Source organism: Cervus elaphus, chromosome 14 (assembly GCF_910594005.1).
Source record: "Cervus elaphus chromosome 14, mCerEla1.1, whole genome shotgun sequence".
NCBI classification, from domain to species: domain Eukaryota; kingdom Metazoa; phylum Chordata; class Mammalia; order Artiodactyla; family Cervidae; genus Cervus; species Cervus elaphus.
In genome coordinates, this window is record NC_057828.1 from 7,261,207 (window position 1) to 7,312,907 (window position 51,701).

General features: G+C 47.8%; 1 protein-coding gene, 1 long non-coding RNA gene and 1 pseudogene across 3 annotated transcripts; 2 read left to right on the forward strand and 1 right to left on the reverse strand.

Moving 5' to 3' along the window:
- Positions 1–781: 781 nt before the first annotated feature.
- SLC41A1 (solute carrier family 41 member 1) lies at positions 782–22,832 on the reverse strand. 2 transcript variants are annotated; one of them, XM_043923524.1, is made up of 11 exons: positions 22,709–22,832; positions 19,228–20,220; positions 11,122–11,229; positions 9,940–10,011; positions 9,155–9,299; positions 8,863–9,009; positions 8,146–8,293; positions 7,339–7,418; positions 6,720–6,854; positions 6,270–6,418; positions 782–3,293 (listed from the first exon to the last, which is right to left on the reverse strand). In XM_043923524.1, exons 2-11 carry the CDS (start codon positions 19,600–19,602, stop codon positions 3,108–3,110), a joined length of 1,545 nt encoding a protein of 514 aa, XP_043779459.1. In that variant the 5' UTR covers positions 19,603–20,220; positions 22,709–22,832; the 3' UTR covers positions 782–3,107. The 2 variants fall into 2 exon arrangements, with proteins under 2 accessions (XP_043779459.1, XP_043779458.1); XM_043923523.1 differs by lacking the exon at positions 22,709–22,832 and adding an exon at positions 21,886–22,291.
- A 148-nt stretch (positions 22,833–22,980) lies between these two features.
- On the forward strand, positions 22,981–33,929 carry LOC122707715. Its single transcript, XR_006344889.1, has 3 exons — positions 22,981–23,413; positions 28,271–28,418; positions 33,693–33,929. It is a non-coding gene; the product is annotated as an uncharacterized LOC122707715 (long non-coding RNA).
- Positions 32,823–32,936, forward strand: LOC122708356 (annotated as a pseudogene).
- Positions 33,930–51,701: the final 17,772 nt, after the last annotated feature.

Genomic DNA, 51,701 nt, shown 5'->3' on the forward strand with positions numbered 1-51,701 from the left:
CCATGTCGCTGCTCTCCTCCCATGCTAACTCCTATTCTTCCCGGCTTCCTCTACGACTTCCCTGACCCTCAAGACTTGGTTAGGTGTTCTTTCCACCTGCCTGCTCCCCAGTCACTCCTGATTCACCACTACGGTCAGTGTATTGACATTGTCTAGAGATTGGCCCACTTCCCTCTCACTTTAAAATCGACTACTACATTGGGGTTTGGTGTGTGCCAGCCACAGTGTTTACTGCTTTCTGTGAATTATCTCATTGAAGTCTCCTCACGACTCTAGGTATCTGTACAGATGAGGAAACTGAAGCTCAAGAGAGGGTAAATGGCCTGTCCAATGTAACACAAATACAATTAGAAGATCTGGATCCAGGCCAGATTCTAAACCGTTTGCAGTCAATTATAAATTTCTAAGCACTTACAGTGCTGAGCATGGTGAAGGCAAGTGCAAGTACTCAACAAATACAGCTACTGTTACTGTGGCCCAAGCAAGGGATAAACCTCTGCAGGGAAGGACTCTTAACCCCCCGGTGCATGCGCCCTTTGCCAACACCCCAACCAAGGCCGAGTCAGTGTGCGGAGAGCAGGGAGGATGTCCCAGAGCAGCACTGGCTGCTTCTCAAGAAATGACTGTTTCCTATCACACATCTCCGTATCTAAGAGTTATTTCATTTGTCACACTCTGGCCTCTTTCCACTTCTATGCCAGGAGGGGTGGGACCACAGAGCAGGCTCAAGACAGCAGGGGAAGCTGCTTTTGGGTGAGACACACAGGAACCACCAACCACCTAAATAAACGTCCTCTTTATTTTACCAAATATAATTTATCAGTTATGTTGACATTTGTCAATTCAGTTATAGTCACTATAAATAATTCTCTTAGGACACAGTTCTGTAACTTTTTAAGGATATAAGAGTAAACCAATGTTGCTCCCCACAGCCAGGCCAGAAGTCCATGCGGTTTGTGCAATCAGGGGAAAAGAAATGGATCGTCCATGAAAGTCATGAAGTTCATTTTCTTTCCCTCTCGCCCTGCAGACCTCCCTCTGCTCGTCCTCAGGGCTCGGGGCACGCCTACGTTCTGGCAAAGGAGGGCGCACCGGACTCCTCCAGGGCAGCCTGGCTGAACTCCAGAGAGGAGAAAGGGGTGAGTGCCTGGGGCAGAGGTGACTGCAGACCACACGGGCACAGCCTTGGGGGCGGAGGAGTTGGTTTTAACGCCTGTACAAGAGTCTGTTTGCAAACGTGTCTGGAGATGGACGACGAGACAGGAGAAGGCCCGAGAAGAGCAGGAACAAGGCCGGGCTGGTGTCAGTGAACTCTGCTGGGTACGATTCCAAGTCTAAGGATCTAGGCTCTGGCCGGTGTCCTGGGTGGAGATGCAGAGAGAGAAAGCATCTCTAGAGACATAGGGCAAGTTCCTTGGGGTGAGGCAGGGTGGTGGTAAGAGACGGGGTCACTGCCTGGCCTTCCCCTGGACACAGGCCCTTTAGGTGACAGAGGGGGACAGCTGAAGGGCAGGCTATGGACAGAGAGGCTGGAAGAAACCTGCATCCAAATGCCCAGGTCTGTCCACATGTGAGTGTGCACAGCAGAATTCTGACCTGTTCACAGTAACGTGCTGGGAGGATGCAGAGGCCCCAGCACTCTCCCACTCCTGTGCTGGGTAAACTGGAAGCAGTGGGTGGATGTCTGGCCTTCAAGATCTGAACCCCACTTCGGGTGAGTGGGGAGGAGATGGAAAGAGGTGAGGGTGAGAGAGGGTAGTGTAGGGAAATCAGTAGTGGCTGAGCAATGGGGCCTGAGTTGTGGCCAGTGCTGCGTGCCCGTGGGAGCCAGGAGCGGCATCGAGAGACAGACCCTGCTTGGGCAAAGAGGGAAATTCAGTGAGGACACCTTCTCTGCTAGACTGAAAAGGGTGCACAGCCTTTGTATCCAGGGACTGAGGCAGGGATGGAACTGTGTTTCCTCTGGCCAGTCAGTACCCAGCACAGGACCTGACGAGCAGTAGGCACTCAATAAACAGCGCTCAGTGAATGTTTCAGGCCGTGCCTGCAGAATCGCTCCTCTTGGGGAAGCTGTGTATTTGCTGAATGAGTGAATGAACACATGATGGATGTGGGCAGAAGCCAAGAGAGAGGAAAACTGACCTCCACGGCATGAAAGACAGTGATTTCAGGAAGCGAGAAATTCTAAGGTGCATGTGATTATGTCCTCAGGAGGAACAGCAGCAGTGAGACACCCATCAACCGCCCAGCGCTTCTCCACAAACCCATTCTCCATCCCCAATCTCGGAAGCCAACACAGCAAGCTCTGGGGAAGGTCATGCTTAGAAATAATTAGAGATAAAGGTGAACAGAGAAGAAGAATCAGGTCTCTGGGTCCGGGGAGGATGTCGATTTTGGCAAACTTACGGGTGGACGTGGGCCAACAGCGAGACCAGGTCACAGCTCATTGCTTCTTGGATGAGATAGTCAGTTGGAAAAAAGATCAGAGGGAGGGGCTGGTGGTATATTTCAGGCAGTTGGGTAAAGAGCAGGTATATAATTTAAGGAGTTCACCTCATCCTTTTGGAGAGCAGGGCAGAGAACAGGGCTAGGATTACTTGGGGCTAGGACCAGCTGTCTCTTAATTAGGGCTTTGAAGCTGGTCCACTTCTAGAAAACTTATGTGTGTGGGGGAGGGGAGAGTGACATTTATCCCTCTGTTCAACCAAAAAGAAAAAGAGAAAACAAAGACAAACCCCCCAGTCCAGAGCCGTAGTTTGCTAAAGCTAAACCAATGTCCCCAGATCCTGGACGGAGACCCCTGCCCCAGGCATCTCCTCTGGAGGCACCCACCATGCAACTGCACTGGTGACTGTCTCAGACACCTACTTGTACTGTGCATCTCAGTCCACCTGTCCTGTCTGAATTCTTACTCTACAAACTTGGCTCAATGTATAAAAATTCCCATTGAAAATAATGAGAATTTGGTATCCACGTGAAGTCCTAGAAAGAGACGGGAGTGTCGAGTGGGATGGGGGTGAGGGGAGAAGACCTAACCGACCCCCCCCCCGACAAAAAAATTTCAAACAGAAAGTGCAGAGAGGTGAAGAGAAGGTTGAGTGACCAGGCTAGTCCCCGACATCTGTGTCTCGGTCCCCAATGAGCCAGAGGACATGGAAGCTGAGTGCCAGCAGCCCAGTGCCGAGAAGGTCCCCCAGGGCTGTCAAGTACGGGATGGAGAAGTTGTCTGGGTCCAGGCCGCGGCCCCACATCCAGTGCACCATCCAGTCTGCGATGTAGAGCAGAATCAGCACCTGGAGAATAGAAGGGCCAGTTACAGCCATCCCCTCTCCAGGGGGAGCCAGAGGCCACGCGATCGCCCCGTTCACCGCACCGCGAGGCTTGGCTAGCCGCAGCCAGTCCTTAAGCAAGTCAGCTCATCTTTTTGCCCCAGCAACCCCTCTCTGCTACTCTAGCCCACAGTGAGCACCTTGAACAGATGACAGAAGGCATTTGAGTTCATCGGGAAGGAAGATGCCTCTGTTCTCCGGAGTCGCCTACATTACATTCTGCTCCCAAATTTACCCAACAAGAGGTTTACTAATCAACATCCTCCTTATTGCAGGAATTCAGTCCTCTTGCCTCTAATTCTGGGTCATCCTATTCTCGGGTCACTCCAATTCCTGCCATGTTGGCCTCCGCAGGAGCCCAGCAGGCGGCTGGGGGGCTGGAGTTTGCTTTTCAGAGAGGGATTTGTCCTCAGAGCAGAGAGGAATAAGGACAGTGTGAGAGGCTGCTGCCGGCACAGTTGTCCGAGTAACAGTTGATTATCCCAAGCTGCCTTCCTCCTGACCCTTCCCATTCTGCTCAGAGAATGCAAGTTTATTTTAACATTAGTCCTAGCAAAATAGAATTAGGAATAAGTCAGCTGAATACCAAGCACACAGTGCATATCAATTCAAAAGAAACTTGCTGCTGTGATGTATCTGTTCCTTGCTTTTCTTCCATTATTACAGATAATTAATGATGATCTAGATTAGAACCTTGCTAGTGGGCCCAGGACCAGGGGCATCGACAGCTGGAAGCCTGTGAAAAATGCAGAATCTTAGGCCTCATGCTGGATCTCCTAAATCAGAATCTGCCTTTTAACAAGATTTACATGTACTTTTAAGTTGGCGATGCACTTGATCTAGAATACTATGGGGATGTCCACAGGCCTGCATCTTCTCTATACTCTGCACAATTCCTGGCATTTGGGCTCCCCAAATGACTGCATCTGAGCAAGAATGAAATGGTTTCTAACGGTAAAGCTCCAAAACAGTCATTTAGGAGGTTTTACTCCTGACTGTACTTTGTAAATACTGTGGTATGCAAATTCTGCCCAAAGGGGCTTAGTTCCTGGAACCAGAGCCCACTGGGGGATCCAGAGGCCAGATGTGATACCTAAATTTAGGCAGACTGGTTGCTCTCCAGTCTTCTCTTCAAGGAAGGCAGAGGTTACAGTTTCAGCATCCTTCACCTCCTGCCTTGCCCTGCACACAACGGCCTTGGACTTTTGTGGCCCTGATCCTGAGTGAGGGACAGCCCCCTCGAAACTACCTCCACCCACCCACCCCCCTGGCATAACTTCACACCCTTGCCAGCAGCTGCAGAAGGGTCCCAAATAAAGAATGTGGCCAGAGGACTTCGGGACATGCCCCAGGAAGGGACAGGCAGCAGCTGTCTCCACATTCCAGCCTCCCGAGCAGGGCTTGGGCACATGCCGGGAGGAGGCAGCGAGGGGATCAGGAGGAATCTTTAGAGGGGATCAGGTGTCCCACCCTGGCCCCGCACCAGCTGGAGAAGAGAGGAGGTAAGCATGGCCCCCGGCATGCTCACAGCGGGGAATGGAGACAGGCCCGCCCTTCCCAAGGTGGCCGAGGGCCGCCCTCCAGCCACAGACCCTGGGCGCCCACACCCATCCCTGCTCTGCAACATGCGCTTCACCCCAACTCGCAACAGAACGTGGCAATTGGGGTCACGGCTGCAGGGAAACCACGTGGGTGGCCCAGACCTGGCCAAGGTGTCCTGACACCCAATAATATGTGTCTCAAAAAAAACAGTAAAATGAGAAAAATATGTATGTTTGCTTGCCTAAACATGGAATAAGCTTGAAGGATATATGAGAGATACAGATCAAGATAGTAGAAGGTCCTACTATATAGCACAGGGAGCTATACTCAATATCTTGTAACAAACTATAATGGAAAAGAGTATGATAAAGGATATATACATGTATCTTTTATATCTCTGTATATGAATCACTTTGTTGTACACCAGAAACTAACACAACAGTGTAAACCAGCTCTATTAAAAGAAAGGAACAGAGGACCCCAATGGCCGGTGAGGAAGAGAACTGGATGCAGGACCAGAGGGAGGAAGGATGTTTCAATGAGGCTTCTCTATTGACCCTTTCAAATTTTTTGAACTAACCTATTAAAAAAACAAATCTATAGAAATTGAAAATGTAATAATGAGGATTAGATTGGCTATAAAGGGGTTGCACGAGAGAGCCTTGCGGTGACGGAGCTGTTCTGTGTCTTGACTGTGGTGGTTACATGAATGTATGAGTGATAGAACTACACGCACACATAAGACTGCATGTAAAACCAGTGCAATCTGAACAGCTCTGTGCATTATACCAACACTGACTTCCCGGGTTTGGTGTTGTGCTATAATTATGCAAGATGTTACCACTGTGGGGAGCTGGGTGACGGGTACATGGGCTCTCTCAGCACATTTTGGGGGGGCAAATTCTTATGAATACATAATGATTTCAAAATAAAAAGTTAAAAAAATGTAGTAAACAGCAAGGAAGAAGACATCCTAGTGTTACAGGAAGGCTGAATGGGATCCTAGAGATTGTCTAGTACAGTGGTTTTGACACATTCTCAAGCTGTGAAATCCTCTACTCAAATGAAACCTCCCAAGGAAGCCCAGCATGTGAACAAAGCCACGCGGAGCTGCGTGGCCAGGCCAGTGGGGGTGGCACCTGCCTGAAATCTGGCACCTGCCTGAAATCCAGCACCTCCGCTTCACTCCCCTCGATTTGCAAATGTACCACTGAGGCTCGGAGAAGTAAAACAACTCACCGAAAGCCACACAGCCTCTCAGGTACTGGGCTGGAACTGCGGTCTGCCCAGTCCTCCTGAGCCCCCGCCCAGCATTCACCGGCCACACCGTCCCTGGTCCTCCACTCCCACCCCTGCAGGGCGGCCCTGGCCCCTCCCCACGCCCCTGCTGGTCCACACCTGGAGCAGAGCAGCTGTCATGTAGAAGATGATGAAGATGAGGGTGAGGGTGGTATGCCCGCCCTGCATACAGCTGATGGTGTAGAGGAACACCAGATGTCCTGGGACCACGAGGAGGAAGAGCACGCGGGCCGAGCGAGAATTCACATCTAGGACCAGCGGAGAGGGGGCGTGAGAAGAGAAGGGGGAGATCTGGCGTCAGGAGACCTTTCACAGCCAGGGGGCGCTGCGCTGCACTCATGGGCAGCAGACGGCAGACTGTGTCTGCATCCATCCCATGGCGCCCAGCCCCCAGGGTGCCCCAGGCACGGACAGCCTTCCTGTCTGGACTCTCCCTCTAGAACAGTTGGTGCACACAGCCCAACAGACGAGAACCCGCGTAATCAGGCTCCAGGGGTTTCTTAAGTGATGATGTAAACCCAGGAGAGGAGGTGGGAACTCTGGCATTACCAGGGCTGAAGAAGGTGGTACAGGGGCTGGGGCATCGGCGAGGGGCTTGCTCCGAGTTCTCCCCTGGCGTCCCGTTCATGTGGAGGAAGGTGGAGATGCGGCTGGCCTGCACGGCCACCAGATTGCCCCCAACACCTGTGGAGACATGCGAGTCCTAAGCCGTGGTGGGCCCAGGGAGCGGGGAGGGCGTGACCCATCCACCAATCCCCAGGACAAGACGGAGCCACTGAGCAGACAGGCTCCTTTCCGGGGTGTCTTCGAGGCTCCTCCCATCCTCGCAGCTATGGAGACACGGCAGTCCCCTGTGGCCCCGGTGGGCTGAGAGCGTGGGAAGGGACAGATGTGTAGAGGCAGGAGCCTGACTTCTCTACCAGGGCATTGTGGGCACCTGCGGTCACACACACAGCTCAGGGGACAAGCCCCGCCATCATCAGTCCCTCTCCAAAGCTAGGCGGACCCAGGACCCCATGCTCAAGCGCCGGTTCCCGGAACCAGCCCAAGTCTTGAACTCTCTGAGCTGGACTCTCTTGCCTGCTAGAACCCTGACTGATACAAAGCCCCCAGACCCTCTGATCCAGCCCTCTCCTTCCCCCGCTGGCAGCTGATGCCGAGACCTCACCGTTAATCACAGGTGTGAAGACAGCCATCCCTGCAAAGTTGGGGTCTGAGACCGTCTTGTCCAAGATGAGGCCTCCCACACTGCACAGACATAAAGACCACTGAAGGCTTCTGCTCTGGTCCCTGGGGTGGGGCTGCAGGTCCGTCTGGACGAGGGCAGCGAGGTGGCCCCAGGAGTCCCTCGTCCTCCAGTCCTCGCCTCCCCTTGCCAGAACCGGCTGCTGCTCCTGACATTCACCCTAGCAAGCAGCCGCCTCCAACTCCCTCCCGAGTTGGCGTGAGGAGCTGCTGGTTGCCGTGCCTGCTCAGTGTTTATTTCCCCTCTGGGAGGAGGGCTGGACTTCTCCTCGGGGAGCAGCTCTCCCAGACTCGGCCACTGTGGTCTGCGCGGCCCCAGGCCCGTGCAGTCGGAGCAGCACATCTCGGAGGCCACAGTGACTGGTTCAGGGACAGTCAGGACGACAGGCAGTGAAATTCTATAATGGGACTTTGCAGAAGAGTTTAGAGAAAGAATCTCTCTTCGCCTGTTGGAATCAGCACACGGAAGTGCAAACCTGAAGCTGCAGGCCAGCACAGAGAAAAGCAGAGCTGAGAGATGGAGAACGCTGGGGCCCGGCCATTTATGTCCCTGAGCCCAGCTGTGCGTAGTCAGCTCCCTAAGCTGATGTGGTGTGTGAAACCCCTTCACACAGCTCCATCACTTCCAACAGAAGCACACGTGACTGAGCCACTACTGAAGGCATTTCTAGGGTGCGGCCACACTTCCCCTCCCAGGGCTGGAAGGGCGGCGGGTGGGGAGTGAGCCTACCTGCTGATGGCCATGGCGATGATGACAGGCTCCCAGCCCGAGTACAGCACCTCCCTTGTAGCCGGGCTCCGTCGGGCCAGCATCACCCAGACGGGGAGCAGGGCCACAAAGAAGGCGCACACCAGGGGGTAGATGTACTGCCAGATTCCTGGGAGGTGGAGAGGAGAGGCAGGTGAGCAAGTGCTCCCTGCTCCCAGCCGCCCCTAGGCTCAGCCTGCAAAATCCCAACAGACCAACGGTAACACCACGCTAAATGCCAGCAAATGTATCTACTCCTTTGATGCTCGCTGTTAACCCAGGAGGTACACGGGGGCCAGCTCCTCAGACCCTGAACTTATCAGGGGCAGAGACCAGATGCTAGGTTTCTTGCTTTGATCCCTGGAAAAAGCTCCATCTCCTCTCTTTCATTGTGCAAGCAGATTCCAGCCTTAGTTCCTTTCCTTTGCCCTTTCCCCCTTCCGCCTCCAAGGGGAGTAAGAATCCACAGGACCAAGCGTATTTCTGAGATACTTTCACCCCTGCGCCTGCTGCCTGCATGAATCTGAGATAAGAACTCAGCCTCACCTCTGTAAGGTAGGGAGTTATCTACAAACTGTGTTCCAACCAAGTGGTTAGGAACACAGGAGAAACCCTTACATGTGTGTGAAACCGCTGCCTTGTCTCCCAGTCCCACCCAGGAATCCACCCTGGTTGCATCCTCAGTGACCCCAGCCTCACCCTGCTCCAGGTAGAGTCCCCAGCTGATGCCTGAGAGCAGTGCCAAGGTGATGAGGTCACCCAGGCTGGCAGCAATGGGCGTGGCCACATTGTCTGGGTTGATGCCAATCTTGCGAGAGCCAATGATGACTCCAATCATGATCATGCCTGGGGAGGAAGAAGAGGGGCCAGGCAGGGGAAGACGAGATGACGGGGCATCGCCAACTGAGAGGGAGACGGGAGGGGCCCGGTTTCGGACGCCTCTGGGACCGCCCTGCCTACCTCCCCCCCGTCCCTCCCTCGCCCTCCTTACCCAGGACCAGGGAGGCGATGGAGGCCGTGGCCACGCTGCTGGCACAGAGCAGGAAGGCATGCGGGATGCTGAAGTGGCCGTCAGGGATCCAGCCGAAGACCACGGCGGCGATGGATGCCAGGAAGCCCACCACTGTGGCCTGCACCTGCGGAGGGGAGCGGTGACTCAGGGAGCAGAGCGCGGCTTAGCTGAGGTCACAGAGCACTCGGCCAGGCCTCCTCCTGCCCCCAGCAGCTCCAGCAGGCGGGCAGAGCTGGCCTGTCCGGTCCTCCAGGCGGGAATGATGTCTTTATTTATTCAGCTTCACACCAGACACCAGTCCTGGGTAGTGCGCCCTGCAGGACCCCAGGACATGTTACTGGCTGAATGAGCGCTCCTCTGGGGCCCGGGGGAGGGTCCACAGAGCCCGAGACTTCATCCAGACACAGGCCTGGGACTCAAGGGGAGGAACTCCTGGTCCGGAAAGTATGCAGCATCATGGGGACATGGGACAAAAGTGGTCAAGGGCCTTCAGCACTCCAAGTCTCCTGATGTGAGCTGGGGGGACACAAGCCTCCGGCATTACTGCAAGCTGAGAACTGACACTGAAGATCCTGGGAATCCCCCTGATCTTGGCTGTTTTCCTGGGAAATCGGGAAATCTCCTAGAGCTGCTTTGGGAGAAAGCAGCTCAGCAGGACCCTGGAGCTTCACTCGGGAGCCAGTGGGTGCTGACTGAGGCCTGTCACGTTCCTGCCCAGGGAGGAAGGAAGCTGAGCCCCACCGTCCTGGTCCCCTCTCTCTTACCTGGATGAGGGCCATGTTCCCGGTGATCATTCGCCAGAGCTCCGTGGGTGTGTCCATGTGCCCGATGTTGGCCTGGGAAAGGGAGGACCGGGGTCTGGAGCGTCAGGCTGGGAAAGCCTGCGGCTCTCTGTTCATCAGGATCCCGCCTGCATCAGCAGACGGTGCACGTGCCCTGAGACCCTGGACCAGGGTGTGACCCCCAGGGAAAGTGAAGCAGGGTGGAGGGGCTGGATGAGAGGGAAGGCACAAGACAGCCTTGAGCTCCTCCTGCCTCTGGCTGCGGGGTGGCAATGGGGGTTCTTAAGGCAGCACCCTCTTCTCCCCTCTCCTCAGGACAGAGGCCGATTCTGGGCTCTGCCCTGCTCCTCCGGGCAGCTCATCCCCATACGGGTGAGAAGGACCCGATCAGTCCCTGGCTCTGAAGCCAGCTGGCCATCCAAGGGGAACAGGTCAGCTGCTGGTGCAGGACAGAGGCCATGAGAGTGTTTGGGAAGGACTGAGGTGGCTGGGAGCAGGCCAGGAGGGCAAGATGGGGAGGGCTAGGCAGGCTGCCACTTCTCTCTGCTGCCTTCTCTGGGCTCATGGCCACGCGGGGACATCCCTGCCACCTGGCTCCCCTGGCCTTCCGTGTTTTACCACTTCCTACCTCCTGCCCTGTGGCCCTGAATCTAGTTTAGTCTCCAAACCATGACGGCTGATCTAAGAGGTTGTGGGAGGTGGGAGTGATAAGCAGCCCCTCTTCCTCGATTCCCTTACAGAACAGCAAGCTGCCGTGGGGGAGAGGGAGCAGGGTGGGAGGGGGCTGGGAAGGCCTGGCTCAGCTCCGGCCCAGCTGCAGAGCAGGGCTGGAGATCAGAGAAGGCCCCCGGCTGTGCAGGTGGAGGGACCAGCGTGATGCTCGCCTGGCAAAGCTGCACAAACAGTCACGAGGCGGGTTGCGAAGCAGGGGATGGGGCAAGAGTCCAGGGGTGGCTGGGACCTCCAGAAACCGAGCCTGGGAACCACTCTGAGCAGGGAGCCCCTGACCAGGGGCAGGACAACCAGCCCGGGATCTCCCTGAGCCTTTCCAGCCCGGACCCACCTTGCAGACCTGAGCAGCTGAGAAAGGCCTGCAGTGACCTCTCAGTCAGGCTCTGTGCTGCCCGTCTCTGTGTGCCCCACTCCCTCAGCCAGGACACTCACTGCGGTGGAAAGCCTTGATGCCAGCGTCATTTCCAGGTTTCCCTTAAGGCCCAGCAGTGCAGGCACCAGGATGAAGACCTCCGTCACCTTCTGGAATACTTCCCAGTGCTACAAGGGGAAGACAGAACCCAGGAATCTCAGGGCCCCACAGGGCTGGCATCAAAGTTGAAAGTGAAACTGAGTCCCCTGAAAGTGAGTTTATGATTAATTAATAAACTCTGCTCCGAGTTTATGGTGAATGTTTCTATCCAAAACTTGATTCCCTTTCTTGTCCCTGTCTGAATTCAATCCCTTTCTTGCCCCTTCTGACCTCAATCCTGTGCTAACTAAACAGCAATCAGCCAGAGTTAGATGACTAAGATTGCTGAGATCAGTGATAACATTGTTACAAGCTCAGGTTGATTCTCCTGGGCGATGAGTTACCAGAGCTTTTTTGTTCTTCCCCTTTAAATCCCCTCACTCAAAAAGACCAAGTGGGCGAGGCTCTGAGGCTTGTCTCCCTCCGCCTTGCCTGGTATCCGGCAGTAAGCCCATACTTTACTGCAAACCTGCAGCCAGAGTTTGGCTTTCTGCGCTGTGGGCACACAAGCCCTTGCTTGGTTACAGTTGGATAGTCTGGGAGCAGGGGGTTGAGAAGGAAGTGGAATCAGCAGGGGGTGGGCTGGTCAGACGCCTTTCCTCCAGGAATCCTGGAAGCAAACCAAGTCCACGATGCTCCAAACAACATAGCCCCCTTCCTGCCACCCAGAACCGGGGATGTGCAGAGGGTCTCCCCCAGTCAGGAGACCCCAGCCTGGCTCTGCTTCCTTTGGCCACTTTGTGGAGCCAGGACAGGGGACGGTGGGGACCCACGCAGCTGAGTCACCCTGGAGCTGGCTTACACCCCAGAACTGCAGCGCGATCCCCCTTCAAATCACCTTCAGTCTAGTTTCTCTGTGGCCTCAGCCTCGGGTGCTGTTGTCTCAGCTGTTGAGCGCTGGGCTCCACGGGGCTGAGGAGATTAGAGAGTTTGTTTGGCTTCTATCTCCAAGGGCTCTGGGCCTCAGCCACAGCCGCTCTCCTTCAGAAGAGGCTCTGAATGAAGACGGTGGCCCCCAAACCTCAGAAGGCTGGTCTGCAAGAGGCTGTTCATTCCCCCTCGGCCCTGTCACCCCGGAAAACTCCCCCAGTCTCTCGGTTAGGAAACGGAGGGGTGCTGCTGCGGGGAGAGCACCGGCGCCGTGGATTCCAGCCCTGAGACCATCAGGCTCCGCTCTCCGACCCATTCTTTCAGCTAATGTCTTCTAAGTCTGCACTATGTGCCAGGCTGAGGGCTCTCTGTGCAGTTTTTCATTTTACTCTATCAAAAACGTGGTGAGGTAGGAGCTATTCTTATCCCCATTTTGTAAAGGAGGGAACTATCGAGGTTCAGAGAGCACTATACTCAGGGCTAGGAAGGAGAAATGTAGGAGCCAGGACTGGCTATTTGAAAGCTACTTTAATTGCAACTGAAACTAAAGACTTGCAAGAAATGCTGGGATTGGGTTACCCTCCCCGGCCCCAAGGGCAGCCTGAGTTCCTTTCTGTGCTTCCTTTTCTAAGAATGGAAACGTTGATGTTTGGCAGAAAACAACAAAATTCTGTCAAGTATCCTTCAATTAAAAAATAAATTAAAAAAAAAAAAAAAGAATGGAAAGCTTTCAGGTTTGGAGAGGGGAGGGGTCAGGCAGCCAGACAGAAATATGCAGGCTGATCAGACTACCAAGGTCAGGAAGCAAAGTGCAAGGGTACTCGACTGACAGCCTTGGTCTCCCACGTGAGACCACAAGGGTGGGCCACCTGCTCTGTCCCCAACATTGTCCCACAGGGGCCAGCAGGATCTCCTTAGACAAGTTACAAGGCCTTGAGCTCCTAACTGTAAAATGTACACTGCAGGGGCCAGATCAGATGGTCCATAATGGCAGTTCCAGGACTGACACTCTACAGCTAATGATAAGCAAGGCTGCAAATCAAATCCACAATGAGATATCAAGTTATACTCGTTATGATGGCAACTATTAAAAAACAAAAATAACAAGAGTTGACAAGGATGTGGAGAGATAGAAAGCCTTGAGTACTCTGGATGGGAATGAAACATGGCTCAAACATTATGGGAAACAGTATGGCTGTTACTAACAAATTAAGGCGAGAACTACTATGGGATCCAGCAGTCTCACCTCTGGTATACACCCAAAATAATCGAAAGCAGGGTGTCAGAGAGATATTTGCACATCCGTGTTCATAGCAACGTTATTCCTAATAGCCAAGAGGTAGAAGCAACCCAAGTGTCCACTGATGGATAAATTAACAAACAAAACATAGTCTTACATACACAAGGGAAAGTTACTCAGCCCTAAAATGGAAAGCAATCCTGTTATGTGTAACAGCATAGATGAATCGTAAGGACTTATAGTGAGTGAAACAAGCCAGTCTTAAAAAGACAGATACTACATGATCCCACTCATACGAGGTATCTAAAGTATTCAACTTCCTAGAAATAGGAGTAGCATGGCTGTTAAAGGGCTTGGAGGAGGGGGAAAGGGAAGTCGATGTTTAGGTGTAGAGTGTGGAGTTTTAGCTCTGTAAGATGAAAAAGTTTTGGAGACCTGTTTTACAACAATGTGAATATACTTAACACCATTGAACTGCACATTAAAAATGGTTAAGATGATAAATTTTATGTTATGTGTTGTTTTTTTTTAAACCACAATTTAACAACAACAAAGAGGAGCATGGAAATCAGAGGGGGCCGAGGCCAGGGGAGGCGGTGCACCGGGGGTCCTATAAAGGCAAGGACCTCTCTTTTCTTGTCAGAGTTCTCTTTGAGGGTATGGGGGGGGGGTGTTGATAGTGGGGGTCCCTACCAGGACCCCAGAGGAGGGCTCCTCTCATTCCCTGAGCTCCTGGCCTAGCCCCTCACAGCGGAAGGCATAGGGATCTTTTTAGGGAAGGCTTCCTCTTGAAAACTAAGGATGGAAGAGAAACGCCCTGACCCCTAGCCACAGTTGCTGAGCTTTCAGACACCCACAGGAAGAGTCAGGACAGAGGCACCTCCTTTCTTATCCCTGGGGCCCCTAGAGGGGAGGCAGCCCCACGGGCCCCATGTGCCCTGCAGGAGGTCAGGCACTGTTGCTCTTGGCCAAGGCCGATGCACACGCCGCTGGGGCTCCAGCTCCCAGCAGGCAGGGCCGTGCCCCACTCTGCCCCCTCTCCCTCACCTCAACTGGACATGTAGCTCGGAGAGCAAGCATTCCTTCTGTGACACCCCCCGCTCCCAACAGAAGTGGCTGACTGGCGGTTTTGGAAGCCTCTCTCTGAGGCCAGCCTCATATCCCCTCTTCACGGCATAACATCCACCTCTCCCAGCTTCCACGCCTCCAGTTCTGTGAAAAGCTGTGATCTCCAGGTGGGCGTATGTAAAATGTGTGTGTGTGTTGGCAGAGTGAAGGAGGCGGAAAAGAAATACTCCAAATGTATGCCAGAAATATTTTCTGAATTGTTTGTAAGGAATATTGTCTTTATGGTTAAGAAAAAATAAATATATGAAGCCCAGCTAAGCCCCTCTAGCTGCCACTATATTATACAGTAATACTTAATATATATATTATAAATATATAATATAAATATATATATATGAGGTTATAAATCCTCAAATCCCTGCACCCCCTCAGCACACAAACACCTTCTCCTTCAGCTACACTAGGACCTAGACGGCATGGGCCTTCAGCAGCGATTTGGACAGAATCGGCACTCATGCTAACAGCCCCTGAGCAGAAGGCTCCTAGGCCTGCCAGGGGCAGTTGGGAACCTCACACCACCTGACGCCCACCCAGCAACACCCTGAGCTGGCACTTGGTCAGAGTAGCCAGTGGCTGCACACATCCTTTCTTCACCCACAAAAGCCTCTCAGGGGGGCCTCTGACATGCACGCGTGCACACACACACACACACACACACACACACACACACACGCACACAAACGGCTCAGGGAGGGCCCGGGAAGCAGGCTGGCCCTGAGGTGAGCAGCGGGTAGAGCGCCAGGGGCCAGGGCCCAGCGCGTCTCCTTCCTGCTCTGGCCTAATTCAGGCCTGTCCTGTTCACCCTGCCTGGAAGTGTCTGACCCTGAAGTCAGACCCACAAGCCAAGCCTTCACCCACGCCTTCCTGCTTGCTGGGGATGGAAAAGAACACGTTCCAGGAAGCCCTTGGCGGGAAATGCGGATGGCACACAGGGACAGATTTCACTCCTTCTCAGAAATGCGGCTCCTCTTCCCCTTCCTTCTCTGTCTGTGGATGGTGGGGGGGTATGGGGACTCACTGGTTCCTGATAGCTTGGAGGAAGGATGAGCCTGCCACCCCTCCACAATAATCCTGACTCATCACCAAAGGTTTCACACCTCAGCGGCCCTACTGCGGTCTCACCCTGGTCTGTTCATCTCTCTTCCATCTGACACCTCCTCTGGCCTCAAAGAGAGAACCAAGTCTGCCTGGGAGTGTTCTGCCCTGGGCCTTCTTCCCCTCCAGGAGGAGAACGGCAAGGAAGGAAGTCACAGGCTGGAGTCAAAGACATGAAGGTGACTCAGATCCCCAGCAGCTCTGAGAACTGCAGGAGCACCTAGGAAGCTGGGCTGGAGCTGACTCTCAGGGTGAGGGCTGAGTCAGCTCAGATGGGTGTAAACCCAGCCTGCACCTAAGGCTCTCCCTGCAGGTGTCCAAGGGGGAGGCCCTCAGGGCGGCGCCTGGGGGCAGAAGGCTGGACAAAGCGTGATAAGAGAGGCGGATACCTGAAACCTGAGTGCTCTGTCCAGGAATGCAGGCAGCCTTGGGGGCAGGCCAGCCAAGGGTAGGGTAGCCTACCTGTGGGGGCAGGAGGAATGTTTCTGCTCCACCCCGCTTACCCAAAGGCATCCTTGCCATCCACCTTCACCTTTGCAGACTCCTCTGTACACACAGAAAAGCCAGAGGAGGAGGCGTTTGGGGGCGGGGGTGTCTCCTTTCCTAGGGATCTTCAGGACATGAGTAGTGAGGATGAAGAGCTGGGAGACTCACCTGTTTTAACACAGCTCAGAATTCCAGTGACAGAGAAGGAAATGGCGACCCACTCCAGTGTTCTTGCCTGGAGAATCCCAGGGACAGAGGAGCCTGCTGGGCTCCCGTCTATGGGGTTGCACAGAGTCGGGCATGACTGAAGCGCCGCAGCAGCAGCAGCAGCAGCAGAATTCCAGGGAAGGCTGGCACACCACCCCCTGCTACCCCCATCCCTCCAAGGGCTGACAGAAGAGGGGAGTGAGCTGCCCTGGGGCTGCCCAGGACCAAACCAGGAGGCTGGGCAGGGCCTCTGCAGGGTGGAGGCTCCCCAGCCCAACCCCCTTCCTCTCCCACACTGGGCCCAGTCCCGCTTTCCTTCCCAAACGCTCCGGGAACTTCAGCCTCAGTACTTAACCTTTTCCTACTTTTGGCCAGTAGTCAGTCCCTTATCTCACCGCCAAGGTGGCTGTACACACTAAGTGGAGAGAGGGCAGATAAGAGGAGCCTGGGGAAAAGCCGGGGCTTCTGCAGCAGTGGGGAAAAATGAGGGCCTTGGACCAAGGAGACGTCTGCACCAGCAGGGCCTTGGGCTCAGCTGCTCTGGGACACGGGGGACACCCTACAGCCAGTTCCTCCCGAGGGCCCCAGCTGCTGAGAGGACTCCATCCCACTGTAGTTAAGCTTAGCCTGTGAGGGGGAAATGCAGATGTGAATCCTTAGAAATCGTCCTGCTCCTCCTGACCCCAAGATTGCCAGTCACCTCTTTCACTCCCTTAGATATGGAATAAAAATCTCCCTGCGGTCCCTGATCTCTCTGCTCCCGCCATCCCTGCCATGATACGACTGTAGCCATCTGCAGGGCTTGCTCCAGACACGCTGTGGGAGAAGGCTGGGGGCGGGCACAAAGACAGACCAGCCACTGTTGTCCATACCAACTGCACCTTAGCTCTGGGGTGAGCCAAGGTGGCACACCAAGGGCAAATGCTGGCCCTCTGTGGGCACACCCGGCAGGCTCCAAACATTCCCTGCCTGGTTTCTCAGTGTCTCAGGGTAAGGGATAAGATGCCGGAAGTCATTCCCAGCTCTAGAATTCTCTTGAGTGCGTAAGAGAAGGCGAGGGAATGGCCCTCTAAGAACCTTTGTTCTCGCTCATTTAGCATATAACTCCAGTTGTTCCAGATTCCAGTCTACCCTGTTTTTCGAGGAAAGACAAAGAGCAGACTCCTCCCACAGTCTTTAACCAACTTTGGAACCATGGCCACAGTAAAGGCTATAGAGGCTAAGGACATAGGTTCTGAGTCCGATGACCAAGGACAAGTTACTAATCCCTTTGAGCCACTGGCTCTTTATCTACACAATGGGGACAGTTATGGTGCGAACACCACGGGTCCACAGAAGAGTCCAACAGATGCTGCCCACTACCGTTCTTACTTTCTAGAAAATAAAATAACCCCTCCCAGGTTACCATCAGACCCTGGTTCTACACCCCTTTGGAGGCACCAAACCAGAACTGGAAACCTCTGAGAATGAGAACCCAGGCCACAGGAAAGGGATGGAAGAGGTGGAGAAACTGGTACCCTGGTCTAATTTCTCTTCCTCTCATTACCCCACTCGCTGCTCTAGGAGGGGAAGCAGCTACCTGGGCAAGGAATCCAAAGCCTGCCCTCACTGGTCCAGACTGGCATCCCAACCTCCATGAGGAACAATCCCCAAGGAGACAGGTTAAGGGAGACAGGGGCATGATATAAACACCATCCTCAGTGGCAACCAAAGGTGCAGCATTCCCCTAAAGACTCAAGTCAAAGTGGTCCAGGTAGACACCATTGAAAGAACCTCCTAGAACCAACCATCCTGCTTCCTGGGACAGGGGCCTGGTAAAACTCGCCAGCAGGACTCTGTATTATCATATGCATCGTTTGTAGGGCTGGCTCGGCAAAGGAGAGGGGATGCCGAAATCCACATCCTCCTGAGAGATTCCATGGCCAAGGACTCACTGGTTGGGGCAGGGGGCAGGAGGAGGCCCAAAGGGCAAAAGCCAGATCACCTCCAGCCTTCCCATTTCTCTGAGTACCTAGGACAGAGCCCAGAACTCAGGAGGAATCTGATACATGTTAATGATTAACTTAGATAAACCCAGAACTTTCAGAAGGCCTTATGTGTCTTACTAAGCTTCAAAAACTTTAGCTGGAAACAAGGCTTTAAATCATCTTGGGGACCTGGAGGTCCTGGGTAACTCCTAACCCACAATACTCTAACATAGCATATCCCTGGCTCTTAGCTTCCTGGTTCTGCCAATTCCTCTCCTTAATTCTACCTAGGAGCCTCACAAAGAGCTCTCTTTGCCCACCACGGTTTATGAAAGACAGGTAAGGAGCAAGAAGAAGAGAGAGTTCTGCCCAAGTTTGGTTATATTTTGTCCCCATATCTGTCACATAATCAACACTTCTATGTCTCATCATCCCAACCCTCCAAATCATGTCTCAGCATGTGCCCACCCTCATTCTCTAAGGAGAGCCTGCCAAGGTTACACAAAGACAAGCAACACAAAATGCCTTTAAGAACCTTCTTGCTTAATTTGAGACCCTCTTGGCAGCTGAACAAATTCCTGCCCAGCAGGGGGATGAAGGGAAGGCTTGAGACTGAGCTTTCTACTGTGGGTATCCTTGAAACCCCCAAAATAAAGAGGAAAGAAAGCCTAAAGAGAAGGCCCATGATCTAAATGTCTCCTAGTGAGCTGGGCTCTGCAGGAATGACCAGGAGGGATGGCAGGCAACAATCTGTTCCATCTCCTCTTCCAAGCCTGAGCTTGGGAATCAACCCTGCTTTTGTTAAGCAATACAGCCCTGACCACCTGTCCCAGGGCTACCGGGATTCCTCAAGGCTTCTGTAGAAAGGGACTAGAGGAAGAAGAAACCGAGGACATGATCCAAAGGGAAACAGGGTTCCAGGAAGCAGCAGCTGCTTCTGACAGGGAGGTGGAGGAAAAGCTCCAAGAGACAGTCTCCCAGGAGGAAAAGACAGCTCCAGGCTCAGGGTCCAGGGCCGCCCTCCCAGCTCCTACCTGCACGATGTCCAGCACCATGCCGGCGGCCACCGTCCCGAAGCCAGCCAGGAGGAAGGGGAACAGCACCTGCAGCCCGATGGAAAAGGAGGTCTCCTTGAGCGGGGAGGGGGCGGCGGGGCCGTGGTCCGTGCTGACATCGTCACTTTCATTGCTCTGGCTGCCGTTCTCCAGCAGGGCGTCCTCCTCCCGGAGGCCCTTGGCGTTGGCCCGAGACTCAGGCAGCACCACTTCGACCTCCGCCCCGTCGGGGCCCAGGAACTCTGAGGTCCCAGCCAAGGGCTCTCGGCTGGGGCCCTCCGAAGAGCAGGCTGAGGCGGTGGGACCAGTCCCGTTCAGCTGGTGGGTGTCCTTCGGCTCCGGCTTGGAGGACATGTCGCGGAGGGAGGAGGAGAAGGGGGAACTCCCCTCTTTTTGTTCTCCGCTCTGGCTCCCCTTCTAACTTGGGAAAGAACTTAGTCTTGGGGTGAACGCAGGCGTGGTGGCCGCGGGACCTCTTCCCGCGGCTCTCCGCTCCGATCGGGCGCTTCAGAAGCTGATCCACCGACAGGCAGCCCCATCAAGCACTGAAGCCACAAGCTGGAGGGGAGCAGGAAACTCTGCACCAGAGCTGCAGCCGGCGCTAGGGGTGCAGGTGCCCGACCCAGCCGGCCGAGAAGCTTCTGGCCTCGTCACTTCTTTGGTTCTCAGCGCAGACTCCTCAGAGTCGGGGGCATCCAGAGCAGAAGAGTGGGGTCAGGTCTGCGGCGCCTCTGAGGTGGTCCTGCTTTGATGACAAGCAGCCCAAGTTCAGATCCTTCGGAAGGCAGACTTGGCCTGGGGCGGCCTCTGGCTGGGCTCAGTCAGCTGCCCACAGCTCCTCCGGCTCTGCTGGTCCCAGGGCAGTGTCAGCTGTCTCTCTCCTTTTTCCCAGAGAAGTTCCTCCTTTCTGGGAAGACCCTGTATCTTCGCAAATCCCTGGTCCTCACAGTCACAAGAATCTGGATGGAACACCTTACGTGGGAAAAGGAAGACAAGGAAGTGTTACGGTAGGGCAGAAGACAGCTCCCACGGCGAGAATATTCCCACACGGCAGGCAGAAGGAGTTTGCTGTTTCCCTTCCTTTTTCACTAACACCCCCCATTCCTGCCCTGCAACATGTGGATGCCCAGCAGGCACTAGCCCTGCCATCCTCCCAACAGGTAACGCACTGCCCACCAGGGACCACCACCATGGTCAACAGTCATGAGACGGGGCCTGCCTGGGACAGGGAAGATGCTGCGCAGGAGACCTTGGCACTGCCTTCTCAGCAACGGGGGATGGGAATGGATGTCCTGGGGGAGATCCCTTCTTGAATGTCCATTAAAAACCCAAGGTTACTAGAATGTGGTCTCCCAGTAGGGTCTGTTACAAATTCAGTCACAAGTTCCCTGCAGCCACTTGGCTGCAGAAAGCGATAGTTCACAGTCATGAGACAAGGCAAATAAGCAGGGAGAATCTGACTGAGTGAAGGTCCCTACACCCCTACAAACTCTAGTCCCTGAGGGAAAAAACCCAACAAACTGGGAGAACTCCCCAGGCAATGGGGCAGGCCTGCCAGACCAAGGCCAAGAGCCAGAGGCCTACCCACTCCTGCCCTTGAGAGTCAAGAGTGTTACAAAAAGCTCAGACACTGACTTGGATCCAGGCCTCTGCTACTTCTCTGCCCCTGCTCCTGCTTGGCCTTGTGAGCTCGTCAGATAGGACGAGCGTGTTATCTCACTTTGAAGGGAAGGACGGTAACACTGTGGTTACTATGCACACATTTCAGTTCTCTAGGTTCATCCTGTTCCCCAGGGTTACTGAGAGTGGGATATAATGGAATTCTTAAAAAACAAAAACAGAAAAGCACCATCCGAAAAAATAAATAAAAGAGCAGAATAAAAAACAAAAGCAGCATAAGCCAAGACGCACTTGCTCCCAAATGCATGTCTCTTTAGGGTAATGGCCCCACTTCTTGCCTACAGGAACCCCCAGGCCTTGTTCCCACCCGATTCCATTCCACCAGAAGAGCTCTCACAAGTTAAAAATACGTTTAAAGAGAATTTCCCTAGGAAGGATGAATAGGTCCTTAAGTATTCCAAACACACACAATTAGTCAACTCCAGTTTGGGGAAGGGTGGATCAAACTCCAGTAACTGGCCCACGGGAATTGTTTTCTCTTTCTAGTCACTCACGTCACCAGGACTCCCTTTTCCAGTCTCCTTCAACACTGTCCCGTTGGTTCTTTCAAAAACCTTCACTAGAGATCCAGGAAGAAACCTCTGAGCAGGAGAGTCCGCGACTCCTGTGCCAGAAAAGTTTCTGAGTCCGCTAAAACCTGACCGGCCCTCCTCCTCCCGTCTTCCTGCCAAGTCACCTAACCTGAAACGGGGCTCGGAGCGAGAGAAGCCAGCCCCTCATCCGCTGCTGCCAGGAGAGAGACTTCAACCGGGCCTAGGCCCTGGGATGAAGGGGCAAAAGTGACCCGGGATGCTCCGGGGAGGGGACTAAGCAGACGACTTTCGTGTCCCCGAACCCAGGGATTGGGAGAAGTATCTGGGTGGCCCTCCGGCCTCTCCTCCAAACAGACTCAGCGAATGCGCGGGGTGCCAGGTCCCTCGGCCTCGCCACCCACCCCCTAGACCCAACAGCACTGACCTGCCCCTCCTCACTCAGAAGGAACGGGGGCGCCTGGCGACTGGCGGCGGGGACCCGTGGTCTCGGGGGAGGCAAGGGTCCCCCTCTTCTCATCACTCCTCCTCCTCTGCAGTCCTCCTCGGCCCCAGATGCCCCTCGCCACACACACACACCCCAGCCTAGGCGAGTGTCCAGCCGCGGCACCCGACTTGCTACATTTCGCCTCGGCGCTGGGCGAGCGAGGCCGCCGCTCGGCTTCCACGAGGGGTAGGTGCCCCAGGCGGGCAGGACAGATCGCCGCGTCCCAGGCGGGGCGGGGGGCAGTCCGGACGGCGGGCTGTGGGGCCGAGCTCGCTCGCCCCCAATCCCTTCTTGCCCGCAGACTTGGGCCCGACTGGTTGGCTGCTAGCGGCAAACGTGATCTGGGGCAGAATGGGTGGCACCCCCATTCCATCAAAAATAGATTCCGGATGGACAGCGGCAGCCCCCAATCAGGGGCGGCGAAGGGGGCGGGCTCGGCCGCGGCCCGGCCCGGGGGCGGGGCGCCGGGGAGGCGCAGTGCGCGGGGTGACGCGCGCCGGAGGCCGCTCGCGGGTCCTCGCGCTCCCCGCGTGGTGCCGCCTCCCGGGGCCGCCGCGCCGCGCCGGGACCGTCGCTCGCCCCTTTAAGGCGTGCGCGCCGGTCCGCGTCTACCCCTGCGTACGGAATTGTTTCCTTGTGCCTTCGGCCTTCGGGAAGACCGAGAAACCGCCCAGCGGAGCCGCCAGCTCTGACCGCCGGGGCTCAGACCACCATGCCGCTGCTCTGCGCCCCGGGCTCGGTTCCCGGAGAGAACCGTCCCTACCTTGTTTGGGGACACAGCTTCTTGCCTGCTGGGGAGAAGTCACCTCTGCTCTTTCCACAAGATGACGCGTTCCTACAAGCGCGTGGCTCAGCCTGAAGGAACCGGCCTTAATAAAGTCCCAGCCTTGGAAGGGCTGGGAATGGGCGGGCGAGAGGGAGGGAGGAAAAAGAGGTCAAAACCACCGCTTGTGGTCCTACACTCACCGCCCGAGGCGGGGCGGAGGGGATCGGCAGCACGGAAGGATGTATCCATCCCGGGCTAAACAAAATCCAACTTTCCCTGACGCACCTTCTGGGATCAAAGAGGGCTGTTCCCATTTCGCCTTTTGCCACTTCCTCCCTGGGGTATCTCCACCTCTCCAACGCGAACGGAGACCCAGTTCTTTGGGGGATGTTTTGGTGTCCGGGGTGTGATCTCCCCCGTAAAGGAACCACCACCCTTGGGTTTTCCCCTCCTGTCAGTGGAACCTGTGACCAGTGGTTCCTTCCTGTCATTTTCCTCCCGGAAGGTGGCTCAGGGGTGCATTCGAGCGTGACTCCAGACCCCCCCCCCCGCCCCCCCGATGAGTTTTGGAGTAGAGATGTGCCTGCAGAGAAAACACAGCGCTGGATAGGTGCTTCTGGCTGCCTCTTCCTCTTTCTGAGATACCGCACCCCCTCCTCCCAGCTCTCACGCACCCCAGCACACACACAGCAACAGGAGCAGGTAATTAATTCCCTTGCAAACCCGCACTGTCTAGTCCCTCTTCTCCTACTCTCGTCCTCAGGATTATTCCAGTTTAGCTGCTGGGACATTTGGCATCAGGGCCTGCAGTTTCTCATAGCACCTAGTAGAGGACATGGCTGTGTCAAAATTGGGGTTCTAATTTGACTGGGAACACTACGTCTTTCTGCCTGGATACAAAAGTAACCGCTAGACTCGGAAACATTGGGTTGCACCCAGAAGGATCTGATTTTGAGTAGGTGGTGTAGGAGTGGGTAGGGAATTAAGGCGAAGGTGTCTAGAGACTTTTCACTTGGGGGCTGGAAATAATTCCTGCCCCTGCTCCATTCAACAGTCCTCTCTTTCCCCTTTTCATCTTGCCACAGCTGAGCCACCTGAATGGAAAATCTTGATCCACCTCCTATTCCCTCCTTTAAAAAAATAAAATTCTCCTGAAGCAGTTCCCTTCCCCTGTAAGTTTTTTTAAATAGAATTTCCCACCAGATCTGTGGGAAGGTGCACAAATCCCAAATATGTAGGCCAACAAATTACGACACAGTGAGCATACCTGTATGACAGCCTCCCAGATCAAGAATTCGACCATAGCCAGCACCCCAAAAGCCCTCTTCATGTCTCCCCCCAGTCACTACCCCGCCCTCCTTCCTAAATTAACCTCTGTCTAATCCCATGGGTTAGTTTCACCTGCTTTGGAACTTTGCATAAATGAAACTGTTCAGTTGGTACTATTGTGTGTCTGGCTCCTCTCACTCAGTATTGTGTTTGTGAAATTTAAGCCCAAGGTAGCAGTAGCTCATTCATTTTCATTGCTGTATGGTACACCATTGCAGCTGTTGATGAAAAAAAAATAAAAATCAATAGATGTTCTGAGAAAGAAATGGAAAACTTTATTCAAGCCAGCCTGAGGATTATAACTTGAGAGACAGTTTTTCAGAAAGCTCTGAGGACTGTTCTGCCTGCTGGAGGTCAAAACATAGTTATATGTGTTTTTGAGATGAAGGTTTATACACTGAATGATGTATTGACAGTTTATGCTGTCCAGATGTGCATAACAAAGCAAGTAGTGGGGCATCGTGAGCCCTTACAAGATAGATAAGGAATGTTATCTGCTAAGGAGTTCTGGTTAACGCGTGTGCACAGTGCATACTAAAGGGGAAGGAGGAGGCCCAAGTGGGCAGACAAAACTTTTATGTTTCAATTTTTCTTGTCTTGTAATAAAATATGAGTTTTATTTCATCACCATTAAGTGCATATACCACAGTTTAATTTTCTATTATTTTGTTGGTGGACATCTAGGTCGTTCCTAGTTTGGCATTATTGTGAATAAAGTCGCTGTAACAATTTTGTTTCTGTCCATTGGCACACTTATGTTTCTATTTCTGTTGGATATATACTTACAAACAGACTTACTGGGTCATCAGGTCAGTTCAGTTGCTCAGTGGTGTCCAACTCTTGGCGACCCCATGGATTGCAGCACGCCAGCCCTTCCTGTCCATCACCAGCTCCTGGAGTTTACTCATACTCATGTCCATTGAGTCAGTGATGCCATCCAACCATGTCATCCTCTGATATCCCCTTCTCCTCCTGCCTTCAATCTTTTCCAACATCAGGGTCTTTTCAAATGAGTCCCCTCTTTGCATCAGGTGGCCAGAGTATTGGAGTTTCAGCTTCAACATCAGTCCTTCCAATGAACACTCAGGACTGATCTACTTTAGGATGGACTGGTAGGATCTCCTTGCAATCCAAGGGACTCTCAAGAATCTTCTCCAATGCCACAGTTTAAAAGCATCAATTCTACTGGGTCATTGAATATGTTTATATGTTTAGCATCAGTGCGTGTGTGCAGGCGAAGAAGTGTGTGCGTGCGTGCAGAGTTGCTTCAGTCATGTCTGACTCTTTGTGACTCTATGGACTGTAGCCCACCAGGCTCCTCTGTCCCTGGAATCCTCAAGGCAAGAATACTGGAGAGGGCTGCCATGCCCTCCTCCAGGAGAGCTTCCCGATCCAGGGATTGAGCCCATGTCTCTTTTTGTCTCCTGCATTGACAGGTGGCTTCTTTACCATCAATGCCACGTGGGAAGCCCTTTAGGGTCAGTAAACGCTACTAAATAATTTTCCAAAGTGCTCATGTTAGTTGACACTCCTGCAGGCAGTGTCTTAGCATTCCAGTCACTCCACATCCCCATCAACACTGTGTCATCACTCTAAAATGATTTAAAAATGTTAGCCGTTCTGCTGGGTGTGCACTGGTATCTCATAGTGGTTCGGTTTTGCATTTCCTTAGTACTGATTGAGGTTAAGCACCTTTCCATATGTTTATTTGCTATTTGGATATCTGTTCAAGTACTTTATTTCTTTTGTCCATTTTCTTTTTTAAAAAAATTATTTATTTTAATTGGAGGTTAATTACAGTATTGTCGTGGCTTTTGCCATACACTGACATGAATCAGCCATGGGTATACATGTGTTCCCCACCATCTTCTGTTAGGCTTTCTGTGCTACTGTTTTATAGGAGTTCTTTATACATTTTAGATATGAGTTCTTTGTTGGTTATGGGTATTGCAAATATTTCTATGAGTATATAAATACCGAAGGCCTCAGTTTTGCAGGTCTTCTGAAGCCTCAGGGCCCCTGGATCACTAATCAGCTCCTAGCACTTAGGTGGTGCTAGTGGTAAAGAAACTGCCTGCCAATGCAGGAGATGTAACAGACATGCGTTCTTCTTCTGGATGGGGAAAATCCTCTGGAGGAGGGCATGGAAACCCACTCCAGTATTCTTGCCTGGAGAATCCCATGGACAGAGGAGACTGGCAGGCTACCGTCCATAAGGTTGCAAAGAATCAAACACTACTGAAATGCCTTAGCACACAGCACTTGGTAGGTACTAAAGAAGTGTGTTGAATGAATGATGGATAAAATGGATGAGACTCATCCAGGTAGTCTGTTCTGTGCTGTGTTGATTCCCAGGACCTCACACTGAGAGGGGCTGGAGGGGACAGATTTTCTTCCAACCCAGCCAGATGTGACCTTGGGAAGGGGAAGATGCCCAGCCCTTCCCTGCTGAAAAAGCAGAAATAGAGTCTGTGAAGAGAGAAGCACAGATACAGGGAACAGAGGTCACAAGTGAGAAGACAGGAACTAGCAGCAGGTAGCAAGCCCGCCAGATGCTCCAGAAGAGTCTGAGAAGTGGAGGAGGTGATGGTGTCAAGGAGATGGTGAGGGTCTCTGAACATCACAGTGGGTCTCTGTATGACAAGAACTTCCAAGCTTATGTAGGCACTGCTGCTACTTACTCTCTCTCCCTCTTTTTTTTTTTTTGGTGATCTGCTTGGCTTCCGGGTTTTTAGTTCCCTGACCAGGATTGAACCCAGGCATTCCCCCAGCAGTGAGAACGCCGAGTCCTAACCCCTGGACTGCCAGGGAATTCCCTCCTGGTCACTCTTAAAGTGTGTTAGTTGAGGCAGTTCTTCTATGCTTTTCCTTTCCAAAGGAGAGAACTTAAAGGGTTCTCATTGCTATCTCCCCATTAAGGAACTCTTTTTTTTTTTTTTGGTCAGATCTGAAACTTCCTCATGGCCTGTAATGTCCATCATGAAGATGGAAGACAATTAAGTCACTGCTGGCCCCCTCATCTCCAGGACGTCTTTCCCTAGGCCTGTTGCATTCTCTCGCGTTCTTATGTCACTTTCTCTGCCCTGTCCTCTCTTTCTCCTCCTTCAGCTACAGCTGATACCAGGTCAGGTCAGAAGTCTGACCAAGTTCTATGAGTTAAGAAGAGAAGTTGCCCCCCTTGCAGCACCACAATAAACTCACAGCATCCCCTTCCCAGGTTTCCCCTCCAGGAGACAACGAGGCTGGCAGCTGCTCCAGAATTTTCTATATGGTATAAACTTGGGGGCTTAACACTTTAGTTGAAAAGGGGTCCTTGGAGTGTCATGGAATGGCACTCACATAGCAAGCACAGCGTTTCACTTAGACTCTGAGACTGTTGACGGCTGGAGGATTTAGAGGAGGGAGGTGTGGATAACTGTTGGGGCCTGTGGAGTAGCCTGTGAGGGACGTATCTCCAGCACTTTGCTAATACACGGTTCTTTTAGCTTCTATCCTGGGGTCCCCCCGGTCGTGTGGCCTTTCTTTCAGGAACAGCTGCTGTCTACGTGGCTTCTCCATAGACTACCTGGATGCTCATTCTGAAACATCGTAAAATTCCAGAGCCCTGTAAACCCTGAATCCCGTAAGCAGCATGGTATAGTCACAAGACTCGCCTGACATGGCTGGAAAGTTTTCCGTCTTTCGTTTCTGCTGGGGAAGGGATGACGCGTCCCATTTTTCCCCTTCCTATAACCCCTCCCCAGCTATGTCCCTCCCAGAGGTCAACATCTTTCCTGCTGACCCGAACTAAGGTGATATCCTCTTCCGGCTTCCTTCAGTTCTAGGAGGATGTGTGATGGGGGTGGATGGGGAAGAGTGACCATCTGTGCTCCAAGCTGGGTGCTCTCATCACCCCCTTTTCTTCTCTCTGAACTCGATTCCCAAAGCTCCCTGGATACTCTCCTGGATTCCTTCAGGCTGGATGGTTCCAGGTATTTTGGAGCTGCAGGTCTGAAATTCCCGTGTATAACTGAGAAAAACTTAGCAGCAAGCCAAATAGTCTGGTGAGCTATAACTGGGGAGATGAAGTCATCTTTGAGAGACAGAGTTGCAGAGTGGAATGTGTCACAGCTTTGTAATCACATGGTTTGAATCCATGCTTAGTCACGCGTTAGGTATGTGACCTTGAGCAAACTCCTTTATGTCTCTGAGCCATATCTAAAAAAATGGTGACAGTGTTCTCTTCCTTAGAGATGCTGTGGAGATTAGAGATACCATCACGTTTGGAGCATTTCTTGCACACGGTAGGAACAGGATGATTTCACCAAAGAGGAAGAGCCACAAAGAAGGAGTAAGGCGTCTGTCTGGGCAGCTCCGGCTCTCCGGGACTCACACTGAGGTCTGTGCTTTGCAGAGTGAGGGCTCTCCTAACTGCAGAGGGTTTAAGGTGGATGGTCTGTCACATGGGTGTGGGTGGGGACACAGTCTTGGGGGGCAGCACCCCTACAGTAAGTTTTCACCAAAGGTTAGCAAGTTTCGCTTTTCCAGAGTCAGAATGTGAGATGATCATATTCTGAAAACCAGATTATCTAGTTTCAAAATGCCCCCTGCCCTTTGATTATCCACGAGCTCAGTTCAGTTCAGTTCAGTTGCTCAGTCATGTCTGACTCTTTGCGACCCCATGAACCGCAGCACGCCAGGCCTCCCTGTCCATCACCAACTGCAGGAGTCTACCCAAATCCACGTCCGTTGAGTCAGTGATGCCATCCAACCATCTCGTCCTCTGTCGTCCCCTTCTCCTCCTGCCCTCAATCTTTCCCAGCATCAGGGTCTTTTCAAATGAGTCAGTTCTTAGCCAGAGGTGGCCAAAGTATTGGAGTTTCAGCTTCAGCGTCAGTCCTTCCAATGAACACCCAGGACTGATCTCCTTTAGGATGGACTTGGTTGGATCTCTTTGCAGTCCAAGGGACTCTCAAGAGTCTTCTCCAATACCACAGTTCAAAAGCATCAATTTTTCGGCTCTCAGCTTTCTTTATAGTCCAACTCTCACATCCATACGTGACTACTGGAAAAACCATAGCCTTGACTAGACGGACCTTTGTTGGCAAAGTAATGTCTCTGCTTTTTAATATGCTGTCTAGGCTGGTCATAACTTTCCTTCCAAGGAGTAAGTGTCTTTTAATTTCATGGCTGCAGTCACCATCTGCAGTGATTTTGGAGTCCCAAAAAATAAAGTCAGCCACTGTTTCCACTGTCTCCCTATCTATTTGCCATGAAGTGATGGGACCAGATGCCATGATCTTAGTTTTCTGAATGTTGAGCCTTAAGCCAACTTTTTCACTCTCCTCTTTCACTTTCATCAAGAGGCTCTTTAGTTCTTTACTTTCTGCCAGAAGGGTGGTGTCATCTGCATATCTGAGGTTATTGATATTTCTCCTGGCAATCTTGATTCCCGCTTGTGCTTCCTCCAGCCCAGCGTTTCTCATGATGTACTCTGCATATAAGTTAAATAAGCAGGGTGACAATATACAGCCTTGACGTACTCCTTTCCCGATTTGGAACCAGTCTGTTGTTCCACGTCCGGTTCTAACTGTTGCTTCCTGACCTGCATACAGGTTTCTCAAGAGGCAGGTCAGATGGTCTGGTATTCCCATCTCCTTCAGAATATTCCACAGTTCATTGTGATCCACACAGTCAAAGCTTTTGGCATTGTCAATCTAGCTCAGGGTTTCCTAAACAGGCCTGGTCATAGGAATCACCTGTGGGCACTTCTCTTAAAATATAGATTTCCAGGCCTCTCTCCTGGAAATTCTGTTTCCAAAGATCTGGTGCCAGGACAGGAAATCCACCCTTTTAATTAGTGTCCCAGGTGACTCCCATGATCTGACCAGTTTGGGGAAGAGTGTCCCAAACCAGTGGTTCTAAATCATGGCTGTTAATAAGAATCTCTTGGGGAGCTTTAACAACAATGTGGCTCCCAAGAGGAGGAGCCTCCCCATAGGAGAAAACACTGAACACTTGGAAGGCTCTGGGGGTGTTTAAAGACACAGAGATGCTTCAGTTGAATCTTCCTGTGTGGATTTATATATTGACTCATTTAATCCTCATAATTACTCTATGAAGTAGGCTGTTGCAATATGATAGCTCAAAACCAAGTCATTGGATTGGAGAAAAGTAGGTGCATTCTGGGGCTTCCTTGCTGGCTCAGGTGGTAAAGAATCTGCCCACAGTGCAGGAGACCTGCGTTCGATCCTGGGTCAGGAAGATCCCCTAGAGAAGGGAATGGCAACCCTCTCCAGGGTTCTTGGGCTTCTCTGGTGGCTCAGTGGTAAAGGATCCTCCTATGATGCAGGAGCTGCAGCAGACGCAGGTTCGATCCCTGGGTTGGGAAGATCCCTTGAGATGGATTTGGTGACCCACTCCAGTATTCTGGCCTGGAAAATCATATGGACAGAAGAGCCTGGTGAGCTACAGTCCATGGGGTCACAAAAGAGTTGGACATGATTTAGCAACTAAACAAGAAGGTGCATTCAAAAATTACGTAGGGGTTTCCCTGGTGGCTCAGTGGTAAAGAATCCATCTGCCGATGCAAGAGACATGGGTTCTATCCCTGATCAGAGAGGATCCCAATTATTGCAGGGAAACGAAGCCTGTGTGCCACAGTTGAGCTTGTGCTCTAGAACCCGGGAACTGGAGCTAGTGAGCCCACATGCTGCAATTACTGAAGCCTGAGTTCCACAACAAGAGAAGCCACTGGAATGAGAAGCCCCAACTAGAGAAAAGCCTGTGCAGCAATGAAGACCCAGCACAGCCCAAAATAAATAAATACCCAAGATTTTTTAAAAACAAGTTGCTCAAGATAGTCATGTATGCATACGAAGTCCCTTCAGTCGTGTCTGACTCATCCTGACCCTGTGGACTGTAGCCTTCCAGGCTCCTCTGTCCTTGGGGATTCTCCAGGCAAGAATATGGAGTGGGTTGCTGTGCCCTCCCCCAGGGGATATTCCTGACCCAGGATCTGAACCTGTGTCTCTTAGGTCTCCTGCATTGGCAGGCAATTCTTTACCACTAGTGCCACCTGGTAAGCACAGAATAGTCATGTTGTTTAGTCGCTAAGTTGTGTCCGACTCTTTGCAACCCCATGAACTGCAGTACGCCAGGCTTCCCTGTCCTTCACTATCTCCCTGAGTTTGCTCAAACTTATATTCAGTGAGTCAGTGATGCCATCCAACCATCTCATGCTCTGTTGCCCCCTTCTCTTCTTGCCCTCAATCTTTCCAAACATCATGGTCTTTTCAAATGAGTTGGCTCTTTGCAGCAGGTGGCCAAAGTATTGGAGTTTCAGCTTCAGTCTCAGCCCTTCCAATAAATATTCAGGGTTGATTTCCTTTAGGATGGACTGGTCAGATCTCCTTGCTGTCCAAGGGACTCCCAAGAGTCTTCTCCAGCATCACAGTTCAAAAGCATCAATTCTTCAGCACTCAGATTTCTTATAGTCCAACTCTCACATCTGTACTTGACTACTGGAAAAACCATAGCTTTGACTCTATGGACCTTTGTTGGCAAAGTAATGTCTCTGCTTTTTAATATGCTGTCTAGGTTGGTCATATCTTTTCTTCCAAGGAGCAAGCATCTTTTAATTTCATGGCTGCGGTCACCATCTGCAATGATTTTGGAGCCCCCAAAAATAAAGTCTGTTACTATTTCCATTGTTTCCCCATCTATTTGCCATGAAGTGATGGGACTGGATGCCATGATCTCAGTTTTCTGAATGTTGAGTTTTAAGCCAGCTTGCATGTGTGCGTGCTTAGGCACTTCAGTCGCGTCCGACTCTTTGCTACTTTATGGACTGGCTGTTTATCCATGGAAGTCTCCAGGCAAGAATACTGGAGAGGGTTGCCATGCCCTCCTCCAGGGGATTCTTCCCAACCTAGGGATCGAACTTGTGTCTGCCTGCGTCTCCTGCATTGCAGGCAGATTTTTACCCACTGAGCCACCTGGGAAGCCCTTAAGCCAGCTTAAGGGAAATGCAAATCAAAACTACAATACAATACCACTTCACACTCACTAGACTGGTAATAAAAAAAATAATAAAAGCAAAACCCAGAAAATATAACAAGTGTTGGTGAGGATGTGAAGAAACTGGAACTATTGTACATTTGTTGGTGGAGTGTAAAATGGGGCAGATGCTGTGGAAATAGTTCAGTGTTTTGTCATAAAGTTTAGCACAAGACTACCATATTATCCAGCAATTCTACTCCCAAGTATATTCCTCTAAAGAATAGAAAACGGAGGAGAAAAGCATTCTAGTTAGAGGAAACAGAGTGAAATGACAGACAGGCAAGGGAGAATGTGTCATTTTCAGGAACAGGGAAAATGTGTGGCTATGTGGCTATCTTTGTGGCTGTGTGCATTTGGAGAAGTGGAGGGTAAAAAGATGAAATGTCTTTGATGATTGTTACACAACTTAAGACTTACTTTACATGGATGTATTGTTTTACCTGTTGATTTCATTTTTCCATGTAGGTCCTTGAACATAGAGATTTTATATTTTGAAATTGATATTAATTTTTAATGCCTTATATTTTAAAATTTCTGTGATGTTTTCTGACATAGTCTACCTTTATAATGACTATATATATATGGTTTTTGGGGTTTTTTTTGGTCACATCATGTGGCTTGTGGGATCTGAGTTCCATGACCATGGATCCAGCTGTCACCCTGTGCATTGCAAGGCAGATTCTTAACCACTGGGCCACCAGGGAAGTCTCCCTAAAGATTATCCTTTAAGAGCAGTTTTCTTGTGCTCGCTTCGGCAGCACATATACTAAAAAAAAAAATTGGAACGATACAGAGAAGATTAGCATGGCCCTTGCGCAAGGATGACACGCAAATTCGTGAAGCGTTCCATATTTAAAAAAAAAAAAAAAAAAAAAGAGCAGTTTTCTTAAAGAGCAGTTTTAAAATTTACAGTAAAGTTGAGAGGACAGTACAGAGATTTTCCTTATGCCCCTTGTCCCCATATGTTCGTCACCTGCCCCATTATCAACACTACTCAACAGAGTGGTACATTTTTAACCAGTGTGAACCAATGTGGACATCATAGTCACCCAAAGTTTACGTTAGGGTTCACTCTTGGTGTTGTACATCCTATAGGTTTGGAAAAATATATAATGATATATTTCTGTCATTATAACATCATATAGAGTATTTTCACTGCCCTAAGAATCCTCTGTGCTCTGTGTATTCATTTACTTTTCATATTAAATAATATTCCATTGGTTGGATATACCATAGTTATTTATCCATTTACCTACTGAAATATATCTTGGCTACTTCCAAGTTTTTGGCAATTATAAATAAAGCTGTTATGAACATATGTATACAGGTTTTGGTGTGGATATGTTTCCAACTCCTTTGGGTAAATACCAAGGAACCCAATTGTTGGCTTATACGGTGAGTATGCTTAGTTTTGGAGAAGGGCATGGCAACCCACTCCAGCAAGTACTCTTGCCTGGGGAATCCCATGGACAGAGGAGCCTGGCGGGCTGTAACACCTGGGGTCGTGGAGAGTCGGATGTGACTGAAGTGACTTAGCATGCACACACTTAGTTTTGTGAGAAACTGCTGAACTGTCTTCCAGAGTGACTGTGCTGTTTTGTATTTCTACCAGCAGTGGAAGAGTTCCTGTTGTTCCACATCCCCAGCACCATCTGATGTTTCCAGGGTTCTGGATTTGGGCCTACAACTTTAACAGATGTGTGGCGGTGACTCATTGTCGCAGTGTGTATTTCCCTGATAACATGTGATGTGGCCCACCTTTTCACATGCTGATTTTCCCTCTGTGTATCTTTGGTGAAGTGTCTGTTAAGGTTTTTGGCCCATTGTTTAACTGGATTGTTTGTTTCCTTATTTTTCACTTTTAAGAGTTCTTGTACATTTTGGATAACAGTCCTTTATGAGACATGTCTTTTAACATGATGATTTAAACTTACAAATTTGGTTCTTCTTTCTTTATTTATTTTTTTGATTAGACCCTTAGATATTATCTCATTTTTTCTTTTTTAAAAAATTTTTAAATTTTTTTAAATTATGAAAATATGATAACACAGCTACAGGAGACTTGGACAATACAGAACAAGGTTACATGTAGTTCCACTGTATATTACAGTTACTTTTTTAAGGAAATAAATTAAGATTTTTAGTTGGAGTTTCAATATCAAACTCTCAAAAAATTAATAGAATAAATATACAGGGAAGTAGAAGGATATAGTAGACCTGAAAAGCTCTGGGAACCAATTCAAGTCTCATTTACTCTTAAAGAGTTAATTTATGGTGCTATGTTGATGACTCCCAAATATCTTTGCTTAGACTTCTTCTGAGCTCCTCACTTGTGTGTCTCAACCCTTCTTACTCGTCATATCCAAAGTGGAGTTCGTCATCTCCTAGAAATCTACTCCTTCTGTCTTCCCCTTCTCAGTAAATGTAGTCACTTTTCCCATTTGCTCAAGTCAGCTGGCTGGCAGTCCTTCTTGACTCCTTCCTTTACTTCTCCATCTCCCTTTGTTGTTGCTGTTTAGTTGCTAAGCCGTGTCCGAATCTTTTGCACCTCCTAGGACTATAGCCCGCCAGGCTCCTCTGTCCATGGGATTTCCCAGGCAAGAGCACTGGAGTAGGTTGCATTTCCTTCTCCAGGGAATCTTCCTGACCCAGAGATCAAACCCACATCTCTCGCATTGTCAGGCAGATTCTTTACCACTGAACCACCAGGGAAGCCCTCTGCATCTCCCTACCCTCCATCAATCACCAACTGCCATCTCCTGACTCCACCTCCTACAGACTTTTTTTGGATTTTTAAAAATTAAGATAAAATTCACATAACATAAAATTAATTGTTTAAAAGCATACAATTAACTTGTTAATAGATAAACATCAAGGTCCTACAGCATAGCACAGAGAACTGTATTCAGTATCCTATGACTTAAAAAAAGACTACATAAAAATGTGTATGTATATATATGTATAGCTGAAACATTTTGCTTTATAACATAAATTAACACAACGTTGTAAATCAACTATACTTCAGTAAATAAAATCAAAGCATACAATTCACTGCCATAGAAAACAAACTTGCAGTTACCAAAGGGGAAGGTGGAGGGGGTAAATCTAGGACTTTGGGTTTAAAAGGTATACACTGTGTGCACGTGTGCATGTGAAGTCGCTTCAGTCACCTCTGAGTCTTTGCAACCCTAAGGACTGCAGCCTCCCAGGCTCCTCTGTCCATGGGACTCTCCAGCAAGAATACTGGAGTGGATTGCCATGCCCTCCTCCAGGGGATCTTCCAGAGCCAGGGATCAAACCTGCGTCTCTTGTCTCTTGCATCGGCACAAGGGTTCTTTACCACTAGCACCACCTGGGAAGCCCCGGAAGATAAACACTGCTATATATAAAATAGATAAACAAGGACTTACTTTATAGCACAGGGTACTATATTCAATATCTTGTAATAACATATAATGGAAAGGCATATGAAAAAGATTCAGTTGTGTATATATACATATATAATTGAGTCACTTTGTTGTATATGTGAAACATTGAAAATCAAATATACTTCAATTAAGAAAAAACATATAATCTGTTAGCTTTTAGTATATTTACAATGTTGTGCAACTATCACTTCTATTTATTTTTTACAAGACATCTTCGTCACCCCAAAAGGAAACTTCTTAACCATTACTCCTCACTCTCTCCTTCCCCTAGCTCCTGGCAGTCACTAACCTACTTTCTGACTCTATGGATTTTCCTATTCTAGACGTTTCATAAACATGGAGCCAGGTAACATGTGACCTTGTGTGTCTGGCTTCTTTCTCGCTCCACGTGACTAATTCGAGGCTCACCCACATTGCAGCATGTGCCATTCCGTTTTACGGGTGACTAGTAGTCCATGGCCCAGACACGATGTATCTTGTTTATCCGTCCACCTATTGGTGTCCAGCTGGGTTCTTTCCATCTATTGGCTATTGTGAACAGTGCTGCCAGGAGTGCGAACTTTTGTTTGAATGTGTGTTTTCAGTTCTTCTGAAAGAATGCTTCAGAGTGGAATTGCTGGGGGCTTCCCAGGTGGTGCTAGTGGTACAGAACCCACAAAAAGTTGGACACAACTGAAACAGCTTAGCACAGCACGCACAGTGACTAACCTAAATATTTTTTGAACACACCTACCTTTCTCGGATCCACTGACTTGATCTTTCAACTGTAACACTGTAACAGCCTACTTCACCGGGTAGTTGTTAGTATTAAATGATTATAATTATATAACTGAATGATTATACACACATAAATCTGTGTCTATATATCTATTTCTACCTATCTATTGATGTTGTTTAGTCTCCCAGTCATGCCCGACTCTTTGCGACACCGTGGACTGCAGTGAACCAGGCCTCCTGTCCCTTCCCATCTCTGGGAGTTTGCCCAAGTTCAGGTTCATAGTGATGCTATCCAGCCATCTCATCCTTTGACACCCTCTTCTCCTCTGCCCTCCAGTCTTCCTAGTATCAGGGACTTTTTAAATGAGCTGTCTGTTCACCTCAGATGACCAAAATACTGGAACTTCAGCTTGAGCATCAGTCCTTCCAGTGAATATTCAGGGTTCATCTCCCTCAAGATTGGTTTGATCTCCTTGCTGTCCAAGGGACTTTCAGGCGTCTTCTCCAGCACCACAGTTCAAAAGCATTAATTTTTTGACATTCTGCCTTCTTTACCTCCAGCTCTCACAATCCTACATGACCCCTGGGAAGACCATAGCCTATATGGACTACATGGACCTTTGTCAGCAGAGTAATGTCTCTGCTTTTCAACACACTGTCTAGGTTTGTCATTGCTTTCTGGCCAAGAAGCAATCATCTTCTGATTTCATGGCTGCAGTCACCATCCACAGTGATTTTGGAGACCAGGAAGAGGAAATCTTCCATTTCCCCTTCTATTTGCTATGAAGGAATGGGGCCAGATGCCATGATCTTAAGTGAAAGTGAAAGTGAAGTCACTCAGTCGTGTCTGACTCTTGGTGACCCCATGGACTGCAGCCCACCAGGCTCCTCTGTCCATGGGATTCTCCAGGCAAGAATACTGGAGTGGATTGCCATTTCCTTCTCCAGGGGATCTTCCCTACCCAGGGGTCAAACCTGGGTCTCCCACCTTAGAGGTAGGAGCTTTAACCTCTGAGCCACCAGGGAAGCCATGATCTTAGTTTTACTTTAATATTTAGTCTTAAGCTGGCTCTTTCACTCTCCTTCCTCACTCTCATCAAGAGGCTCTTTAGTTGCTCTTCACTCTGCCATTAGAGTGGTATCATTCGCATATCTAAGGTTGTTGATGTTTCTCCCACCTATCTTGATCCCAGCTTGTAACTCTTCCAGCCCAGTATTTCCCTTGATGTGCTCAGTGTGTAGGTTAAACAAACAGGGTGACAGCAGACAGCCCTCTCGTACCTGCTTCTCAATCTTGAACCAATCAGTTGTTCCATACAGGGTTCTCACTGTTGCTTCTTGACCCTCATACAGGTTTCTCAGGAGACAGGTAAGAAGGTCTGGTATTCCCATCTCTTTAAGAATTTTCCACAGTTTGTCATGATCCATACAGTCAAGGGCTTTAGCATAGTCAATGAAACAGAGATAGATATTTTTCTGAAATTCCCTTGGTTTCTCTATAATCCAGTGAATGTTGGCAATTTGATCTCTGGTTCCTCTTCCTTTTCCAAACCCAGCTTGGACATCTGGAACTTCTTGGTTTGCATGATGCTGAGCCTAGCATGCAAGATTTTAAGCATGACCTTACTAGCATGGGAGATGAGTGCAATTGTCTGATGGTTAGCACATTGTTTGGTGCTATCTATCTACAGCTATTCCTATTTCTATACCTATGCCTTTACCTATATTTATATCTAGGTATAATTATTTAGTACAAGGCCTGGAATATCATAATCACTGTACACATGTTAGAAAGAAGGAATAAAGTGAAGATGAGAAGAGTGGAAAGATGGAAGTGAGCAAAAGTATCCCCTCACCTGTTCTCCCCTCTCCCGCTCTCCTCATGTCAGGCTCCAGAGTTCCTGTCCTGACTCATGAGGCCCAAGCAAGCCTCCTTCCGGTTTCCTGAAGGCATCAGGCTCTCGTTTGCACACTCTATTCTGTTTGGCACATCCTTTACACCCCCTCCCCTGTTCTCCCCACTTCTTTGCCTTGTTAACTCTTATCTAATCTTGAAGTCTTAGCTTATTCATGACCTCCTCACCATGAGGGCTTCCTGATTGCCCTGACAGGCACCATAAAAGTGAAAGTGAAGTCGCTCAGTTATGTCCAACTCTTTGTGACCCCATGGACTGTAGCCCTCCAGGCTCCTCCATCCGTGGGATTTTCTAGGCAAAAGTACTGGAGTGGGTTGCCATTTCTTTCTGCAGGGGATCTTCCCGACCCAGGTCGGGAACCTGGGTCTCCTGCATTGCAGGCAGACTCTTTACTGTCTGAGGCACCAGGGAATCCCGACCAGGAACCATGGGGAATATAAAATAAGGTTTTACCTCCTAGATCTGAGCAAGAGAGCTCCTTACCCCCAGCCTTATGCTTTAGAAGGTACCACGGATTACAGCCACGAAAGAACTAAGTCTACTAAAATCCTAGAGGCGCTTCTTTCCCTTGGGGTTCAGCTCTCAGTGCTGGTTCAGAGCACCTGGTCACCCCAAATATATGTTTCTGAGACTAAAACAGTTCAGGTCCCATAGAAACACTTCTCTACATAAGTTGCTCTATATCTTCGGAAAAGAAAAGTTACATCTGAAATGCCCCAAAGATGTGGCATTGTGAGTTTCGTCACTGTGAACTTTGGAGACAGACATAGCTTTGGAGTGCAGGGAGGAATTGAGCTGTCAAAGTGTGCTCAGCTAAGGGAAAAGAAAATTGACTTGTCAAATCCTTCCTCTCAGATAGCATGACGGCAACAGATTCCTGCACGGTGTGTAATTTCCCGGGAGTGCTGAGTGACCACTTTCTTGCTTCTCTTTGAGTTCCAATTTCTGGTTTTGGAGGCACTCAAGAATCAGTGTAATATTTGCTGAAGACATTTTGTAGTATTAAATAATTTATAGCATTCTTAAATTTGTCATGTTGACTTAAAAAGTAATGCACAGCATGAGAGTTACGTTTTATTTGGGGCAAAATAAGGACACTGAGGCCTGGAAGACAGCGTCTCAGCTAGGTCTGAGAAACTGTTCCAAAGAGGCAGTGGAAAGGTCAGTATATATGTGATTTTGGTCAAGGGGGAATACAAGCAATCAAGCACATATTTTCCCAGAAGGTTTCTGCTAGTCTCATGAAGCTTTTGCTAGTCATGAGGACCAGTCATCACAATGAAGGATTTTCGTGCTTTTTTAGATTTGGGGAGATACAAGAATTGGGCTCATATTAGTAAAATTGGCTCCTGAAAATATCTATCTGAAGACCTGTCCTGCCAGTTCCCGATTCCTCCCTCATACTGGTGGGGGGTGGGGAGTTGAAAGATACTGGGACATACCCACCAGCATCTAGACACTGGGTGGGGTTTGGTTGGAAGAGATCAAGGAATACTTGCCCAGTTGAAAGATACTGGGGTGGGGGCTGGTTGAAAGATACCAGGGTTTGCTCAGTTGTAGGAGACTGAGTGGTCTTGCCTGAGTGGTCAGGAAAGGCTGATCTGACATTTTTTTCTCAATTCAGCTGTCTTAATAGTAATTTGTTAGGATAAAAGTGAAGATATTACATGAGAGCTTGGCGCTGAAGAAAAAGGATGAGACTCCTCCTGACCAGTTATAGTTTTCTCAGGTGACTGAGATATTGACGGGAGTGGTAGAAGCTGAGTCCTCACACCATGCATTGGTCCCATGGGGAAACCCATCCATTAATTGAAGCACTTGCTCCCAGAGGGTGGAGACGAAGAATTGGCGATTCAGTGATCTGAGTATCCTTGGTGGTCTTAGACTGCTGGAGGGAGAAACTGAGACACGTAAGAACTGAAATGTCTGGGGTGACGGCTAGAGCTGATCTCACACCAGCACATGGGCCCACCACACAGTTTCACTAGGGAATTTTACCTCTGACAAACTCAACCTAAAACGGGAAATAGAGCCTCTGAAATATAGGAATAAGGACCATCAGAGAGCCAGCCTTTAATTAACACCTCAGCCAGGGTTATGTACAAACAAAACTTCAACTTGCAACTTGCATGTACCTATTTAATTTGGGGAAATTATACTAAAGGACATCTCAACCTAAAATGACCAAATTGAGGTTCTTTTGATATTCCAAAATTGATAGTTTTGTGCATACAGTTAGAAAATGTTGGCCACAAGATCAAACAGACTGAATAGAATGCTTACTTTGATTGGTGTCTAGAAGCTTCTTTCAAAACTACATCAGGATGAAAAAAGGCTGCTGGCAGTCTGTCATTGACTTGTTCTTCCTCCAGCCCAGCGTTTCTCATGATGTGCTCTGCATACAAGTTAAATAAGCAGGGTGACAATATCCAGCCTTGACGTACTCCTTTCCCTATTTGGAATGAGTCTGTTGCTCCATGTCAGGTTCTAACTGTTGCTTCTTGACCTGCATACAGATTCCTCAAGAGGCAGGTCATGGTCTGGTATTCCCATCTCTTGAAGAATTGTTTAAGAGAAAGTTAGCCTGAAGGAAAAAGAAAATGTCCTGAGGGAGGAAGTCTGACTTAGGAGAACCTGGTTTTCACTCTCTGTGCCTTGAGACCAGAGCTCTCAGGGTCACTTATCTATCAAGACCATCTCTAATTGCTGAAACTAAAAAACAAACACTGAAAACAGGGAATGAAGCTAGATCTCTCATTGTGTCTGTCTGAATATATCTATGTCTCAGCATGTATCTGTCTTTGGATAGAATTCTGAGGTTAATTTGCTAATGAGCTCTAATTTAATTTGCCTGAAGAAAAGTAAGTGCTTACAAATCAAACAATTCTAAATATAAGAAAAATGAAACTAAATGAATTTCAGATTCATGTGAACTGGGAAATACTCAGTATTAAATTAATACCTGTCATGGACATGAGTTTGAGCAGGCTCTGAGAGATGGTGAAAGGCAGGGAAGCCTGGCCTGCTGCAGTCCACGGGGACACAAACAGTCGGACATGACTGAGCGGCTGAACAGCAGCGTCCTGGCATTAATGTTCACGTTTGTTGATCTAATTAGTATAGACATGTCTTAGAGTCATCAGTATAGTACTTTCATTGTGCCTAGGTTTAATATAGACTAAATAAGATCTTATTATATCTGTTACAAATTTGCCAACAAGGAAAGGAACTCAGTGTGAAGAAACTTTTAAGGAAAGAAAATGTAAATGAGATAAGAGCTTTCAGATAAACTCCATTAAGAGTAATTATATTTTAGTCTCTCCAGATTTTGAGAAACTGAATTACTAGGGTTCTGCTAAGTTAAGTGATGAAAGCTTATTGAATACCTAGGTCGCTCCCAAATAAAATGAGATACTGAAACAGTAATTAATAATCACTGGCTTCCTCTTACAGAGAGACTAAGGATATTTTAGACTATTAATGAATATGTTTGCTGCCATCTTGAGATGTTCTCTATAAGAAAGGAAGTGTTTTTAGAAATTATCATTAGTATTTATGCTCACCAATCTATAGAATGCTAATATAAAGGTCAGCTCATGGTTGCTTAAGGAAAATAGGATGTGTTTTCAGTAAAAAAGGCATGAAGAATAGAATTGCATTTTATTAAGGGAAAAAGAAGTAGGTCTGACTTACAGATGTCTGTTTCTGAGTGGGAAAATAGTGATGGTATAGAAAGTGATGGCTACAAAGAGGTTTGTGAAAAGTGGACCCTGACAAAAGATTTTGTGCATCACAAGTTTTCTTAAGATGCTGAACTGCCTTTGATAACAGATTTTAAGCCCTTTTAAGTGATCTGCTCTGTATTTGCCTTTGAAATTTGTTACTTTGGCTAAGTGAATAACTATTGCTTCACAGGGACCTATGATCCTATCTGATTGAGTGTTCTAAATTCTTTTTGATATTTTTTGACAAAACTTCCTATATCAATATTTAATGAAGTCCTTTGACCTCTAGCTAACTTTGGGATGCTTCAAAGGGCCCCTGAAACATCCCAAAGAGAGATGTAAACTAGGTTCATTTGATACATTAAATTACCTTGGAAGTATTGTCAAATGAGTAATAGATCTTCTGAGGTTATATTGTATGGTAAATGTTACCTATAGATATTCTAAAATTTATTGGAGTTCCTAAAATTCTGAAATGTCCTGGTAAGATGTTATCAGTCATAATTCTAATTATCATCTGCAAGTGTTGTATGTCACAGCAGTAACCACGTTACTTTGTCAATTGCATTGTAATCAGATTTTAAATGAGCCTTAAGTTGTCATTATAGACAGTTAAGGTTTTATGCTGATGCCTTTGCAAAAAAGCTTCCTCTTCAAGAAGATTAACAGAATTGGATAAATGTAAGTTTCTGACTTTTAGACCATAATGCTGAACTGGGTAAGAAATTAAAGAATCCTAAGGAGAAACCAGATGACTTCATAAACTGTTAACAAAAAGAGTTAGTTAACAAAAGGACTGAGTAAACTGGTGAAAATGGTTATAATTTTTATGGCTTCTGTCTGAAAAATTACTGGGTTGAATCCGTGTTTTACAGGTGAAAGGAAAACCTTCCCATCAAACTAATTATGACCTACAGTAATTTGGTAAATCATACTTTTGTAGGCAGAACTGAAACACTTACCTTTTTTTTTCTATTTGCACCTTCCAGATGTTGTAATCTATTAGGTTTCCAGCAGCTTCATCAGATAAATTAGGAAAGATAAATTGGAGAAGGGGACGACAGAGGATGAGATGGTTGGATGGCATCACTGACTCAATGGACGTGAGTTTCAGCAAGCTCCGAGAGATGGTGAAGGACAGGGAAGCCTGACGTGCTGCAGTCCACGGGGTCACAGAGCCAGGCATGACTGAGCGACTGAGCAACAAAAGGAAAGCTACCTCACCAACAGGTACAGAAATCTTAAGGTATTTGGGGACCTTGTGAAGGGAGAAGTTCATCTAGGTCTGTAAGGTGAAACATGTAATAAGTCCTTGGCACGATTTTCCTAACCCTGAGAGGTTTTTTTTAAAAAGTTCAGTTTGAAGTTTAAAGTTTGGGGGAAAAAAGTTGTTTGAGACTCCTTATAACAATTTCAGTAAAGCAAAAAGCCTATATGATCAATTATAGTTATATAAATTATCAGGCCAAGATATATTTTTTGAGACCTGATTTATTTTGCAAACAAATTAATCTTAATTTGGATATGTCTGGTAGAAATGAGAGTAATTTTAGAGATTAAAAAGATTATGTTTCAATGAATGTTAAATCCCAATTATGTAAATGAGGGTCTGTATTTACTCACTCACTTCCCAGATAGTTCCTTCTTGTTATGTTATATTAATATGAAGCTAATCAAATTATTAAAAGGACACTCTAAGTTTTGTTTCTGAAGCTTATCTCAGTAATCTCTGGATGAAGATCAGATGCTCCATGACCTGCAAACAGGGGATTACATATACTGGAAAAGACATAATTTAAAGGGCTGTCTCCAACCTAGATGGAAGGACTTTTAAATAAGTATTCTTAACTAGTTCATGTACAGTGAAACTGAAGGGAAATTGACTCTTGGATTAATTCCCACTTCTAAAGGCCCCTATAACTGACTGACCTAGAGAGAGGACTGCTGACCTCAAACTCACCTCAAAACAATGCTCAAATAGAGGAAACTACACGTACACCAGGAAGAGAAGAAAATGACATGAGAAGTAGGCAGCTTACCAAGATCCTGGACCTGATTTGTGTGATCTTGACTTCTTAGACTTTTACATATAAATAAAAAATTTTCTATCATGGATATGATATGCTAGTTTTAAAGATCAACCCAATTGTTGAGTTGTGGTCAATTATCTGCATCTATTACTTCTAGATTACCTTGGTGGATTTCTCCACTCCAAGAGTCTAACTGGAAGAAAGTTCAGTCCTATTTAGGCTACTCTTGATATTACTAGGTGGAATTCTTTCACCTGGTGGATTAATAATACGTTCTCTGACCCTGGCCATAATATGAATTTTCCTCTAAGCTATTCAAGCTCAATCAGAGCAACAGCAAAAATTCAAGGAATAAAACCTCCCACAATTATGGGATGGATTTATGACATTAACACTAGGTTGTGGTCATTTCAGATTTAAGCCCCCCTTCTTTATCTTGGGAACAGTTAAATTATACTAAGCATAACCAACCTTAGTAACACTAGGAAACTGGGCTAGGAGCCTTATGGACAGTGCATAAAATTTCCCTGAAAGATAAAAATTGGTACAGAATAGTCTAAGTCAGATGACCTGAGAATATACTGGGATGCACTTAGTGTAAGTTCTGGCTTCATTCTTACTTAAGACTTTAATAATATGGCTAGCTATGTTATTTGTACTTTGTTTGTTTTACAAGATAGTCGTTTCTTGCATTACCATTTGGTAATGTGTGTGACTGAACCTCCAATGAAAATAATAATGACTAAGCAATTTGAAGCAGTTGATGAAATATATAGTTCTGTATGTGATCAGTGACTGTAATAGTGTAACTCTAGATATGGGAAGGTACCATAAGAGGGAGTTTTTCCTGGACCATAACAGATTAAGACAAGTTGGTCCAGAGTCCTTTGATTACTACTGATAAGACCTAGTCCAGTAATAGCACACTGAGTGAGTAGCCTATCTTTGAAATCGCCAGCAGACCTAGGAATGAGCCTTCCTTGCACTGTGAAATAGTGAAATAGTCATGAAATGCCTCCCAAAGTCTGGTCGAATTTATGACCATGATGGCACCCTGTCAGCTACAAGTTGGTACTTACCAACTGCCTCTACAATGATAAAATCATGCTGCTGCTATTGCTGACCTTCAGTACCCACTGAAAGGAGTTCAGGGTGGATAGCAGAAATGAGGCACTCTGTGCTTGGGGGAAAAACTGATAGGATAGGTCTTCTATTTCCAGGAGCTGATCTTATGAGTCCAATTCTTGTATCCCCCCATATCTAGAAAAACACTGAAATCCTTCATGGTGACAACTATTCCTTGTGACTAGCAAAAGTTTTATGAGACTAGTAGGAACCTTCTGGGAAAATATGTGCTTGACTGCATGTATTCCCCCTTCACCAAAATCACATATGTACTGATCTTTCCCCCTGCCTCTTTGGAGAAATTTCTCAGAGCTATCTGAGGTGCTGTCTCCCAGGCTGCAGTCTTCACTTTGCTCCAAATAAAACTTAACTCACAACTCCCATGTTGTGCATTTTTAAAAGTCAACAGTAGATCTAGATGTCACATATGAAACATGATACTTATGCTTTTTATTAACAGCCACATGGACACTGAACACAAAAATTGCAAATAGCTTCACTTTTATTAAAATATTTAATTAGGTTTAAATATTTTAAAAACTAAAGAAGTGTCCAGCTCTTCAGAAGGAACTTTGTCTCCATTATTTCCTCTGGAAGAAAAGAATACTGGATTGAGAATGGCCAAGTTTACAGAAACCTATGATCAAAATCAAGGGACTTCAGGAGAGAACAAGAGGGCGGAGGAGTAGGTGGACGTGGAGTATATCTCTCCCCACGGATACATCAGTACTGCACCTTCAGACACAGAAGTGCATGCACAACGCCAGCTGAGAGGGGACAGGAGTACATGACCAGAGGAAAAGAATCTATAGAACCACGCAAAACTCGGTAGGACGAAGGAACTAGGGGGGAAAACGGGAGTGTTAGAAGGATTGGACCTGCCCTTGGTGGGTGGGGGAACTGAAGCACGGGTCTGATCCCCACACTGGGGCAACTGTCTGAGTCACAGGAGAAACATTTAAGGCTTGAGAGTGAAACAGCTGATCTGCAATGGAATGAGAATGGAATGGAATAGAGAATGGAATGAGAATAAATGGAATGAGAATCAGATAGTCATTGTCGCAGCCATACATATGCCAGGCAGGAACGCAGGTCTCCTGGAAGGGGCAGTGGTTGGGAGCTGGAGTTTAGGGATTGAGGAGCAATCCTAGTGTGAGGGCTCCTGTTGACTGCAGAGAGACAGATGGAGGGGAGGTGAGGGAGGAGACTGTGGTGGGAAATGCCTTTGGAGGAAAGCCAGGCAGCCTTGGAAGCAAGGCAATACTGCTGAGTCACACGTAGGGGGTGGAGCCATCACCATAGCCTCTCTCTCCACATGCCAGCATCCATGGCTGAACAATAGAGAGGCTGGCCCATCAGATGCCTGACTCACTGAACTCAGAGTAGGACCCCAGCCATGGGCCCCCTCTGTGTGCCTGATGTGCTGAGCAACAGAGAAGGACCCCAGGCAAGGGAGCCCTCTAAGGGCCTGAATGGGCGGAGCAATGGAGAAAGACTGGCCAAAGGGGCCTTCTGATCGCCAGCTATTAGAGGCTTGAAAAAAGACTCTGATAGGGCCCTGACTCCTGCGGTGGAGGCCGTCTGTGTCCCTGCACACTTGGCGCTGCCAGGGTCATCACAAGCCAAGCAGTTGTGCCACCTTCACGCTCAACCCTCACTGGGGCAGAGCTGCACAGGCAAAAAAAGTCTTGTGTCCATGCACACAGGGTCACTTTGGTCTTGTCCGACCCTTTGCAACCCAGTAGACTGTGGCCTGCCAGGCATCTCTGTCAGGGAAGGGGGTTCTCTAGGCAAGAATACTGCATCGTATTGGCTGCTACTGGTTGCCATGTGCTCCTAGAGCACTATATTTCCTGCTGCCCTAGCTGCCAACTCCCCTGAGTACCTGGTGCTGCCAGAACCTCTGTGACCCAAGCAGCTGCACCACCTCCACACCTGGCCCTCACAGGGGAAAACCCAAGTCCTCCAGGGCAGCCTCAGGAGCAAACCCCAGTGGACAACCCACATGCAGAGGTGAAAATAAAACCACAATTGAAAGCCAGGGGCAGTGTGACTAAGGAAGAAGACCCAAAACCTTCTCACCAGCTGTACAAGCTGCAGACTAAATCCACAGGATCAACCAGGCAGACTGTGTCTATGGAATATATAAAAGGACATTGAGAGCGCCCACAAAAGAAAACGCACTAGTTCTGATAGCTCTGGACATTGGAGGAAAGAACACACAGGAGTACACATTAGAATCTTCGCTGCCCCCTCAGCAGGTCCAGAGACCAGCAGTGTACGAGGGCATTCTAGGGAGGTGAGGTGGACTGTGACTCCCAGTGAGGGAAAGGACCCTGACGGCAGTGACTCAAGAAAGACATTTATTATTCTTATGTTTTGACTCGTTCTGTGGATTCTTCTGTATTTTTTCTTCTCCCCCACCCCACAGTAGTTGCTGATTTTATTGGCACTATGAAATCTAATTAAGCATCTGAGCTTTTAAAATTTTTTCTCAGTCACAGCTTTTATTGTTGTTATAAACCTCTGCCTCTATATTGGGCTTTTGTAGTTCTGTGGAGTTTTCCTCCCCCCACCCCCTTTTCTTTCTTCTTCCTTTTTTTTTTTTCTTTTCTCTCTTTTATAATTTTAATTTTTAATCCTACTTTTTCTACATTTATTCCTTTGTTTGCCTTCCCACTGTTCTTTTCCCTTGCAGTTCATCTTCAATGTGTATAAATCTTCATCTACCTCTATTTAACTTTGCATATCTATTCTTTCTTTCTTTTCTTTCTTTCCTGTCCTCTCAATATATTTGTTAGTTTTGTTTTCATTGCTCTATTCTCCACTTGGCACCTTGCTTTAGTTTTGTTTTCCAGTTTGTGCTTTAGTTAGTTTTGTTCTTGACTGGTAAATATACTTTTTGATTTTCTTTATTCACCGGGTCAATCTATTGTACTTTATTTTTGTTGGACTGTTTTGACTTTGCTTGTGGGTGTATATGTATATGTCTATATTCCATTATTTTAATTATTATTTCCCTGATTTTATAACTGCCATTTGTCTGGTGTTCATCTTTGGCTTCTCATTTTTGGATATTTGCTTTAATCTCACTTAATGTCATAACAAACGACTTGAGGAATCTTCATTCCTGACCAGAGATCAAGCCCTGAGCCTTTGGAGTGGGAGCACTGACTCCAAGATCCTAGACCCCTGGAGAACTAATCCTCAGTTCAGTTCAGTTCAGTTGCTCAGTCGTGTCCGACTCTTTGCGACCCCGTGGATGGTAGCCCACCAGGCTCCTCCATCCATGGGATTCTCCAGGCAAGAATACTGGAGTGGGTTTCCATTTCCTTCTCCAGGGGATCTTCCCAACCCAGGGATCAAACCCAGGTCTCCCGCATTGCAGGCAGACGCTTTAACATCTAGTATCAAACAGGAGAACTCACACAAAGGAAACCACTTGAATACAAGACCCAGTATCACCCCACCACCAGTAGCACCCTGTGCAGGATGCCTCATCTAAACAACAAACAAAACAAAAATACAAACCCAATCATCAGCAGACAAGATTACCACCTCACTCTGCCTTGCCCATCAGAGGAAAAACAAACAAACAAACAAATCTCACCCTGTACAGATGCTTACACAAACCACGGACCAACCTTTGGAGGCCAGAAACCAAAAGGAAGAAAGAATTCAGCCTTGAGGCCTGGGAAAAGGAGACCTCAAACACTAAGTTAAAAAAAAAAAATGAAAAGGCAGAGAAATACTACACAAATGAAGGAACAAACTAGAAACACAGAAGTCCAAATAAATGAAGAGGAAACAGGCAAACTACCAGAAAAAGAATCAGAATGATGATAGTAAAGATGATCAAAAACCTTGAAAACGGAATGGAGAAAATGCAAGAATCAATTAACAAAGACCTAGAAGAATTAAATAACAAACATACAGAGACAAACAATACAAATACTAAAATTAAACATACTGTGGAAGGAATCAATAGCAGAATGTCTGAAGCAGAAGAACAACTCAGTGAGCTGGAAGATAAAATGGTGGAAATAACTTCTGAAGAGTAGAATAAAGTAAAAAGAATGAAAAGAACTGAGGATAATCTCAGAGACCTCTGAGACAATATCAAATGCACCAAAATTTGAATTATAGGGGTCCCAGAAGAAGAAGAGAAAAGAAAGGTTATGAGAAAAATTTTGAAGAGATTATAGTTGAAAAGTTCCCCAATATGGAAAAGGAAATAGTCAATCAGGTTCAAGAGGCACAAAGAGTCCTGTACAGGATAAACACAAGGAGAAACACGCCAAGACTCATACTAATCAAACTAACAAAGACTAAACACGAAGAAAGAATATTAAAAGCAGAAGGGAGAAGCAACAAGTACCATACAAGGGAAACCCCACATGCTCGACAGCTGATCTTTCAGCAGAAACTCTGCAGGCCAGCAGGGAATGGCAGGATATATTTAATGTACTGAAAGGGAGAAATCTACTACCAAGATTACTGTACCCGGCAAAGATCTCATTCAAAACTGATGGAGAAATAAAAAACTTTTCAGAAAAGCAAAAGTTAAGAGAATTCAGTACCACCAAACCAGCTTTACAACAAATGTTAGTGGGGTTATATAGTCAAAAAATACAAAAGAAGAAAAAAATCTACAAAATCAACCTCAAACAATTAAGAAAATGGCAATAGGAATATATATATCAATAATTACTTTAAATGTAAATGGATTAAATGCCCCAACCAAAAGACACAGACTGGCTGAATGGATACAAAAACAAGACCCATATATATGCTGTCCACAAGAAACCCACTTCAGACCTCAAGACACACATAGACTGAAAGTGAGAGGATGGAAAAATATATTCCATGCAAACAGGAAGCAAAAGAAACCTGGAGTAGCAATCCTCAGATCAGACAAAATAGACCTTAAAATAAAGAAGATTACAAGAGATAAGGAAGGACACTACATAATGATCAAGGGATCAATCCAGGAGGAAGACAGAACAATTGTAAATATCTACGCACCCAACATAGGAGCACCTCAATACATAAGACAAACACTAACATGCAAAAAGGAGAACTTGACAGTAACTCAATAATAGTAGGAGACTTTAACGCCCCACTAACAGACAGGTCATCAAAACAGAAAATTAATAAGGAAACACAAGTCTTAAAGGTTACACTAGAGGAGATGGATCTCATTGATTTCTTCAGGACATTTCATCCAAATGCAGAAGAATACACCTTCTCAAGTGCACATGGAACATTCTCCAGGATAGACCACATCTTGGGTCAGAAATCAAACCTCAGTAAATTTAAGGAAATTGGAATCATATCAAGCATCTTCTCTGACCACAACACTATGAGACTAGATATCAATTACAAGAAAAAACCTGTAAGAAACACAAACACATGGAGATTAAACAACACATTTCTAAATAACTAACAGGTTACTAAAGAAATCAAAAGGGAAATCAAAACATTTCTAGAAACAAATGACAATGAAAACATAACTCAAAACCTATGGGATGCAGCAAAAGCAATTCTAAGAGGGAAGTTTATAGCAATACAATCCTACCTCAAGAAACAGGAAAAACATCAAATAGACAACCTAACTTTACACCTAAAACAACTGGAAAAAGAACAAAAAAACCCTAAAATTAGTAGAAGGAAAGAAATCATAAAGATAGAGCAGAAATAAATGAAATAGAAATGAAAGAAACAATAGTAAAGATTAATAAAACTAAAAGCTGGTCCTTTGAGAAGATAAACAAAATTGATAAGCCTTTAGCCAGACTCATCAAGAAAAAAAGAGAGAAGAATCAAATCAACAAAATTAGAAATGAAAAAGGAGAGGTTACAACAGACAGTGCAGAAATACAAAGGATTAGAAGAGACTATTATGAACAACTATACGGCAATAAAATGGATAACCTGGAAGAAATAGACAGATTCTTAGAAAAGTTCAATCTTCCAAGACTGAACCAGGAAGAAATAGAAATTATGAACAACCCAGTTACAACCCAATTGAAGCTGTGATAAAAAAAAAATCTCCCCAAAAGCAAAAACCCAGGACCAGATGGCTCCACACAAGAATTCTATCAAATGTTTAGAGAAGAGCTAATGCCTATCCTTCTAAAACTCTTTCAAAAAATTGCAGAGGAAGGAGCACTTCCAAACTCATTCTACGAGGCCACTATCACCCTGATACCAAAACCAGACATAGACAACACAAAAAAAGAAAACTACAGGCCAATATCACTGATGAACATAGGTGCAAAAATCCTAAACAAAATTTTAGCAAACAGAATTCAGCAACACATCAAAAAGCTCATACACCATGATCAAATTGGGTTTATTCCAGGAATGCAAGGATTCTTCAATATACGTGAATCAATCAATGTGATACACTGTATTAAAAAATTGAAAGATAAAAACCATATGATAATCTCAATAGAGGCAGAAAAAGCCTTTGACAAAATTCAGCACCCATTTATGATTAAAACTCTTCAAAAAATGGTCATAGAAGGAACCTACCTCAACATAGTAAAGGCTGTATATGATAAGCCCACAGCAAACATTATTCTCAATGGTGAAAAACTGAAAGCATTTCCCCTAAGATGAGGAACAAGACAAGAGTGTTCATTTTCATCACTATTATTCAACATAGTTTGGGAAGT

Bases quoted from the DNA above. Each gene is read 5' to 3' on its own strand.
- SLC41A1 (XM_043923524.1), bottom strand. From the start codon at position 19,602: ATGTCCTCCAAGCCGGAGCCGAAGGACACCCACCAGCTGAACGGGACT. The intron at 11,230-19,227 runs GTAGGAGCTGGG...TTCCCCTTGTAG, and splicing joins TGGTGCTGGACATCGTGCAG to CACTGGGAAGTATTCCAGAA. The intron at 6,419-6,719 runs GTAATGCCAGAG...CGCTGGTCCTAG, and splicing joins TACCACCTTCTTCAGCCCTG to ATGTGAATTCTCGCTCGGCC.